The sequence below is a fragment of the Oncorhynchus mykiss genome, chromosome 1 (assembly GCF_013265735.2).
Source record: "Oncorhynchus mykiss isolate Arlee chromosome 1, USDA_OmykA_1.1, whole genome shotgun sequence".
NCBI lineage: Eukaryota > Metazoa > Chordata > Actinopteri > Salmoniformes > Salmonidae > Oncorhynchus > Oncorhynchus mykiss.
The window spans coordinates 40782558-40843505 of NC_048565.1; the positions used below are offsets into that span (position 1 = coordinate 40782558).

The 60948-nt window shown below is 42.7% G+C and overlaps 2 protein-coding genes and 1 long non-coding RNA gene across 8 annotated transcripts in view; 2 read left to right on the forward strand and 1 right to left on the reverse strand.

The window, feature by feature from the left end:
* The window catches only part of LOC110522730 (pleckstrin homology domain-containing family G member 7), a 28788-nt gene extending 22941 nt beyond the window's left edge, over positions 1-5847 (forward strand). For all 5 annotated transcript variants that reach the window (XM_021601209.2, XM_036977427.1, XM_036977418.1 and 2 more), the window contains 2 exons: positions 1439-1536; positions 5267-5847. In XM_021601209.2, coding sequence (XP_021456884.2) covers positions 1439-1536; positions 5267-5371 — 203 coding nt within the window. In that variant the 3' untranslated portion in view covers positions 5372-5847. The remainder of the gene's footprint in view (positions 1-1438; positions 1537-5266) is intronic.
* A 1665-nt stretch (positions 5848-7512) lies between these two features.
* eea1 (early endosome antigen 1) lies at positions 7513-50899 on the reverse strand. Of its 2 annotated transcripts, none has more exons than XM_021601186.2 (29): positions 50743-50899; positions 40876-40953; positions 40620-40732; positions 40297-40351; positions 40146-40211; positions 39832-39871; positions 39484-39588; positions 38979-39100; positions 34609-34764; positions 31250-31366; positions 26121-26459; positions 25731-25880; positions 25067-25186; positions 24522-24725; positions 23802-24002; positions 23479-23592; positions 22803-22958; positions 22497-22636; positions 18742-19072; positions 18324-18425; positions 17944-18138; positions 17669-17851; positions 17073-17258; positions 16041-16172; positions 15391-15576; positions 13325-13563; positions 12659-12779; positions 12232-12330; positions 7513-11767 (listed from the first exon to the last, which is right to left on the reverse strand). In XM_021601186.2, the coding sequence occupies exons 1-29, from the start codon at positions 50764-50766 to the stop codon at positions 11645-11647; spliced, it is 4197 nt and encodes a 1398-aa protein (XP_021456861.2). In that variant the 5' UTR covers positions 50767-50899; the 3' UTR covers positions 7513-11644. The 2 variants fall into 2 exon arrangements, with proteins under 2 accessions (XP_021456861.2, XP_036833307.1); XM_036977412.1 differs by having other exon boundaries at positions 40150-40211; positions 50743-50893.
* Positions 50900-54090: 3191 nt separating this feature from the next.
* On the forward strand, positions 54091-55135 carry LOC118951837. Its single transcript, XR_005043337.1, has 3 exons — positions 54091-54500; positions 54584-54674; positions 55074-55135. It is a non-coding gene; the product is annotated as an uncharacterized LOC118951837 (long non-coding RNA).
* Positions 55136-60948: the final 5813 nt, after the last annotated feature.

Below are 60948 nucleotides of genomic sequence, written 5' to 3' on the forward strand. Positions count from 1 at the left end.
TGTTAAATCACCTGTTTGGCGAAGTAGGCTGTAATTCAAGGATAAATTAGCAGGCACGTCATCGATTTATATGCAACGCATGACAAGCTAGATAAACTCGTAATATCATCAACCATGTGTAGTTAACTAGTGATTATGTTAAGATTGATAGTTTTTTTATAAGATAAGTTTAATGCTAGCTAGCACCTTACCTTGGCTCCTTGCTGCACTCGCATAACAGGTACTCAGCCTGCCACGCAGTCTCCCCGTGGAGTGCAATGTAATCGGCCATAATCAGGGGTCCAAAATGTATCGGTCGACCTCTAGAGACTACCCCAACATATGGAAGAAGGTACTCTGGTCAGATGACTTACATGGAGCTTTTTGGCCATCAAGGAAGCGCTTTGTCTGGCGCAAACCCAACACCTCTCATCACCCCAATAACAACATCCCCACAGTGAAGCATGGTGGTGGCAGCATCATGCTGTGTGGATGTTTTTCATCGGCAGGGACAGGCAAACTGGTCAGAATTGAAGGAATGATGGATGGCGCTAAATACAGGGGATTTCTTGACGGAAACCTGTTTCAGTCTTGTATTTGAGACTGGGACGGACACCTTCCAGCAGGACAATGACCCTCAGCATACTGCTAAAGCAACACTCGAGTGGTTTAAGGGGAAACATTTAAATGTTTTGGAATGGCCTAGTCAAAGCCCAGACCTCAATCCCATTGAGAATCTGTGTTATGACTTTTTGCTGTACACCAGCGGAACCCATCCAACTTGAAGGAGCTGGAGCAGTTTTGCCTTGAAGAATGGGCAAAAATCCCAGTGGCTAGATGTGGCAGCTTATAGAGACATACCCCAAGAGACTTGCAGCTGTAATTGCTGCAAAAGGTGGCTCTACAAAGTATTGACTTTGGAGGGGTGAATAGATATGCACTCAAGTTTTCTGTTTGTTTATTTCATAATAAAAATATTTTGCATCTTCAAAGTGGTAGGCATGTTGTGTAAATCAAATGATACAAAATAGGGAAAATGCCAAGCGGGTGAATACTTTCGCAAGCCACTGTATTGTGCAATCCAGTTATCTAAACCGCAGATTAGTCATCTGTAATTGATTACAGTATCAGTCCTGAGTTATTTGTTCAGTACTGCTTATGTGCGTTTCTTCAACAGACCTGGCCTTGTGACTGTTGGTAGAGCATGGCACTTGCAACGCCAGGATTATGGGTTCGATTCCATCAGGGACCAGTATGAAAATGTATGCAGAGTATAATTTATATGTAAACTAGGTTGTATTAATTAGAAACTAAATGGATGCAAACTGGCCAAAACAGGGAGGGACCACCTGAACTTCCAATATGAAGCGCTTGTTTTCAATTTCTGTTAAAAAAAATATATACATTTTTCTATGGTGTGCACTAATGACACTGACATGTTTCATCCTTCTCTTCTCAGCGTCAGGGCTATCCCAATCCTTCATTATCATGCACCAGAACCGCTACCAGCAGTGTATCGCTGCCTTCATTCTACAAGCACCGTCCGAGGCCGTCAAGGTACAGTAAGAGCACTCTGAACTTATTGTAGAACACACTGTACGTGTTGTAGTCCTAACAAAAACACTGAATGGACAGTAGTGTTTTTACAATGAGAATTGGGTTGCATTCCAATTTGGTTGTTCGTGTGTAATTGTACCATGGTGACTGACAACATTTCATTATGTGGTCATAAGGCGTGGATTTATCACGATCATGACATTCCCATCTCAACATACTCACAGCAGGTTCAAAGTTTATTCATTTGAGTTGCTAGTTGATTACTGCCATATAAATTCCTGTGTTATCCTTCATTCATCACCATGTTTCATTCCTTTGCCGGATGATAATAATCATTGTTGAGCTATTTACAGTCTATTTGTCTAGGAGATTTTCTCTGCGCAAACATACAAATTGCTATCTTTCCAGAAATCAAGTGACTCGATCCAGTTAGTGTTTGTCATAGTGCTGAGCGATTAGTGCTTATTGAGGACGGTTCGATTAAAAAAAAAAAAAATGTATCATTGCTTTTGGTTTAATGTATTTTTGACATGAAAAGCACTGTGCGGATTGCATGCTGTAACGACACAGAATAAAACAATTAATACAAGTCCCATGACGTTAGTGATCTCCCATTACTGCTTATGAACCATAATTATGAACCATCATTTATTCACATTACTTTAATTTTATTCCAAGTCATCATCTCATTTCCATAGAGCTGCTGCCTATCAAAATCACTTTTTGTAGTTATTCAAAGTAAATAAGGCATCATTTTATGACTACCAACAATCAAGATCATGTATTTTCAGGCTCGCCAATTAACTGCTTTCTATCCATATCGATTGCTTGTTCTGTCTTGCTACGCACAGATGGACAAATTTAAGAGGGCGCGCAATGGATTATTGTCATGTTTTTTTGCACCAAGCTTTGCAAAATATTGGTCTATTGGAAAATACAACTCCCTACTACATTGCACAGTTCAGGCTTAATCTGATTTATCTCTACAGAAACTGCACATTGAGCTCACAGAAAAAAAATTTAACGACATGGAATTCAAATAATTGAACAGACTTAAGTCAATTAGTTTAAAAACCGAAAAATAACCTACATTTTGGTTAATCGCTCAGCCCGAGTTGGTCATCAGACGATCGGACACTAGCAGAGAAGTCTGTATTCCAATACTGTCCGAGTCACCTTGCTCTTTGACACATCTAAATTAGGTGGAATTTCCTTCATTACTAGGCATGAGTAAGGTTGCAAAGGGTGGGTATATTACTGGAAACTTTGAAAGTTTACCAGTAAATTACCAGAATTCAAACATTTCAATGATTTTAGGTAATCTATCACAAGACATCTAGTGGCCCTTTTGGGTACTTCATATCATCACTGCTGTCTATCTCTGGCTTTAGCACATGGAAAATATGAGATTATTAAAATAAGACTAAACTGTAAAACATTATCCGTAATATAAACCAGCAATTTATGTCCCGATTCCAATTTAGGAAGTTATACTTCTCACTAGTTGGTATTCAGACTTACCTTGTGCAGGTGCATAACACGCTTTGCAGTCATGATTCCCTTCTGCACACTGAATAAATGTGGCCAACAGATTTTCTCTTGGAGTTTTCATTCAATAGGGTACCTTTTTTTTTACATTTGGACATTGTTGACAGACTAGAATACATTGAGAACAATTTTGGAAAATAGGCATCAGTTCGCTGCAGCTAGCGACTGGAGTGAGCTGCAAAAAAAACACTAACTGGACAGTTTTCTCCATCTCTACACTCAATCATGGACACTCTTACTGACACATGGCTGCTTCACGTGATTTATTGGGTTGTCTGCCATTTTGCCCTCTGTGCTGTTGTCTGTGTCTAGCAATGTTTGTGCTGCTAACATGTTGTGCTAATGCCATGTTGTGTTGCTGCCATGCTGTGTTATGTGTTGCTGCCATGCTTTGTTGTTGTATGGAGTGTTGTGGTGTCTCTCTTGTTGTGATGTGTTTTTGTCCTATATTTTTCATCCCAGCCCCCATCCCCACAGTAGGACTTTTGCCTCTTGATAGGCAATGCATTTGTTATTAATTGACTTGCCAAGTTAAATAAAGCCATGTAAATAATATATGCATATTCATCTCCGTTTCAACACAAACTGGTAGATGTAAAAAATCCTCTGATCTTGTAGATTATTTAGGCAAGCATGTATGACAAAAAACAGGTTTGGAGAGCCTTTACGCACTAAATATATTAAGGAATTAAAAAGTGGTTTGATTCATCCTGAAAGTTGTCATATTCAAGTTCAATCCATGAAATATTGGAAGGTGGAAAAAAGTTTACAATAAGGGTTGAACAAGTCCTATAAATCTACTCTAATCATTGAACTGTAATGACAACGGTCCAGTCGTCGTGAACTGTGCTCCAGGTTTAACCTGCTGCGTGTGGTCAATGCCATAATGTCCCACATTGCACAACATTAGCCTAATATGATCCACTAATGCTAGTCACCCTCAGGAACAACTACACGGATGTGACAGAGGAAAGAAAGGTAAGCTAAAGTGGCAGTTAGAAATGTTGGTGCCTGCTGATAGTGGCTAATATAACATAATACAAAATGTCAAATAAAACAGAGAAAATAAACTGCACCATGGGCTATAATTAAAACATTCTAAAGCGCAGACATCAAATTGAGGACACACAATTCTGAATAACGACACGGCTATTTATAGCCTATTTCGTTGTGGAAAAGGGGCTGCAAATACAAGTTCTGATTTTCATTTTGCTTCCATGTGGCTGTTTTCACATTCATCTCCAGGGATCAGAAGGAAAAATCATCTAAAACAATTGCTGTGTGTATTTTCAATCCTCTCCAAACGGATTACTCACGCTCTTCTCATTTACATAGCTCTTCTCATTTACCTAGCTCTTCTCATTTACCTAGCTCTTCTCATTTAGCTAGCTCTTCTCATTTACCTAGCTCTTCTCATTTACCTAGCTCTTATTATTAAATCACAGTGCGTGGAGAATGCAGTTATTTGTATTGAAACAAATACGCTTTTCCCACTTAGATCGGGCAGGTTCGCTCAACCTCATTCATGGTTTCCTTGCGTGTAAAGGTGGTGGAATTAAGCCGTATTTTGACCTCGTCTTATCAGTTGACACCGCCACACCTTTTAATTTCTTAGATCTCCACCCCAAACGAATAGCATGCTATTTTCATACTTAAATTCAAGGTCAGAATACGCAGAGAGAAGTGCATAAAAAGGAACTCCCCATTTACACGCGCATCACTCTGGTCTGAATCTGGGCATAGTGAATCCATGAAATATAATTTCTGTCCATGCATTTATCAATGTTTTAGCATCACAACTGAAAAGTCTAGTTGGTTGAGTTAGAGGTAATTGAAAATAATCCCATTGATGCTTTTTATTAATTAGGCTTTTTTCTCTTGAACCATCTGGTCTATCTACTAGAAACTCGTACATTTCTTTGTCCATATTAATACATACAATAAAATAAAGTTATTCAAGTATAAATGACCAAAGTTACGATAGGTTGCCATAGATTGTTAATTAACAAAATGACTGGTCGCTTTGCAACCCCTGGCATGAGTTAGTGAGCCAAGTATCCTCATGGTACCGTGTGTATGTCAAGTTAATTTCAAAAGGTCTCAACACACGATTTAAAAAAAATTACAAAACACTGTTGAAATGGGAACAATAAACAAACCACAAAAATGTGTTCCTTTCCAGAGGGTGTGGATGTCAGAGATAGAGGGTGCAGTGACGACACTGAATTCTCAGCAGCCTCCCCGGGTGAAGAGCTCCTCACTGTGGGTAGAGTCCTCCCAGATCTGAGCCATCGGACAGTCACTACAACAGGGGACAAATACTGCTTCTGGGGCCTCCCACTATAGGTCCTGAACCATAGGTGGCTAAGATTTTCTTTTCACACTGTCCTTTCTAGCAGAGTTCTAGAATTGTGGTGGATATGTAACCAGGCCAGCCCAGTACGGCTGTAGTGTGAAAGGGGTATACGTATGCTGGTTCTAAGTACATACCAGCACAAAGGCACTTGATTAAACTAGCTAGTTGTCGAGACCTTTGATTAGTTTAATCAGGTGCGTTGGTTGGTGCTGGATTGAAAACCTGCACTCCTGGTGAATTTCTCCAGTACCAGGGTTGGTGACCACTGCCCTAGACAAGGACTATTACTGTGTCTCCGCCTAAGCCGTTGTAAAGTATTAGCAGGATCATTTGTAAAATTCATGTTTGCTTTGAAAGTGCATTGTGGTACCATAAGATGACAATAAATTGTTGATAATGAGAAATTATGATTTTTGTCCTGTGTTGCTGAATACATTCACTCAAACTGTGGTAATGTGTCTATGGCTAACAGTACAACTGACCCATGTCGTTATTACCCCAGTGGGTGAAAAATCATATAACTAGTTAACACACTGGTATACACACACCAAGGAAAATACAGACCCCTTTTATTTAGTCATGATGGAAAATTAGAAAACAAATGGTACATCTAGTCAAATTATATTATTTATTTCCTTAATCAGACACACATCCCTTCTTCCAGGACAGGTGGTCCAAGGGAACACAGGGTTCCCGACTGTCACCATGACAAACAAGGACTGCGTTTCAGAGCTTAGACGTTGCTGATGCATGACAGATCTTACAATGCCTGAATAGATGTCTGACATGGCACACAACCATTGGTTGACGAATGCAGGGTAACGTGACTCTTAGGCACAATCGCTACACACGGGGCCCTGTTGCAATACACCAGAAATGTATCCTTCCTTGAAGTTACAGATCGGTGGGAGTGAGTGTTAACCTTCCTTTCATCTATCCATCCACTTAGATTTGTGCTTACCTGAAGGAAATGAGGAAGGACGAATTTCTAAAGTATATAAAACGGTGCTATGATATCCTCTAAAGTGGACGAGGAATGAACAAGACAATCGATATCATGCATGACGACGGCCGGCATCCACGTGAAACAAGCCAGATTAATTTGTGTAGTGCCATTCAGTAAGACTTTTTTTTTTTACGTTACATTTGTCGACGCTTCTTTATACACACGCAAGTGTTAACATTTGACAAAGATAATGACTATAGCCTTGGTATTAGTAAGTGACAATGTTATACAATAAGATGGTAAACCCTATGACAGAGTTAGAGGGGCAGGTTTTTGCTCCAGCCGAGCACTGAAACACCCGCTTCAATTTAAAGTATTGATGAGCTGTTGCTATGAAATAGGTATTAGTGCTGGAACAAAAGCCTGCACTAACCTTGTAGCCCTCTCCAGGACCAGGGTTGGTGACCACTTCTCAACTATAAGGGTGGAGTTAGTGGGCAGATACTTGGCCCAGGCTGCGCCTGTAACGGCTCTTAACCCAGAATATGATGAGGCGCAGCCTAGACCGCAAATCTCTTGGCCTTCGTGACAAACACAATATTAAATGCATCCAGCAAGCTGGGAAACCTGATCTGAACAACAGGGAAAGAAGAATCTTTCAGGTTAACCATAGTGCCAATCTGAGGTAGACTAAACCAATGTAATGCAGAAATGGATGCTAACGACACAGGAGTCTACTTGATCAAAATGATATGGTACAATGCCAAGTGTTTGAGAATGACCTCTTGAACCCAGAGTAGAGGGAGGACTGGCATTGAAAGAAAAAGGTGTTCAGGCCTTCAAAGACCGCTAGCCAGACACATCTAGGCAGACACAGCTAGCCAGACACATCTAGGCAGACACAGCTAGCCAGACACATCTAGGCAGACACATCTAGGCAGACACATCTAGGCAGACACAGCTAGCCAGACACAGCTAGGCAGACACAGCTAGGCAGACACAGTCCGGGGGGGGATTGGGAAACCCTGAGCTAGATGGACAGCCAGCCCATCTGCTAGCCAGACATGGAGACATACAGCAAACCAGAAGCCAGACGGCTGACCAAGTCACTCACAATAACATGGCAGTCTTTCAACTAAGAGCCTTTATCATTTACTGTGGATTGACCAGACAGTGCAGGAACAGTTCAAATCAGTACAGTGCCTTCAGAAAATATTCACAAACCATGACTTTCTACATTGTGTTACAGCCTAAATTTAAAATGTATGTATTGAGTTAATCACGGGCCTACACACGATACCCCACCATTTCAAAGTGGAATTAGGTTTTTAAAAATTACAAGCTGAAATGTCAAGTATTCAACCCCTTTGTTATGGCAAGCCTAAATAAGTTGAGTAAAAATGTGCTTAACCATTTACATAAGTTGCATGGTCTCTGTGTACAATGTGTTTAACACTTTTTGAATGACTACCTCATCTCTGTACCCCACACATACAATTATCAGTGAGGACCCCAGTTGAGCAGTGAATTTCAAACACAGATTCAACCACAAAGACCAGGGAGGTTTTCCAATGCCTCGCAATAAAGGACACCTATTTGGTAGATGGGTAAAAAATAAAGCCGACATTGAATATTCCGTTGAGTATGGTGAAGTTATGAATTCCACTTTGGATGGTGCATCAATACACCCCGTCACTACAGAGATACGGGTCTAACTCTGTTTCCGGAGAGGAAGGAAAGTGAATTTAAAACAGTGAGTTTAATGGCTGTGATAAACTGAGGATGGATCAACCACATTGCAGTTACTCCACAATACTAACCTGAATGACAGAGTGAAAAGGAAGCCTGTACAGAATAAATATATTCCAAAACATGCATCCTGTTTTGCAATAAGGGACTTAAGTAAAACTGCTAAAAAATGTGGCAAATAAATTAACACTTTGTAATCAGGACAAAGTTATGTTCGGCGCAAATCAAACAATGCATCACTGAGTATTTTCAAGCATGGTGGTGGCTGCATCAAGTTATGGGTATGCTAATCTTCGGCAAAGCTTTCCAACAGACACTGGAAGACATTCACCTTTCAGCAGGACGATAACCTAAAACACCAGGCTAAATATACAGAGTTCCTTACCAAGACGACATTGAGTGTTACTGTGTGGCCTAGTTACAGTTTTGACTTAAATTGGCAGTCTAGCAATGATCAACAACCAACTTGACAGAGCTTGAATCATTTTTAAAAGAACAATGAGCAAATATTCTACAATTCAGGTGTTTAACACTCGTAGAGACTTGCCCAGAAAGATTCACAGCTTTAAATCGCTGACAAAGGTGAGTCTAACATGTATTGACTCAGGGTTCTTTACTTATGTAATCAAGATAGTTTTATTTTTCATAATTGTTTTTACATACGTTAGAATTTTACTTCCACTTTGACAGATCGTTGACAAAAAAATACAAATAAATATTTTAATCCCACTTTATAACAACAAAATGTGGAAAATCCCAAGGGGTGTGAATACTTTCTGAAGGCACTGTTTTTAGGGTCATTCTCATGAAACTGACATTTAAAAAATAAATGTCCTCTTGGATCACCGAGATTAGGATATGTACTTTCCTATCTCATAATTAGTCTTGTTTTTTGATCAGATAATGCGTTTTACAACTACCAATGCAACAATTCTCATTACCGCAACACTTTTTAAACTCCCAAATAGTAAAACAAATCAATTTATAATATTTTTAACATTGCTTCCCTAATGAAAAGGCCTGAGTTAAACATTTAAAATGTATTTCGGGAAATATTACAGTAACAACCTTTTTGAATCAATAACATATGTATACATTCAAATTGTTTTATTTAATTTACGTACACATCAGATCAAGACACAATTGCATAAATGTGTCCTAATATTTCCGCGTTACGGTAATGATGAGCAGGTTTCGGAAATTAGTGTTGCATAATTTGCCATTGAAAAACCTGTACTGATCTCTACCAGAGATTCAGTAACCCAACAAATCAGTTTCATCATTTGTTAATCCCAAATAATCCTTGCATAGGACTAAAATCACTGATTTTAGTGTGATGGACTAAAATAGCACTTATTTCAGTATAAGTACTGTAATTATATGCATGTATTTTCAAAAGCGGACTTAAACGTAACTGCAAAAAAAGACTTCTCCAAGGTCTTTACAGGTAATATTGGTGTATTAGGACGTGGATATTTGTGGTTGTACATTTTATTAAAGATGTATTTCTGGAATGAATGGGATCCTATGGGCAAACGGCATAACATAATATGCCTATAAAGCATCTAAATACGTGGAACGACAACTGTCTTGGGATATTGAACAGTATAGGTTAGTGTGAAAAACAGGTACACATGTCAAAATTGGGGATATTCTCCTTTGTGGTGGGGTTGCTCTTTGCTGAAACACAAACGGATGATCGTGGCTTAAAAGTAATTTAAACAGGGTTTTTACACCCCACATTTATTGAGACATTTGTTTTGGTAATGAGAGGCCCTTACCTCAATCTGCAAATAATAGGAGACAGCCATTATGAGTCAGCAAACAATTGACCACATCACTAAAGCCCATTCATGCCTCCATGTTTAAGGTAATGGTTCTGATTTTTCCCAATTTGAGCTTTTTAGCCAAATCAGTAATGAGAAGACCAAGTGGGGACAAAAGTCGGTCCTGGGGCCTCTGGGAGCTCGTTTGCTTTGATTATTTCAATCAGCTGTATAGTGCTAGGACAAAAACCAAAACGTGCACCCGGGGGGTGGCCCCAGGACCGACTTTGGGAAACCCTGCTCAAGATGATGCATCATGAGTGAATAAAAGTTTATTTAAAAACATTTGAGTTTTTACAGAAACTTGAAAGTGTTATGGTAATGAGACATGTCCACTTCAACTAGCATAAAATTACCTCAGAATTGAATACAGATGAATTTGGGGTGAAAACTTTATTTCAAATAAGACTGCCAAAAACTGGACTTTGTCTTCAGAATGATAGTTGATATTTGCTACAGATGACTAGTTTCATGAGAATCACCCAAAAAAATACTTGAATGAGGACCAGATTTTTTAAAAGTGTTATCAGTGCTGTTTTTGACGGGTTGTAAAGAGTTAGCAATTAGTGTAAATCAACACCGACATGGACAAAAGTGTCTTAAGAGAAGGTTTAAACAGTCACCATGCAGACTGACAACACTGCAGCCCCTACACATACTGATACACATTCATTCCTAAAGCACCACATATACACACACACACACCAGATACACGTGGACAGTTATTGCTGCTGCTTCAAAGCAGAGCACACACAGCCCCTGCAGTAGTCAGGATGTTGAATGGGATACAGGCGACAGAAAAAGCACATGCAACCAACCACGTGGACAGTGAAAAACAAAAGTTCTTCCGTTTTGTAGATAGATGAGCAGCATTGAAAAAAAATAAAACATTCGGATGTATATCAAGCATGTCTGAATTCTTGATAAAATGTATGACCTTATGAGTCAAAGCTTTCAGCTAGATTTAAAAAGTCATTGAAAAGAAATAAAGGTATGAAAAATCCAGGCTTTCCATTTAGCTTCATATCATGGCCATCTCTCAGGACTGTTGGACTCCTCCAGTTAGACATTCTTTGGTCGTGAACAAAATACTTCTAAAACAAATAACCACTGCTTTCCACCTTTCAAGGTAACTATATCCTTTCGTTAACTTAACCCGTTAGTCGGTACAACCCTTCAAGACCCAACTTACAGTCAACTGTCTTGTTAATGCTCAAGATGAAAACAATGCCAAACCAAGATGGCCGCCGTTCTAGCTAGATGTGTGGTGTAATGGATGTTGCTGTTGAGCTCTCCCTGTTACCATACTCTGTCTGACCGACTGACATGTCGACTTCAGGTCAGGAGCAGCAAAGGCACTATACAGATGCGGCCTATTCCATCACATAGCTCAGAAATGTCTGCAGTGCTTCTTCCATTATGTTCCCATCTTCTTGTGTGACGTCGAGATACCTGCTGAACCCACATCGGCCACCATGTTGACTGGCCACTTCTTCTGCACTCCCATCACCAGGTTACTCCTCTCCAAAGCTCAGTAGGTATGTTTGCTTCACATGGTCCAATGGGGTTCACAGAGAGACTGGTGTTGGTTCCTCAGTCCAGATGAATGCACATAGAAAATGGACATCATGAGACATGCCGTTGCTGGGCTACTGGGGGGAGGGGGTGGGGGGAAGAGGGGTGTCAGGCCTGGAGATCTTCGAAGCATGTTTCACAAACCCGCACAGGCTTCTTGGATGAGGGTATGAGGGCGTTCTTGGCGGAGCACTCTGCACAGAAGATGTTGCCACAGTGTCTGCAGTGGTGCTGCAAGGGGGAGTCAGAGTTGGGAGTAGAGAGAGTCAGTTAGGAGGATGGGCAGTCAGGCTATGCCGACTATTTTGTTCTCTATGTATTTGAACTTTATTGAGACAGTTCGGAAATCAGAAAGACACCGAGGTAAGTGGGAGAAATAGTGGGAAGGGTGGACAGGGGGATTGAACACCGGTCACTGGTGAGGAGATTTGTACATGTGTTGGGAGCGTTATCATTCAACCACGGCTCTGCACAGCAGTTAACACTTTTGTGAATTCCTTTGTGGCTCCTCCAACATTTACAATGGTCGTGTTCATAAGGCAGTAAACAGAAGAAAATTAACTGAAACAGGGAGGGACTACCTGAACTTGTCCAATAAGAAACATTAATTCTTTGTTGCTAAACATTCCTGTTGCAAAAAAACTGCCCTAATGAACACAACCCAAATGAACAGACCGCCGTGTAATACAACTCACCTTCCTAATGGCGAGAGAGAAGCCCTTCCCACAGTCCATGCAGTTCTGTACCTCGTGGTCCTCTGCCCACTTCCTGGTCAGAGACTGTGACTGCTTTATCTACAGACGGGGACAAGGAGAGGGGTTAGAGCACAGCATGAAAACAAGCTCCACTAACACGCATGCACACTCCCAACACACACAGCTCTATTGACGAGCTATTCGTCCTACAGAGTTCAAAGCCGCAGGGCGGCGCGGTCTATTGTGTCATCCATAACTCGATAACAGCCTATTAAATGAGATGAATACAATTACGTAATGATTGGTCATTGGACTCCATGGATGTGGACTCCGTATTGTGCTTAATAAAGACTACAGGTCATAAAGAACGATGCATCTGAAGTCCTAATAGGTGCGTAACGTGGTGTTACGTATCTTGTATTGTTACCTGTAGTGACTGGTTTTCTCTGCCCAGCTCCTGCATGGCGGCTGTCGTATCATCCAGTTTCCTCCTCATCTCCACTACTTTGGCCTGCAGTTTCTCCATCTCCCCCTCACCCTTCACACACCTGAAACACAGCCATAACAGAGTCAAAATGGTTGACGGCTAAAAGCTACCATGGGAGGAGTGAAAAAGAGGAAAGAGGGAGAGCGAGAGAAAATAAATCAAAGCACTAGTCACCTCCAAAGCAACTTCTAACTGCATCACAGGGAGGTTATAATGACGGCACGACTTCTAGCAGTCAAACTACCGGAAATCAATTAGCCTATCCTGCAAGGTGTCAGGATGCCTAGAGGTTAGAGTGTTGGGCCGGTAACCGAAAGGTTGCTGGATCGAATCCCCGAGCTGACAAGGTAAAAATCTGTCGTTCTGCCCCTGAACAAGGCAGTTAAACCCACTGTCACCCAGGCCGCCATTCGAAATAAGAATTTGTTCTTAACGGACTTGTCTAGTTAAATAAATGTTTAAAAAAAACAGCCAACTTGCCCTTTTGTTTCGAAGACACCCACAAGGGTAGATCTAGGCGATTTCCTGCTTCAAGGTAGTTTCTGATATAAACACACCACACAGTAATTCTGGAGACAACTTCACACCCACTACCCTCTCTCTCACCTCTCCAGCAGCGCACGCCTCTCGTCCTGGTTGTTCTGCACGGTGGCCTCCAGCACGGCAATCTCGCCCCGCAGTTCATCCGTCTGCTTCTCCAGATCGCCGCAGTGCCGCTGACTCCCCTGCCACTCCCTCTTCAGCGTGGCCACGTTCTCGTTGAGCGCCGTCACCTGCAGGCCCAGCCGCGCCTCCGCCTCCTCCCCCCGCTTCGCCTGCCCCTCATGAGCATTACGCTCTGACGCCTGGGGAGGCGAGGGAGGGAGAACAGGGTATTTAGAAGTCTAGAGGAGAAAAGCCACACCTACAGGAGCTCTACAACACATCTGAGTGACGATACCTAAAAGACACCATCACACAGTGAAACACAGCACGTAAAAGCACTAAGGGCTGGTGTGTGTTTTCTGTTAGTAGAGCGACTGTACATATGATACATTTCCACCAGCCAATAGCATTAAAATGTAAATCATCTCATGTACAGTGCATTCAGAAAGTATTCAGACCCCTTTACTTTTTCCACATTTTGTTACCTTACAGCCTTATTCTAAATTTGATTCAATTCATTTTTTGCTCATCAATCTACACAATACCCAATAATGACAAAGCAAAAACTGTTTTTAGATATTTTTGCAAATGTATTAAAAATGTAAAACAAATACTTTATTTAGATATGCATTCAGACCCTTTGCAATGAGACCTGAAGTTGAGCTCAGGTGCATCCTGTTTCCATTGATCATCTTTGAGATGTTTCTGCAACTTGATTTACCACCTGTTGTAAATTCAATTGATTGGACATGATTTGGAAAGGCACTCACCTGTCTATATAAAGGTCCCACAGTTGACAGTGCAAGTCAGAGTAAAAACCAAACCATGAGGTCAAAGGAATTTTCAAATACGCTCCGGTACGGACAGGGTTGTGTGTTGAGGCACAGATCTGGGGAAGGGTAGCAAAAGAATTCTGCAGCATTTAAGGTCCCCAAGAACACAGTGGCCTCCATCATTCTTAAATGGAAGAAGTTTGGAACCACCAAGACTCTTCCGCCCGGCCAAAATGAGCAATCGGGGAGAAGGGCCTTGGTTGGGGAGGTGACCAAGAACCCAATGGTCACTCTGACAGAGCTCCAGAGTTCATCTGTGGAGATGGGAGAACCTTCTGGAAGGACAACATCTCTGCAGCACTCCACCAATCAGGCCTTTATGGTAGAGCGGCCAGACGGAAGCCACTCCTCAGTAAAAGGCACATGACAGCCGCTTGGAGCTTTCCAAAAGGCATCTAAAGGACTCTCAGACCATGAGAAACCAGATTCTCTGGTCTGATAAAACCAAGATTGAACTCTTTGGCCTGAATGCCAAGTTTCACATCTGGAGGAAACCTGGCACCATCCCTACGGTGAAGCATGGTGGTGGCAGCATCATGCTGTGGGGATGTTTTTCAGCGGCAGGGACTGGGAGACTAGTCAGGATAGAGGGAAAGTTGAACGGAGCAAAGTACAGAGAGATCCTTGATGAAAACCTACTCCACAGCACTCAGGACCTCAGACTGGGTCCAAGTTTCACCTTCCAACAGGACAACGACCCTAAGCACACAACACAGGAGTGGCTTCGGGACAGGTCTCTGAAAGTCCTTGAGTGGCCCAGACAGAGCCCGGACTTGAACCAGAGCGAACATCTCTGGAGAGACCTGAAAATAGCTGTGCAGCAACACTCCCATCCAACCTGACAGAGTATGAGGGGATCTACAGAGAAGAATGGAGAAACTCCCCAAATACAGGTGTGCCAAGCTTGTAGTTTCATACCCAAGAAGACTCAAGGCTGTAATTGCTGCGAAAGGTGCTTCAACAAAGCACTGAGTAAAGGGTCTGAATACTTATGTAAATGTGATATTTCAGTGTAGTTGTAGTTCTTTTTATTTTTATTTTTTTTAACCTGTTTTTGCTTTGTCATTATGGGACATTGTTTGTAGATTGAGGGGAAAAAAACGATTTAATTCATTTTAGAATAAGGCTGTAACGTAACATAATGTGGAAAAAGTCAAGGTCTGAATTATTAGGTTGGTGAGCGACTCAGCGTACCAGCTGGGCCTGGATCTCCTGGGTCTCTGCCCATAGCTTCTCCTCTCTCTGGGTAACACTGTTTCTGGTGGCCTGGTGCAGGGTCTTCTCCTGCTCCAGGGCTGCCTGCACCTCTTCCACCCGGCCCTGCATCTCCAGCTTCTGCTGGATCAACAGTTGCTTGGCTTCCCGCAGCTCCCTCAACTCCTGGGGGGAGAGGGTGAAATGGATAGGTGTAAGCCAGAGGTTCCCAACCTTTTTTGGTTACTGTACCACCAACTGCTCTGCCCCGTGTACCCCTGAAGTACCCACCGATGTGCATTTTACCAGTAGACCTATGGTCTCATGAGTACCCCCTATGGATAGGCCAAGTACCCCTGGTTGGGGACCACTTGTGTAAGCAATATGATAGCAGTTCCATCTTGTCCTCAGAGGTCAGGTGGAATTGTGGCCATTTTGCTAACACCTATCCAATCATCTTAGATCTATAGGAGTACCTGGAGGATAGGGGTTGATATGGTATTCAGTTGGCTCAATTCAGAATCAACCCCTCCCCTTTCCACTCAATGGAGTGACTATACCTGTGACCTGTTCAATGATCCCAGATCAAGGACCACTCCGTAAAGCAAAATAAGGGATTAATAAATGCATCAGCATAAGGAGGGCCTCACCTTGTCACTCCTCTCCCCGAGTGCCTTCAGCTCAGAGCTCAGTCTGGTTGTGTCCTTCTCCAGGGCAGCCTTAGTCTGGCTCAGCTCCTCTGCTCTGCTCCTCTCCTTCTGCAGCTCCTCCTGGGTCACACCCTAGGTGGGGGAGGGGGGGTGATGGCATCAGAGATTGATCAAAATCCCCAAAACATGATGCTGTGACTAGGGTTGCAAAGGGAGGGTATATTACTGAAAAGTTTCTAAGTTCCCCATTAAACTAACAGAATTTTAGTATCTTTCAAGGATTTTATTCCCTTTTGGGTACTTCAGATTATCACGTGTCTGAAATCATCTCTGGCCGGCTCTCTGGCCTCATCACATGTAAAATATGAAAGAATTAAATATGATTTTAAAATGTAAAAAATGTCATGGCAAAGCTGTAAAACATGATCCTATATTTAATCCATCAATTTATAGAAAACCATTGTTTAATATGAGGGAATCAGCATGAAATATCCCTTATGTTTTTTTTTACACACTTATTTGTCAGTATGTATTTGTTGTCAATGTCTTGGTGCCAAACTGGTGGCAGTTGTGAACGAAGTGTATTGTTGGTGGGTTACAGAGGTAATGGAAAATAATGCCATTGTTGATGAGATGCTTTTTTTTATTAATTAGGCTATTTTCTCTTGAACCATATGATCCATCTACCAGAAACTCATGGACAATACAGACACCGATATGAAAAATGATGACTATATATGAATACATTTTAAAAGTTGTTAAAGTATAAATTACCAAAATGATGATAGATTGACAGTCTCTGTTAATGACCTAAATTACCGGTAGCTTTGCAACCCTAGTTCTGGCTATGGGTTGGAATTAGATGTACAACAATTATAACAAGAGATTCATTACACAAAACTAAATGGGATACCCCCAAGTGAAACAATAATGTCTTCCCTCCTGGATCTCATAAGCGATATGATTATAAGGACAGGGGAACCTTTGAGCAGGACCCTGGGTCTGCATGTACTGTGTGCGAATAAAATCAACCTGTTGTTTCTGCAACTCTTTGAGGGCCGTCTCCTGCTGGCCAAGCTTCTGGTCCCGTTTAGCCAGCTCCTGCTCCAGGGAGGCCCTGGCAGCCTTTACCTCCTGCACCTGCCCCTCCAGACCAGTCAGCTGGATCCGGTTAGCAGATAACTCCTCCTGGGACAGGGCCAGCCTCTCCTCAGACGCCTGGACAGAGAGTATACACAGGCATGGGTCACATACAGTACATACACACAGAAAACATGGGTCACACACACACTCAACAGGTTTATGAGCATACCACACTTTCAAATTAGATTAGCATTATGTCAAAAAGGCTTTGATTTATATGATCCTACACCTACGGTGTCCTGGTAGACCATTAGGCAGACACGTGAGTCAGCTCATGATCAATATGTACATGCGGTCTGACACGGTCTCTGGTATCTCCATTGATTCCTCTTAACTGCCTTTTTCTTCTCACATATTTTCTTCTCACACAATGACTCTTCCTGTTTAACTCCCACTGACCCCAACCTCCCTCCATTGAAATATAATTGAATGTGGATTCTCGTTCGAGTAAGGATATTTCTATGCTTGCATGGTCTCCCACCCACCTTGAGGTCCTGTCTGAGAGATGACAACTCTGACTCCTTGCCATAGTAGTCAGACTGCAGCTTGACCAGGCCTAGCTGACTCTGCTCTAGAACCTCCTGCAGCTCAGTGGTCCTGGTCCTCTCAGAGCTCAAATCCTGGCCGAGGCCTGACACCTGTTCCCTCAGATGACCCTCCTCCTCAGCCTGGAACACACATTTAGTCCAAAACATGGAAAATACATGGAATTAAGTGTGTGTGTGTGTGTATGTGTGTGCATGCATGCATGTCATCTTACCTTCTTGGCATGTGATCCTTGCAGCTCGGTCACTTGGCTTTCCAGCTTCTTCTTTTCCTGGCTGAAGGACCCCTGGGCTGTCGTCAGCTGTGCCTGTAGCTGCTGCACCCCCTTCTCCTTCTCTTTCAGGGCCTCCTGGGTCTTGGTGTGTTGTTCTGTTAATGCAGTCAGCTGCATATTCAGCCCTTTTTCTACCTGCAAAGGCAGACACAAAATAGAACCCATTGTGAGAGCATGGACAATCGGTATCTGGGTCGTGTTCATTAGGGCACACCATAGCAAAACATTTTGCAACTGAAACAAAAATGAAGGGTTGCTTATTGGACAAGCTCAGGTGCAAAATGAATGGGACCATGTAGTCATGTCTATGGGCTTCTTACCTCTCTGATCTTATCCAGCTGCCCTTTGACCTCTGCCATCTCCTTTGTGGTGGCCTCTGTGGCCTTCAGCAGCTCTCGTCTGGCCTTCTCATGGGACTTCTCCTAAAACAGGAACACATTCAAGACATTTTCACATTAACACAGATATATTTAATGTTGGATTTGGCCTAGAGTCTAAGAGACTTCTGCTGATAACACTGACAAATACAATTCTATAAGAAAAGGGCGATTAAAAAGTAGGAGTGTGGATCTCGGATCCGGTCATGTAATCTTATTCATTATGATCTAAAAAGGCAAAACTGATCCTACGGTATATTAGCATTCCCACTCTGTAACCCAAGTAGCTTCCTGACTCCTTCACATTGCTGTCTGTGCCTTCCACATGGAGGTCTACCACGCTACACCACATTAAACCCACCTTCTCCTCCAGAACTGCCTTGCTGCTCTTCCTCTCCTTGTCCAGCTGGCTCTGGCTGTCCTTCATGGCTTTGGAGGCCTTAGCCAGGCCATCCTTGACCGCCACCAGCTCTTTCCCCTGGGCCTCCTTCTCCTGCTGGGCCGTCTGGAGCTCTCTGGCCAAGCCCTGGGCTTTCCTGTCCAGCTCTGCCTGCTGCGCCTGCCCCTCCTGGGCTAGCTTGACCAAGTTGGCCTGGAGGGAGGTCTTCTCCTGCTCACATTGCTCCAGCTGCTGTCGCGTGTCACTCAGGGAGGAGGTTTTTCTCTTCAGCTCCACCTGTAACGCAGCAGCTCTGAGAGAAGCATAGACCGGTCACAAAGAGTACTGGATGTGGTACAATGACTAACAATAAGGAAATAAGCTTGGTTTATAGTCGATGGCCAGAACCACGTTTAATTTATACTCAGGCGGACTGTCTATAGACTGCTGCTGCAACGGTCATTTTCCTTGTCGTCGGGAGATGATTCAGTGCAGTTCGAGTTTCGAAAAGTATTCAGACCCCTTTACCTTTCCCACATTTTGTTACCTTACAGCCTTATTCTAAAATTGATTCCAACTGTTTTTTCCCCCCTCATCAATCTACTCAAAGCAAAAACAGCTTTAGAAATGTTAACAAATGTATAAAAAAATTTACTGAAATATCACATTTACATAAGTATTCAGACCCTTTACTCAGTACTTTGTTGAAGTACCTTTGGCAGCAATTACTGCCTCAAGTCTTCTTGGGTATGACGCTACAAGCTTGGCACACCTGTATTTGGGAAGTTTCTCCTATTCTTCTCTGCAGATCCTCTCAAACTCTGTCAGGTTGGATGGGAGTGTTGCTGAACAGCTACAGTGCCTTGCGAAAGTATTCGGCCCCCTTGAACTTTGCGACCTTTTGCCACATTTCAGGCTTCAAACATAAAGATATAAAACTGTATTTTTTTGTGAAGAATCAACAACAAGTGGGACACAATCATGAAGTGGAACGATATTTATTGGATATTTCAAACTTTTTTAACAAATCAAAAACTGAAAAATTGGGCGTGCAAAATTATTCAGCCCCTTTACTTTCAGTGCAGCAAACTCTCTCCAGAAGTTCAGTGAGGATCTCTGAATGATCCAATGTTGACCTAAATGACTAATGATGATAAATACAATCCACCTGTGTGTAATCAAGTCTCCGTATAAATGCACCTGCACTGTGATAGTCTCACAGGTCCGTTAAAAGCGCAGAGAGCATCATGAAGAACAAGGAACACACCAGGCAGGTCCGAGATACTGTTGTGAAGAAGTTTAAAGCCGGATTTGGATACAAAAAGATTTCCCAAGCTTTAAACATCCCAAGGAGCACTGTGCAAGCGATAATATTGAAATGGAAGGAGTATCAGACCACTGCAAATCTACCAAGACCTGGCCGTCCCTCTAAACTTTCAGCTCATACAAGGAGAAGACTGATCAGAGATGCAGCCAAGAGGCCCATGATCACTCTGGATGAACTGCAGAGATCTACAGCTGAGGTGGGAGACTCTGTCCATAGGACAACAATCAGTCGTATATTGCACAAATCTGGCCTTTATGGAAGAGTGGCAAGAAGAAAGCCATTTCTTAAAGATATCCATAAAAAGTGTTGTTTAAAGTTTGCCACAAGCCACACCAAACATCTGGTCAGATGAAACCAAAATTGAACTTTTTGGCAACAATGCGAAACGTTATGTTTGGCGTAAAAGCAACACAGCTGAACACACCATCCCCACTGTCAAACATGGTGGTGGCTGCATCATGGTTTGGGCCTGCTTTTCTTCAGCAGGGACAGGGAAGATGGTTAAAATTGATGGGAAGATGGATGGAGCCAAATACAGGACCATTCTGGAAGAAAACCTGGAGTCTGCAAAAGACCTGAGACTGGGATGGAGATTTGTCTTCCAACAAGACAATGATCCAAAACATAAAGCAAAATCTACAATGGAATGGTTCAAAAATAAACATATCCAGGTGTTAGAATGGCCGAGTCAAAGTCCAGACCTGAATCCAATCGAGAATCTGTGGAAAGAACTGAAAACTGCTGTTCACAAATGCTCTCCATACAACCTCACTGAGCTCGAGCTGTTTTGCAAGGAGGAATGGGAAAAAATGTCAGTCTCTCGATGTGCAAAACTGATAGAGACATACCCCAAGCGACTTACAGCTGTAATCGCAGCAAAAGGTGGCGCTACAAAGTATTAACTTAAGGGGGCTGAATAATGTTGCACGCCCAATTTTTCAGTTTTTGATTTGTTAAAAAAGTTTGAAATATCCAATAAATGTCGTTCCACTTCATGATTGTGTTTCGCTTGTTGTTGATTCTTCACAAAAAAATACAGTTTTATATCTTTATGTTTGAAGCCTGAAATGTGGCAAAAGGTTGCAAAGTTCAAGGGGGCCGAATACTTTCGCAAGGCACTGTATTTTCAGGTCTCTCCCGAGATGTTCGATCGGGTTCAAGTCCGGGCTCTGGCTGGGCCACTCAGGGACTTTCAGAGACTTGTCCCGAAGCCACTCCTGCGTTGTCTTGGTTGTGTGGTTAGGGTCGTTGTCCTGTTGGAAGGTGAACCTTTACCCCAGTCTAAGGTCCTGAGTGCTCTGGAGCAGGTTTTCAAGGATCTCTCCGTACTTTGCTCTGTCCATCTTTACCTCTATCCTGACTAGTCTCCCAGTCCCTGCCGCTGAAAAACATCCCCACAGCATGATGCTGCCACCACCATGCTTCACCGTTGGGATGGTGTCACGTTTCCTCCAGATGTGACGCTTGGCATTCAGGCCAAAGAGTTCAATCTTGGTTTTATCAGACCAGTGAATCTTGTTTCTCATGGTATGAGAGTCCTTTAGGTGCCTTTTGGCAAACTCCAAGTGGGCTGTCATGTGCCCTTTACTGAGGAGTGGCTTCCGTCTGGCCACTCTACCATAAGGGCATGAATGGTGGAGTGCTGCAGAGATGGTTGTCCTTCTGGAAGGATCTCCCATCTCCACAGAGGAACTCTAGAGCTCTGTCAGAATGACCATCAGGTTTTTGGTCACCTCCCTGACCAAGGCCCTTCTGCCCAGCAATGGCCGGGCGGCCAGCTCTAGGAAGAGTCTTGGTGGTTCCAAACTTCATCCATTTAAGAAAGATGGAGGCCACTGTGTTCTTGGGGACCTTAAATGCTGCAGACCTTTTTTGGTGCCCTTCCCCAGATCTCTGCCTCGACACAATCCTATTTCGGAGCTCTACGGACAATTCCTTGAACCTCATGGCTTGGTTTTTGCTCTGACATGGAATGTCAACTGTGGGACCTTATATAGACAGGTGTGTACCTTTCCAAATAATTTCCAATAAATGTAATGTACCACAGGTGGACTCCAATCAAATTGTAGAAACATCTCAAGGATGATCAATGGAAACAGGACGCACCCGAGCTCAATTTTGAGTCTCATAGCAAAGGGTCTGAATACTTATGTAAATAAGGTATCCGTTTTTTATTTTTAATACGAAAAACTTTCTAAAAACCTGTTTTCGCTTTGTCATTATGGGGTATTGTGTGTAGATTGATGAGGATTTCATTTTTATCCAGTTTAGAATAAGGCTGTAAAGTGACAAAATGTGGAGGGGAAAATGAAGGGGTCTGAATTCTTTCCGAATGAACTTTGACCCTGTTGTGTCCATTAGCATGGTAACCTGACTGTGACAGCATAAAGAAGGTGAAGTAAGTTCTCACCCAGACTTCTCAGTCTCCAATAGGCAACCCAGCTCCTTCAGCTTTCCCTTGACCTCCGACTCCTGCTTCTGGAGCTTCTGCACTTCCTGCTGGGCCTGCTTCCTGTCAGCACGCAGCTCCACCCCCTCCGCCTCCGCTTTCTGTCATACACGCACAAAGAACACACACACACACACAGACAATTCAGTGACCTCACAGGGACTTTCTACTACAACCCTGATTCCAAGATGTGTGTATGAGCTAAACCCCTTCATATCGTAATAAACAAAAATCGAATGTGTGTGTGAGTGCGTGCATTTAACTGACCTTGGCCCGCACCTCCAGCTGCTCTAAGCGCTGTTCTGAGATCAGTAGTTTGTCTTTGACCTCCTTCAGACTGGCCTCCAGCTGGCCACACTGCTCCTGTCTCGCCTGCAGCCTCCGGCCCTGCTCCTCCACACACGCCAGGCTCTTACTCAGCTCCTATAAGGACAGAAGAGATGAGGTTACTGGGGGCCCCATTCAAATTCTCTAAAAGCGCATCCTTCTTTCATTGAAGTAATCATTGACTAGACATGATTGGACAGGAGAACACAAGGGCTCCACCACATGACGTTCCCCTGTCCTGTCTAATCAGTGATTACTTCAAGGAAGGAAGGAAGGATTTACTTTTAAAGAATTGGAATGGGGCCTAGTGTAACAGTACTTCTTCCGTCTCTCTCCTCACCCCTACCTGGGCACCCTTGAAGAATTGATACTTATCGCTCCACAAAAGCCGCGGCCCTTGCAGAGCAAGGGAAATAACTACAGTACTTCAAGGTCTTAGAGCGAGTGACGTCACCGAATGAAACGCAATTAGTCCTCACCGCGCTAACTAGCTAGCCTAAGGAGTATGGTGGTAGATCAGATGTTCATCTAGTATGAGTCTATTCTGCTGACGTCACCCATCTCAGCCTGCAGTACTATGAGTGAGCTGACCTCAGACATAGAAACTATGGCTGACCTGCTGCTTGTCCTGTAGTGCATGCTGGGCTGTATCCAGGTGGTTCTCCAGGTCTACTCTCTGGGTTGCCTTGGCTGCCTCGGCCGACAGCAGCATCTCGATCTTAGCCTTCAACTGGGGAAACAACAACAACTTTTTAGTGCCAGAATCTGGCTGAGTGGTAAACTCTTAACGCTATGGTTGGGTGGTTAACACTCTTTCACATGACCGTCTGGCGACGGGGGTTCGACCCCCAGCTTGGCCACTTCTGTCTGTGCCTCTCTCCAGTCAAGGGTAAAGAGGGAGGTAGAATATTTATCCATCCATCAGTCCATTCACCCTACCTGCGTGTCCAGTTGGGCCACCTTCTCCCTGCTCTCGGTCAGCTGGGTGTTCACTTCCTTTATAGAGGTCTCCACAGCCTGGGCTTGGTCCTGTGCCGCCCGCAGAAGGGTCTTCTGCTCCTGCACCTGCTTGTGGAGGTTGTCCTGGGCCTGCTTGTGGCTCTCTGATTGGTTCTTCAGTTTGTCTGTCAGGTGTATGACCTATAGCCCCCAAAACAGAAAGACAGCAAGACAATTAGTTGTTTCTCAGATCATGATTAGGCCACTGTATGTTTTTACTGTGGTTAACACTACCTCAAAGCAAATCAAAGTTTATTGGTTCGGTACACAGATTTGCAGACGTTATCGCAGGTGCAGTGAAATGCTTGTGTTTTCTAGCTCCAACAGTGCAGTAATACAAAACAACACACATAATCCAAAAAGTTTAAAGAAATTAAGAAATGTCGGAATGAATCTAATTAACAACCCAAATAGCACTGCAACAGTAATCCACATGCAATCTCTACGTATCTACACTGGGTGAATTTACACCTATGCACATGAATTGAACAACACACTTCTACGGATCACCGTACTGCATTACGTGTGTGCTCTGTTTTGTGTGTGTGTACACGTCAAACCAAACATTTAAACAATGTTATGTGAGGTAAAGTAAATATCCAAACCGGTCCGTGCATCAATACCATATATAGTCAAATACGGTTTACCGCCCAGCCCTACCTGCGTCTGTAGTGTGTGGTTCTTCTCCTGAAGCTGGTTGAGCACAGCCGTCTCTCCCTCCCCGGCCTGAATCTTGGCCACCAGGTCCTCCCTCTCGGCCTCCAGCTGACTCACGCTGTCCTTGGTCTTCTGCAGCAGGGCCTCCAGGTTCTGGATCTTCTGGTCCTTGTCCCCGATCTGACGCAGCACCTGCTCCAGGTCATTCTAACAGGACAGGGACAAAGTGGCAGAGGGAGAAGAGTCAAACAAACGTGTTGTCCGAAGCACTTTCTAAGCAGAAGTCCTTAGTCATGTTCATTAAGCATCAGACAGGAAAAGAAATAGACTGAAACAGGGTGGGACGACATGGACTTGTCCAACAAGAAATGTTGTTTTCCGTTTTGCTAAGGTGTGCCCTAGTAAATGCGACCTTGTACTAATGCGTGGTGGGTTTTCTGGTGCTGAGCATCACTTCACATAGATTCTACTATACACACAGTGAAAGAGGTGAGTTGTACTGACAAAATACTTTTCTGGAACTGCTACGTTGACATGTCCGGTAGTACCTGTGCCTCTCTGAGCTTGGTGTTGGTGTTCTGCTGCAGGCCCTGGAGCTCCTGGTGTTGCTGCTTAGCTTTCTCTAGCTGGTGCTGCAGGTCCAATGTCTTACTGCTGTTCTCCTTCAACTAAAGCAAGACACACATGCAGAGGTCAAACCCAATACAGTAGCTCTGTTTATGGCCTCATTCTGAACCCCCACCTATAGAGAGTAACTTCTAATAGGCAGGCCAGTCTATAAAGGACCTTGTGCAACAATATCCATCATATAACAGTATCGGTCTCTGTTCAACTCTACCGCTCCCAGAGAACTACATGGTCAATATGACCGCTGGTCCACCCATCAGAGAACATGGATTTAAAGGGATATTTGGGGATTTTGGCAATGAGGCCCTTTATCTACTCAGATTAACTTGTGGATACCATTTGTATGTCTCTGTGTGCGGTTTGATATCCATAGAATTCCAGTCATTGCGCTAACGCTAGTTAGCATTGGCTCGCAAAACTCTAACTTCCTTCATATTGTACACAGAGACATACAAATGGTATCCACAAGTTCATCTGCCTCTGAGGATCATTGCCAAAATCCCTAAGTATCCCTTTAAATGGGAATGTCCGTTCCAGTAATTCTGTCTATACCCATCCTATACGGAACTCATGTGGTGTCCCTACCTGTTCCTCTGAGCGGGACAGTTTGATCTGCAGGTCGGCGGCTTGTTGCTCACGGTCCTTTAGTTTCTCCCCAGAGAGCTGCCTCTGCTCCTTCAGACGGCCCTGCACCTCCCCCAACTGCCGCTCCGCCTCCAGCAGCTTAGCATGCAGCTACAACACAGGGGGAGGAAGAGGATGGGAAGAAGACGGGAGGAAGAGAGGAAGGCTTATACCTAATATACAGTATCATTGATAAGCAAAGATTTGTGTGTCTGACCTGTGTGTGTGCACAAGTTTGCCTGTGCGCCTCTCTCATTTGTGCGCGCGCGTGTGTGTGTATGGTTATAGTCATGTGAGTGTCTGACACGTAGGTTATTGGTGTCTGACCGTGTGCATGTGTTACTCACTAACCTGGCAGACCTCACTCTGCTGCGCCAGGCCCTGGCTCTCCCTCTCCTCCCTCTGCTGCTGCAGCTGCTTCCTCTCAGTCTTCACCTCCCTGTGCTTGGCCTCCAGCTCAGCAAACTCCCTTCGAAGCCTCTCAGCTTCCTCCCCCCGCTCCGCCAGCTCTGCCTGGGCTCTCTGCAGGCTGGCCTCGGCACTCACTGCCCGGGCCTGGAGCTCTTGCACCTCCAGCTCCCTCTGGTGCAGGCTGGCCTGGGCTGTCTTCTTGGAGACCTGCTCGGCCCTCAGGCCTTCCTCCAGCTCCTGAAACTCCTTCTCCCTGCGCAGCAGCTTCTCTGAAAGCATCTGGAGGGAACCAGAGGGGGTAAAGTGATTAGCTAGTGATTACGGTCCTGTGCAGCTCCGTCGGTAAGACGATGGCGCTAGCAACACCAAGGTCATGGATACAACTCTGGCAGAGAACATCACAAACACATAGATGTATACGCTAACATAAGTTACGTAAGTTGCTTTGGATAAAAGTCAGCTAAATGGCATATATTAACAGGTTGTGAAGAGAACTGGTGTTTCAGAATGTTTTGAAAGACAGAAACGGATACTCTGAACGGATAAGCATGAGGGGCAATCTGCTAAAGGGTGTAAGAACCCTGTGTAATAGAAAATCTAAATGTAATGGAAAGTGTTATACACACAGCTCCTTAAAATATTTGACATTGGGAGATGTTGACTTAAGTGAAAAAATTAGGATTAATTTAACAGCACTCTTATTAAAAGCTCAGTTCCTGTTAAACAAAACAAAAATGTACAGATACCTTCTCACTTATCATAGTGACATTGGTCGTTCAACCTCTGAAAAGAACACTGCATCCCTACAGACCTGCAGAGGGGGCAGGAATTACATTCCAGAGGAATACGTTTTACGACAGGAACTTGAATGCCGGGCTGTCTGTGTGTGTGTGTGTGTGTGTGTGTGTGTGTGTGTGTGTGTGTGTGTGTGTGTGTGTGTGTGTGTGTGTGTGTGTGTGTGTAGTAAACTTGGCACAAGGGGAATGATATATAATACAATGGTGTGAACAACAGTGCTGGTAACTGGGGGACATGACTGGGACATAGAAAATGCCAGACACGGATCTTTTTCCCCTCCGGTCCCACAGCAGCTGAGCCTCATTTATGAGTGGCTCTATCACTCCCTCTTCAACTTCTTCCAACCCCTCTATCCATCCCTCTCCTTCCATGTCCTTGTTTCAACCTTGGTTCATATCTCCCCGATTTCTCGCAGTCTCCTGTCTTTATGCATCATTTTCTTTCGCTACCTTTTTCCTCCCCTCCCTCGTTGTTTCACTCTATCCAGTATCCACCTCTTCTCTCTGTTTCTACTCAACTTTCCTCTGTCCTCCCATCTTTTATTTTATAAATATTTGTAAAGGTATTTTCTGACTTCCTTGAACAGATAGGTGAGGATGACAGTGGGGAAAGATCGAGAGAGGTTGTATCATAGGCCGGATTCAAATATTACAGGTCAAATATAAATTAATATATTCAGTTTATATAACAGGCTGACTCAAAATAAAAAAAATACACACAGAAATCATCATATTGATCAAACAGGATTTCGTAATAATAAAATTGGTATATAAAGACAAATAGAGGTGGGCCTACACCTCAGACTCCCCATCCCATTCCCCCCTGCCCAACATGTCTCCGTCCAACCCACCACATCTGGAAAACATGTTTTCCACCACGCCTAGCAACTCAGGTTGGATGTCAGTAGTGCTGAGCGATTAGTTTGGTTTCGGTTTGATTTTTTTATTTTATTAAAAAAATCTATCACGGTTCACTCCTCAGTCTCTGCTCCGCACAGACTGGACAAGTGCTGGCACGCAATGGATTATGGTCATTGTAGTTAATTACCGCATGTTCTATGCTAAACTATGAAGAATTTGGGCCTGTTGGAAACTACAACTCCATACTGCATCGCACAGTTCAGACTTGATCTGATTTATTTCTACAGAAACTAGCATGTCTTGGGGGTATGATACTGTATTTGTGTGTATTTGTTTATTTTCTATTTAACCTTTATTTAACTAGGCAAGTCAGTTAAGAACAAATTCTTATTTACAATGACGGCTTAGGAACTGTGGGTTAACTGTCTTGTTCGGGGGCAGAATGACAGATTTTTACCTTGTCAGCTCGGGGATTCGATCTAGCAACCTTTGGGTTACTGGCCCAATGCTCTAACCACTATGCTACATGCCTTCCCAGTATAACTCTCACTCATCAGTCGCAATTCATTCAGAATTATCCTTAATCATCGTGGTAGAATCCACATTAATGTAGAAGTGTTTAGAAATATTCTGTTCTTATTTACAATAAAAGTGACTCCAAAATGACACAATACATTATTTACCATTCATTTCTATTGGGCACAAAATAATCTGAAACACCCAAAGCAAACAGCAAATGCATCAAAGCTTGATGTAGTCATTGCGTGCTATGAATATGGGTCCAAGTCCTTAACTATTTACTACTTTAAAAAACAAGTGAATTTGTCCCAATACTTTTGGTCCCCTAAAATGGGGGGACTATGTGCAAATGTTGTATCAGTGTCCCAATACTTTTAGAGCTGTTTAAGTTTATTTACTTTATTTTTACAGGGACAGTGCACATTTTTCAACGTGTGTGTGTGTGTGTGTGTGAGACATTCCCAGAAGACAAACTCAAAATGTCGTTCACAACAAAAGGAACTAACAAACAAAACAGAAAGGGGTTCAGAAGGGGTTCTGAAAGGCACCATGTGGGTGCCCGCTGAATGTTGGCAAAGCCACTAGTAAGGGGTTCTGAAAGGCACCATGTGGGTGCCCGCTGAATGTTGGCAAAGCCACTAGTAAGATTTTTTAATTTTATTTTAAAGACTAACTAAAAGAAAGACCGACAACAACTTAGGATAGAGAGTAAAAAGACAAACACCAAAGCCTGTAACAGTGTGTGTGGTGTGTGTGTGTGTGTGTATGTAAACTCAGCAAAAAAATAAATGTCAATTTTTCAGGACCCTGTCTTTCAAAGATAATTCGTAAAAATCCAAATAACTTCACAGATCTTCATTGTAAAGGGTTTAAACACTGCTTGTTCAAGGAACCATAAACAATTAATGAACATGCACCTGTGGAACGCTCGCTAAGACACTAACAGCTTACAGACAGAAGGGTATTAAGGTCACAGTTATGAAAACTTAGGACACTAAAGAGGCCTTTCTACTGACTCTGAAAAACACTAAAAGAAAGATGCCCAGGGTCCCTACTCATCTGCGTGAACATGCCTTAGGCATGCTGCAAGAAGGCATGAGGACTGCAGATGTGGCCAAGGCAATAAATGGCAATGTCCGTACTGTGAGATGCCTAAGACAGCACTACAGGGAGACAGGGCGGACAGCTGATCATCCTCGCAGTGGTAGGCCACTTGTAACAACACCTGCACAGGATCGATACATTCGAACATCACACCTGCGGGAAAGGATGACAACAACAACTGCCCAAGTTACACCAGGAACGCACAATCCCTCCATCAGTGCTCAGACTGTCCGCAATAGGCTGACAGATGCTGGCCTGAGGGCTTGTAGGCCTGTTGTAAAGGCAGGTCTTCACCAGATATCACCGGCAACAACTCCTATGGGCACAAACCCACCATTGCTGGACCAGACAAGACTGGCAAAAAGTGCTCTTCACTGACGAGTCGCGGTTTTGTCTCACCAGGGTTGATGGTCAGATTTGCGTTTATCGTCGAAGGAATGAGCGTTACACCGAGGCCTTCACTCTGGAGCGGGAGTGGTTTGGAGGTGGAGGGTCCGTCATGGTCTGGGGTGGTGTGTCACAGCATCATCGGACTGAGCTTGTTGTTATTGCAGGCAATCTCAACGCTGTGCGTTACAGGGAAGACATCCTCCTCCCTCATGCGGTACCCTTCCTGCAGACTCATCCTGACATGACCCTCCAACATGACAATGCCACCAGACATACTGCTCATTCTGTGCATGATTTCCTGCAAGACAGGAATGTCAGTGTTCTGCCATGGCCAGCGAAGAGCCCGGACCTCAATCCCATTGAGCACGTCTGGGACCTGTTGGATCGGAGGGTGAGGGCTAGGGCCATTCCCCCCAGAAATGTCTGGGAACTTGCAGGTGACTTGTTGGAAGAGTGGGGTAACATCCCACAGCAAGAACTGGCAAATCTGTTGCAGTCCATGAGGAGGAGATGCACTGCAGTACTTAATGCAGCTGGTGGCCACACCAGATACTGACTGTTACTTTTGATTTTGAAAGTCACCCGTTTTAATGGATGCCACCGGAACCAGAAAATCAAGTTATTTATCCTACAATCGTTTCATTATTTTTATTTATTTATCTTTTATTTAACAAGGTAATTCAAAATGCGAAAAATCTTTTTTTCAAGTGAGCGCCCGGGTGGGGGTTCCGTGGTGGGCTATCCCACCTCTCTCCCAGACACTTACTTGGGGAACAGACAGCAGCTGTGCCGGCAGCACGATCAACACGCCTGACACAGAGGGCCTAATCCCTATCTGGCAACCAAAACAAAGGCCCTTAAAGTTGAAAGCCCCACTGGGCACATCGGTGCGGTTACCTACAGTTGTATTTTAGCCCAAAGTGACAGGTTGCCATGGCAGGGGTATTACAGAGACGAACCCCCTGCTGGTTTAGTTGTGTGTGTTTTGTCAACATGTCGAAGTTGCCAATGAAAGCTCATCACAGGCTGGTGACAGCAGAGTATTGAGATGGAGAGGGTGGTAAGTGAGGAGGCTGGGTTAAGAGACTTAGAGAATGGGCTGGCAAGGCTACCACGTTTTAGCGAGGGGCAGTTGGTAAGGCATGTTAAAATGACTACAGTCACCTCAAATTGGGGACTGGGTGTATATTGCTATTTCAGCTGGCACATCCATAGTTGGAAGCGCAAGTGTGAGTAGTGTTTCATCTATTGTTAGGATTGTAAAGATGGCAAAGTGTCTTAATGGGAGGCAAATTGCCTGAATTTGGGATGGTGGTGACACAGACTGATGGAGCATTGATTAAACTACAGGGAAGTATTAGTTGTGTGAAAGTGTGTGTCTGTGGAATTGTGTGTTACCTGGCTCTGTTGCTGCAGGTTGTTCAGAGAGCTCTGGAGTTGGTGAATCTGCTGGGTGTACACAGCTGCCTCCTGAGGTCCCTTCTCTAACTCTGCCTTCAGCTGGGAGATGGTCATCTGGAACACACACACAAAAACAATGTGAGATACTTTACTGAGAAACATTCACATGCCATGTGCCAGATTCTGGTCGAGTGGTCAACACTCCAGACTCAGGAGGACTACACATACCCACAGGCGACGGGGGTTTAAGCTCAAATAAAAAAAGATATACTTAAAAAAAGCATTCACATGCCACGACTTGGCATTCTTGAAAAGACAGCAAGGCTACAGAGCATCCATACAGAACGAAGAGCGAGCCGAGCAAGGAATCACAATTGGTATGAAGTCACAAACAAACAAACATACAGGGAGCAGGGACACCTAAAAGAAAGAAATCACATTCCTGAAAACATATTGTCACGGAAACATTGATTCATCCATAAACTGGTGAGGAAATCAAAGGGCAGAGTAAAAAAGGAATGCTTTTTACCTCCAGTTTCTGGATCTTAAAGCAAGGGGAAATTATGGAGAGAATTGGGTGAGGAGGAGAAGTGGAAGAAAAGAAAGGGAAAGAAAACAGGTAAACACTGGTAGACAACACATAGAAGAACACCAGAGTTGAGCTGAGCAAATGGGTCAGAGATTAGGCGATTGGTTTAAATCATCTCAACATCCAACCAACTGGGTATCAATGACCAACCTTTCTTTGGAAAGACGAGTGATTCAATCTGCACATCATCCAGCTAGGTGACCCTCGTGAGCAAGCAGGAAGTGGTTGTTTTTGTTACAAAGTTGGGGTTATTAAGCGGATTTACTAAAGCCGGGGTGGATAGGTAGTGTAGTCTAGCACCGTTAAAACAGGTTGAGGACAGGGGGTTGTGTGGTCAGCCCAGGTAGGACAGGGGTGGGTGAGTAATATAGTCTACTAGCCCATGTAGGACTACAGGATGAGCCAGGCAAGACCCCCATGAACCTGTGAGATTTATTCACAATGTATTATTCCATTATAAAAAGGTCAGGTGAGTCCTTAACAGTTGCGACCTTCAATGAAATGTATTCATATGCAAAACATTTCATTTTTGTATAAACTGAAGTGATGCAAGTTGTCATCTATTAGGAGAGCCAATTAAAAAAGTAGGTTTTTTTGTGTGTGTGTATTAGCATATTTCTGCCTAATTATCTGTTTGGACTGCGTTTGAAACGGAAAACAAAAAAGGCTGATGCGTCACCTAGAAGTACCCGTGGGATTCTAAACTACTGTCCCAGGCAGTTAACTCACCACAACAGCAGCACTTGTTAATTCATCACAGCTGAAGGCTATTACGCAATAAAAATTATAAATAAAAAGAGCCTGAGCCAAGGTCTTTTAATATTCAAATGTATTCATTCAATCCCTTATTGTGCAGTTGAAAATATCAACCAGAGGTCTGTGGGGACTGGCAGAGCGAGAGAGATTGAGGGGGACCTTGAGCGGACACAGGTTGTGTCCAAAATAGCACCCTATTCCCTATTTAGTGCACCAGGGCCCTGCCTAAAAGCAGTATACTATTTAGGGAATAGGGTGCCATTTGGGATGAACACGGTCAGAAACACTCATAGCTAGACTTCTCCTTCTCCTCCCAAAGTCTTATGGGTTCAATAATGCATGAAATATCACTGAAGTATGCAGGATTACGAGTTCAAGCCTCCCTTTATTCAAAAACATTGAATATGAAGGTTATTTTGGCCAATCTGGAGCGTGTTTTTAAGTGTAGGTGCTAGGTGAGGGAGAATCAGTGTCTAATCAGTGTTTACGACTAGGCAAAGGTTGTAGAATGAGAGTAAAGGTTTTCTGTTTATTGAGAAATTGTTAAACAAAAACGTTGTATCCACTTGGAGAACACTTGTATGATGTCAATGCCATGTGAATGGAGTATGTGACAATTCAACAATTGTTAAAAGGGAATATAAAACCTTTCGTTTTTTTATTCAATATTTACATAGTTTTCTGACTGTGTATGTGATAGGGACGTGCTTCTCTCTTCATAAGCACAATTCGATACGAATCTATACTGAACAAAAACATAAAAACGCAACATGCAATAATTTCAAAGATTTAACTGAATTTCACATGACTGGGAAAATAAACCAATCAAAATAAAAATAAATCAAATGAAAATAAATCAAATGGGCCTCACAATATGCCTCGGATCGCGTCACGGTATTTCTGTGCATTCAAATTGCCAACAATAAAATGCAATTGTGTTCGTTGTCCATAGCTTATGCCTGCCCATACCATAACCCCACCATGGGGCACTCTGTTCACAACCTTGACATCAGCAAACACAACGCCATACACATAGTCTGCGGTTGTGAGGCCGGTTAGATGCACAGCCAATTCTTTAAAATTATATTGGAGGCGGTTTATGATAGAGAAATAAACATTCAATTCTCTGGCAACAGCTCTGGTGGACATTCCGGCAGTCAGCGTGCCAATTGCATCTGTAGCATTGTGTTGTGTAACAAAACGGCACATTTTAGAGTGACCTTTTATTGTCCCAGCACAAGGTGCACCTCTGTAATGATCATGCTGTTTAATCAGCTTCTTGATATGCCACACCTGTTAGGTGGATGGATTATCTTGGCAAAGGAGAAATGCTCACTAACAGCGATGTAAACACATTTGTCCACAACCTTTGAGAGAAATAGTTTTTTTTGTGCGTATTGGACATTTCTGGGATCTTTTATTTCAGCTCATGAAACATGGGACCAACACTTCACATGTTGCATTTAAATATTTTTTCAGTGTAGATACATCGGCTCAGATACGATACAGCAACGATACTTTAAGTTTGAAACGATTCGGTGCGATTCAATTTGATTCATGGAAAGAATCATGCGGGAATCATGCGGGAAGAATACGAATCAATGCACTAAAAACTGTTGCATGAACATATTCATTTTCCATTTTAAACTAACATCTATCTGATAGTGAGCTGGATCTGTCTGAGTCGACTTATGGGACTCCCAATTACGTCCGGTTATGATACAGCCTGGATTCTAACCAGGTTGTCTGTAGTGACGCCTCTTGCACTGAAATGCAATGCCTTAGACTGCTGCGCCACTCGGGAGTAGTGTGTGTGTAAAGATGATTACAAGCATATTTCCTGAAGTCTCCCTTGTGCAAACAGAGAAGCCAAAGCGCTAACTGACTAGCTGCCCTAACCCCTTGGGCCTGCCTTGCACTAAGGAATAGTGAAGATACTAGCAGTAAAAACTGGACCAGTAACACAAAACTAATCCAAGAGCAAGATGTGCCATTCCCCCTGCAGCCTTACCTCTGAGCTGGTGTGGTCAGCCTGCAGCTGCTCATATTTGCTCTTGAGGTGTTCGGACTCCTCCTCCCTCTCACGTGTCATCCTGTCCATCAACGTCTGCACCTGAATCAGCTCCTTCTGCAGTAGCTCCACGTCCTCCACTCCTGGCCGCTGCAGCTATGGGGTAGCAGAAGGATCCGAGGTGATGGCAAAGGGGGAAGAGGTTTGGGCTTTGCTATTCACAAGAAGCATTGCCTGAGTAAGAAGAACCATGCCTCGAACAAAAGAGATCTCAGAAGAACTAAGATTAAGAATTGTTGCTATAAATAAAGCTGGAAAGGGTTACAAAAGTATCTCTAAAAGTCAGTCCACGGTAAGACAAATTGTCAATAAATGGCTACATTTCAGCACTGTTACTACTCTCCGCAGAGTGAAGGAAAAGCAGCCAACAAGTGCTCAGCATATGTGGGAACTCCTTCAAGACCTTTGGAAAAGCATTCCAGGTGAAGCTGGCTGAGAGAATGCCAAGAGTTTGCAAACCTGTCATCAAGGCAAAGAGTGGCTACTTTCAAGAATCTCAAATATAAGATACATTTATTTGTTTAACCCTTTTTTGCTTACTACATGATTCCATCTGTGTTATTTCAAAGTTTTGATATTTTCACTATTATTCTACAATGTAGAAAATAGTAAACAAACAAAAACCTGCGAATGAGTAGGTGTGTCCAAACTTTTAACTGGTAGTATATATCAGTCATATATATATATATATATATATATATATATATATATATATATATATATATATAAGAAGAAGAAAACCTGCAAAATCGGCAGTATATCAAATACTTGTTCTCCCCACTATCTCATATATATATATATATATGATAGTGGGGAGAACAAGTATTTGATATACTGCCGATTTTGCAGGTTTTCCTACTTACAAAGCATGTAGAGGTCTGTAATTTTTATCATAGGTACACTTCAACTGTGAGAGACGGAATCTAAAACAAAAATCCAGAAATTCCCATTGTATGATTTTGAAGTAATTAATTTGCATTTTTTTGCATGCAATAAGTATTTGATCACCTACCAACCAGTAAGAATTCTGGCTCTCTTACGGAGTGACTCCGTAAGAAGCATCTCAAGGTCCTGGAGTGGCCTAGCCAGTCTCCAGACCCGAACCCAATAGAAAATCTTTGGAGGGAGCTGAAAGTCCGTATTGCCCAGTGACAGCCCCAAAACCTGAGGGATCTGGAGAAGGTCTGTATGGAGGAGTGGGCCAAAATCCCTGCTGCAGTGTGTACAAACCTGGTCAAGAACTACAGGAAATGTATGATCTCTGTAATTGCAAACAAAGGTTTCTGTACCAAATATTAATTTCTGCTTTTCTGATGTATCAAATACTTATTGCATGCAATAAAATGCAAATTAATTACTTAAAAATCATACAATGTGGTTTTCTGGATTGTAGTTCTAGATTCAGTCTCTCACAGTTGAAGTGTACCTATGATAATTACAGACCTCTACATGCTTTAAGTAGGAAACCCTGAAAAACCGGCAGTGTATCAAATACTTGTTCTCCCCACTGTGTGTGTGTGTGTGTGTGTGTGTGTGTGTGTGTGTGTCTCATATATATATATATATATATTTGCAGGACGGCCACTCCTGCAAATAGAGAGTCAACAGTGAAGAGGCGACTCCGGGATGCTGACCTTCTAGGCAGAGCTCCTCTGTCCAGTGTCTGCTATTTTGTCCATCTTAATCTTTTATTTTTATTGGCCAGTCTGAGATATGGGTTTTTCTTTGCAACTCTGCCTAGAAGGCCAGCAACCCGGAGTCGCCTCTTCACGTTGAGACTGGTGTTTTGCGGGTACTATTTAACAAAGCTGCCAGTTGAGGACGTGTGAGGCGTCTGTTTCTCAAACTTGACACTCTAATGTACTTGCCCTCTTGCTCAGTTGTGCACCGGGGCCTCCCACTCCTCTTTCTATTCTGGTTAGAGCCAGTTTGAGCTGTTCTGTGAAGGGAGTAGTACACAGTGCTGTACGAGATCTTCAGTTTCTTGGCAATATCTCGCACGGAATACCCTTAATTTCTCTGAAGAAGAATAGACTGACGAGTTTCAGAAGAAAGGTCTTTGTTTCTGCCCATTTTGAGCCTGTAATCAAAGCCACAAATGCTGATGCTCCAGATACTCAACTAGTCTAAAGGCCAGTTTTATTGCTTCTTTAATCAGAACAGTTTTCAGCTGTGCTAACATAATTGCAAAAGGGTTTTCATATTATCAATTAGCCTTTTAAAATTATAAACTTGGATTCACTAACACAACGTGCCATTGGAACACAGGAGTGATGGTTGCTGACAATGGGCCTCTGTACGCCTATGTAGATATTCCATTTTTTTTTTTTATCTGCCGTTTCCAGCTACAATAGTCATTTACAACATTAACAATGTCTACACTGTATTTCTGATCAATTTGATGTTATTTTAAAGGACAAAAAAATGTGCTTTTCTTTCAAAAACAAGGACATTTCTAAGTGACCCCAAACTTTAGAACGGTAGTGTGTGTATATATATATGGAGCATCAGCATTTGTGGCTTCGATTACGGCTCAAAATGGGCAGAAACAAAGACCTTTCTTCTGAAACCCGTCAGTCTATTCTACACATACATATATACACACACAAACACACACAAACAGTTGAATTCAGAAGTTTACATACACTTAGGTTGGTGTCATTAAAACTCGTTTTTCAACCACTCCATAAATTTCTTCTTAACAAACTATAGTTTTGGCAAGTCGGTTAGGACATCTACTTTGTGCATGACAAGTAATTAACATATTATTTTACTTAAAATTCAAATGTATCACAATTCCAGTGGGTCAGAAGTTTACATACACTAAGTTGACTGTGCCTTTAAACAGCTTGGAAAATTCCAGAAAATTATGTCATGGCTTTAGAAGCTTCTGATAGGCTAATTCACATCATTTGAGTCAACTGGAGGTATACCTGTGGATGTATTTCAAGGCCTACCTTCCAACTCACTGCCTCTTTGCTTGACATCATGGGAAAAACAAAAGAAATCTGCCCAAAAAATTGTAGACCTCCACAAGTCTGGTTCTTCCTTGGGAGAATTTTCCAAACGCCTGAAGGTACCACGTTCATCTGTACAAACAATAGTACGCAAGTATAAACACCATGGAACCACGCAGCCGTCATACCGCTCAGGAAGGAGACACGTTCTGTCTCCTAGAGATGAATGTACTTTGGTGCGAAAAGTGCAAATCAATCCCAGAACAACAGCAAAGGACCTTTGTGAAGATGCTGGAGGAAACAGGTACAAAAGTATCTATATTCACAGTAAAACCAGTCCTATATGGACATAACCTGAAAGGCCGCTCAACAAGGAAGAAGTCACTGCTCCAAAACCGCCATAAAAAAGCCAGACTACAGTTTGCAACTGCACATGGGGACAAAGATCGTACTTTTTGGAGAAATGCCCTCTGGTCTGATGACACAAAAATAGAACTGTTTGGCCATAATGACCATTGTTATGTTCGGAGAAAAAAGGGGGAGGCTTGCAAGCCGAAGAACACCATCCCAACCGTGAAGCACAGGGGTTGGCAGCATCATGTTGTGGGGGTACTGTGCTGCAGGAGGGACTGGTGTACTTCACAAAATAGATGGCGTCATGAGGGAGGAAAATGACGTGGATATATTGAAGCAACATCTCAAGACATCAGTCAGGAAGTTGAAGCTTGGTCGCAAATGCGTCTTCCAAATGAACAATGACTTCAAGCACTTCCCAAGTTGTGGCAAAATGGCCTAAGGACAACAAAGTCAAGGTATTGGAGTGGCCGTCATAAAGCCCTGACCTCAATCCCATAGAAAAATTGTGGGCAGAACTGAAAAAGCGTGTGTGAGCAAGGAGGCCTACAAACCTGACTCAGTTACACCAGTTCTGTCAGGAGGAATGGGCCAAAATTCACCCAACTTATTGTGGGAAACTTGTGAAAGGCTACCCAAAACGTTTGACCCAAGTTAAACAATTTAAAGGCAATGCTACCAAATACTAATTGAGTGTATGTAAACTTCTGACCCACTGGGAATGTGATGAAAGAAATAAAAGCTGAAACAAATCATTTCTCTCTACTATTATTCTGACATTTCACATTCTTAAAATAAAGTAGTGATCCTAACTGACCTAAGAGAGGGAATTTTTACTAGGATTAAATGTCAGGAATTGTGAAAAACTGAGTTAATGTATTTGGCAAAGGTGTATGTAAACGTCCGACAACTGTAATATATACACACACACACGTGACAGTGTGTCTATACTTTTATGTATGCTTGTCTGACAGTGTATACACAGTCTCTGTTAGTTACCAGTTCAGTGTGGAGCCGGTCCTTGTCCTGCCTCTCTCTCTGCAGCTCCTGGCTCAGGTTCGCCAGCCTCTGGTCTGCATCCTCCCTCAAGCTCTTCTCCTCATCATAACGAGACTTGACATCTATCAGGGTCACCAACACACATTAAATTGAATTGCCCTTTAGAGAACAACAAAGTATCAATCTGTATATTTATATTCTATCCTAACCCTTACCTCTGAGCTACCTGTCTATGGAACATCCATTTCCCCCCAAAATATACATTTACACAATGAATAGTGAAATTAAATGTGGTTCAACCAAAGCAGGTTTAGAGAAGCTAAATGAACTATACCTCAGACTCCCTACTGAACACAACACAATAGATTCACATTATGGCCCAGATATGAAGTCGGGAGAACAACATCCACTGTGGTTTCCAACAGAGTCAGCCAGCAACACACAGTGCTCCCAGTCACACCGACCACACTGAAGCTGGATATAAAGATGGCCGCCACACACTAACCCACAATATCTGTGGCCAGCTGGGCAGCCTTCTGCTCAAACAGGTCTTTCATCTGCTTGATGTTGAACGTCTCTGTCTCCGCCTCGTTCAGCTTAATCACCAAGGCTGCACGGGGGAAATGGAAAGGAATGAGCATCAATATCTCAGTGATTGAAGTCCGATATCAAAGTAACGAGACAATAGGAATTCAAGAACTGGGTCATGTTCATTTGAGCACACAATAGCAAAACATTGTGCAAGGGAAAATGAAAACAAAATGTCTTATTGGACGATTACATAAAGTACTTTTTTGTTTCTCAACGTTTTCTTCTGTTTGGGGCCTAATGAACATGATCTTAATTGACTCACCAGAATCCTCTAATCCTGTCTGGCCATCATTCTGTGGACCCTGAAAAGAGAGGAATACTGATGTCACACCATACCAGCTAAGCACTGTATCAAGCATCAGCATTGCTCAACTGTAAAATGCATTTGACTGTAGTTTGCTATTTTATTATCGCATGACTGCTACTGCATCCTTATTTCATGTCAATTCCCCCAAGGCATTCTGGTACAATTCGACATGAAAAATTCAAATGTATTTGAACTGAGGAGGGCGTTCATTTCTGAGCAAGTGGCCGTCTTAAGATATTATTTGATATGAGTCATCTTAGAGGAATTACTTGCTTCAGGTGTCCTTGCACTTTGTCTAGTTCCTTCTTCAACTCCGCAGAGAACCATTTCTCCTCCTGAATCACACACACACACACACACACGATCAATAAACATAATACATTATCTATATAATCTCTTCCCAAAAATGTATGTTCGTACCTTGAGCGAAGTCTGCAGTTCTTGCAACTCTTGCCGGAGAAGCACAAGGTCTTCACTGAAAAAAAAGAGAGGACATTACCTGAAATGTACTTTAAAAATGTTCTTTATTAATCTGTACTTCTATAGAACACTTTGTAATTACTCTAAGTATATAAGGATAAGACAGACTGAGGAAGAAGAAAATGTGTGGGTGTGCTGGTAAATGTTATGACTAGGGGCCAAAGGAGGAAAAAGGTACAGGATAAGCCTAGTATTCTACACACCGAGATCGAGGGCAACGAAGTATAACCCTTATGTTAAACAGTAGAAAAAGGGGTTCTTACCGGCCAGGGCCCATGTGTGAGGGCTGGTCTCCTGAATCGTGGTACAGCTCATAGTGCTTGAATAGCTCCTCTGCTGAGTTGTGGGACTTCATGCACTGGGGACAGATGAACCCCTACGAACAGACATAGATGTTATCAGACTACAGGAGAGGGATCATGGCCCTACAACTTAATGTTCAGTGGTACAGTAGCCCAGGGGTTCCCCCTTTGGTAGGCAATACAGTCAGTCAGGTGAGTTACACGAGACAAGTGTTACCTCAGAGGTCTGGTCATTGTTGAAGTCTGCACTGGGCTGGTCTGACTCAGAGTTCTGAGAGCCTCCTTTCCCAGGAGTCTGTAAGAGGGAGACAAAACATTGTCAAATGACAGTGAGTCACAGCCGGGGGCATCTTGTTAGGCCATCCATTTCCTGAAATCTACCAAAACAAGTAGGGTTGGCATGTTATGGGTATTGAAGAACAGCTCTGGTATGTTATTTTCTTCCACAGTTGCACTAGCTTAAACTGAATAGCTGAGACTAGGGCTGGCACAATTACCATAAAACCATGTAACCGAAGGTTATTGATGAAGACCGTCATAAAAATAAAATAACCATAATAACCATTTAAATACAGTGCCTTCAGAAAGTATTCACACCCGTTAACTTTTTCCATTTTTTGTTGTGTTACAGCCTGAATTTCAAATGGATTCAAATATTATTTTTTTTACTGGTTTACACAATACCCCATAATGTGGAATTATGCTTTCACATTTTTTACAAAATAATTAAAAATGAAAAGTTGAAATGTCTTCAGTCAATAAGTATTCAACCCCTTCATTATGGCAAGCCTAAGTAAGTTGAGGAGTAAAAATGTGCTTAACAAGTCACCTAAGTTGCATGGACTGTGTGCAATAGTGCTTAAACTCTATTAAGCTAAAATCTGGATTTGTTTTAAGATGTCATACCAAGGATCATTTAGCTATTTGATTTGGAATTGTATGACCCCTTAAGGTATCAAGAAAACATAAATTTGGCATTACTGCTATTAGGCCATAGAAATGCATTGAATAACAGATTCACTACATGGAACAACAAACCCCTGTCGTGTCTTTGGCTATGCCATATTAAGTGATATGACATGCTATTCTATAAAATCCTTTCTCTGTAATTAATATTACCTGATTGAGCTAATGATGTAAAATGTAATTAACTAGAAAGTCAGGGCACCACGAAATAATATTTATAGAGCCGTTATCTTCTGAATAAGCTCTTAAAGACCTAGTAATATTTTACATCAATAGCAGTCAATATTAATCGTCACCTTATTTCAGTCTCATCTGAAAGTTGTTGGTTATCTTCACGAACCCTTGCTAACAAGTTGAATCAGCAATACAAAATTGGGTTTAATTATTTATTTAGCAGATATGACAGCTGGTTACACAAAGGAAAGTGGGTTGGGTTTGAGTGAAAGAGCGGGAAGACTGAAGAACAAAAGGGAGAAGCTGTGCTATCGTAAATACAATATCCTATGCATTCTAAATTACTGCCCATTTGGAAAAGGAAAATGCAATAAATATTTACTCTGAGCTGCGCTTCAATAGGTTGGTGGCAGATGGATAGATGGATGGCCGTGTTGCCCAACAGAGTCCTTTGTCCTTTGAAGAGTGTCTCTGGTGGTGAACGGGAAACGTTGTAGTGTCGTCGTTGGGTGGTAGACGGGATACTCTGTCTGTCCTTTCCTAACCCATGTTTTTAACTGCTGTTGCTAACTCAACGGCTAGGATGTCTCACTTCTTTAGTGAATAAGAGTTCAAAGTTCATACCATTCACAACCAATGCTCCCGCTGAGGTTGGCTTAGTTCTGTAGATGACATGTTAGTCCTTTTTAACGTATGGACCGTCGTCCTCACGTCCTCAGAACAGGAGGTTATATTGTCGTCAAGGCTTTATATAGGTAGGGAGAGGAGTGCGTGTTTCATTGGTTATAACCAAAGTCTCTTCACGTGGGCGGGCCACTGAGTCAGGCCTAATTCACTCATGAAAACCCAATTCTCACATTTTAGAAGCTAAAATCACATTTCATATTCAAACATTTAAATTGCACAACAATTCCATGTGAATCTGATAACTATAATGTGTAGACTTTCCACTGTAGAGTTTATGTCATCCTATCATTGATGAGAAAGTCTCAGATGACAACCGAACTGACATCATATTCATTAAGTACCAACGCATATGTTCAACTAGTCGGTTTACCAAAATATGGTTAATTTCTCCCCCACCTACTGATGTTCCCAGAATCTCTATGTTAACCAAGGGATTTTCAATAGTCCCATCAGTAGGGTAGAGAGAGGGAAAAAAAGGGGGGGGTGTTTATGACTGTCATAAACCTACCCCCAGGCCAGCGTCATGACACCCCCCCAAAAATCTAAACATTTAGATTGTTCTCTAGTGTCTGTTCAATATTTGAGAGATAAGAAAGATCAGGGAACATTATTTATTTACTTTTAACATGCATTTAACCTCTTATTTTAGGCACTAAACTATCTCCATATATACTTTCATTCCTGTTTTAAAACTGTTACCGGGGAAATTCAGAAAAGGCTTGTGGGCGTCCAAGAGCAAAACAACTGACATGTACGTGTTCGTGAGACACTCATAATAGTTTTTAGCCCAAACTGTTGGGACACTACTCCCTCCTTTCAAAGAGCGCATCTTCGCGCTAGCTTGCGACTCTTCGTCTTACAGGAACGCGCTCACCGGCCAAGCACACGCACTGTCGTGGATGCAAGGTCCGATCCCACTTCTAACACCAATGTAATGAAACAGCAGAGAGCAGGTCTCGAACCCTCGACCTTCCAGCCCGAGGTCCGGCGCGCTATCGACTGTGCCACAAAAGCATGCTCGAACGGCAGAGTTACAATACTATACTAACTAGCAGTAGGCTATAAAGGCTTGGGGAAATTTGTGGAATTTCAATAAAACCAGAGAGGAAGAAGTGACCTTTAGGCTACTTCTGTGAATTTGCGAGGCATGCAAGACAAGACATTGCGAGATACAGATTACCAAAACATATGCGCACATACAGTTCTTTCTGCCTGTCCCCTCTCTTTCCCTCACACTGGCTCTTTCTCTTTGCTAATGTTGTGAGTGTGTGCTCAGTCTTCGGACTGTTGCGTTTAGAATACCCTAGCCTATTCATTGAGGATAGGCCCTGCTTTAATGATGTTGAGACATTGCACGTCAAGAAATACAGCTATTGATTGCCGATAGGCGATATGGTGAAATGCAAACTTTGCAATGTGGAATTGAGGGACAGTAATGGTAGTAAAGGTGCAATGCTTAACCATCAAAGGGATTATGTTTAATCTTCTTATTGATATGCCACATTTGTCAGGATTATATTGGCAAAGAAGAAATGCTCACCAACAGGGATGTAAACACATTTGTGCACAAAATGAGAGCAATAAGACAGGATGCTCTCGATTGTGCATCTGTAAAAGTTTGCGAGTGTTTTTCGTGACAAGCTAAATTTCTTCAGCCTCCTGAGGTTGAAGAGGCGCTGCTGCGCCTTCTTCACCACGCTGTCTGTGTGGGTGGACCATTTCAGTTTGTCCATGATGTGTACGCCGAGGAACTTAACTTTCTACCCTCTCCACTACTGTCTCGTCAATGTGGATAGGGGGCTGCTCCCTCTGCTGTTTCCTGAAGTCCACGATTATCTCCTTTGTTTTGTTGACATTGAGTGTGAGGTTATTTTCCTCGTTATTTTCGTCGTTGTTGGTAATCAAGCCTACCACTGTAGTGTCGTCTGCAAACCTGATGATTGAGTTGGAGGCGTGCATGGCCACGCAGTCATGGGTGAACAGGGAGTACAGGAGAGGGCTGAGAACGCACCCTTGAGGGGCCCCAGTGTTGAGGATCAGCGGGGTGGAGATGTTGTTACCTACCCTCACCACCTGGGGTCGGCCCGTCAGGAAGTTCAGGACCCAGTTGCACAGGGTGGGGTCGAGACCCAGGGTCTCGAGCTTAATGATGAGTTTGAAGGGTACTATGGTGTTAAATGCTGAGCTGTAATCGAGGAACAGCATTCTTACATAGGTATTCCTCTTGTCCAGATGGGTTAGGGCAGTGTGCAGTGTAATTGCGTCGTCTGTGGACCTATTGGGGCAGTAAGCAAATTGGAGTGGGTCTAGGGTGTCAGGTAGGGTGGAGGTGATATGGTCCTTGACTAGTCTGTCAAAGCACTTCATGATGGCGGAAGTGAGTGCTACAGGGCAGTAGTCATTTAGCTCAGTTACCTTAGCTTTCTTGGGAACAGGAACAACTGTGGTCCTCTTGAAGCATGTGGGAACAGCAGACTGGGATACGGATTGATTGAATATGTCCGTAAACACACCAGCCAGCTGGTCTGCACATGCTCTGAGGACGCGGCCGGAGATACCGTCTGGGCCTGCAGCCTTGCGAGGGTTAACACGTTTAAATGTTTTACTCACGTTGGCTGCAGTGAAGGAGAACCCGCAGGATTTGGTAGCGGGCCATGTCAGTGGCACTGTATTGTCCTCAAAGCGAGCAAAGAAGTTGTTTAGTCTGTCTGGGAGCAAGACATCGTGGTCCGCGACGGGGGCGGTTTTCCTTTTGTCCGTGATTGACTGTAGACCCTGCCACATACCTCTCGTGTCTGAGCCGTTGACTTGCGACACCACTTTGTCTCTATACTGACGCTAAGCTTGTTTGATTGCCTTGCGGAGGGAATAGCTACACTGTTTGTATTCGGTCATGTTTCTGGTCACCTTGCCCTGATTAAAAGCAGTGGTTAGCGCCTTCAGTTTTGCGTGAATGCTGCCATCAATCCACGGTTTCTGGTTAGGGAATGTTTTAACTTCTCTAGGGTAGGGGGCAGCATTGGGAATTTTGGATGAAAAGCGTGCCCAAATTAAACTGCTTGCTACTCAGACATAAAAGCTAGAATATGCATATAATTAGTAGATTTGGATAGAAAACACTGATGTTTCTAAAACTGTTTGAATTGTGTCTGTGAGTATAACAGAACTCATATGGTAGGCAAAAACCTGAGAAAAAATCCAACCAGGAAGTGGGAAATATGAGGTTTGTAATTTTTAACTCTTGGCCTATCGAATACACAGTGTCTATGGGGTCATATTGCACTTCATAAGGCTTCCACTAGATGCCAACAGTCTTTAGAACCTTGTTTGATGCTTCTACTGTGAAGTGGGGGCGAATGAGAGGGGAATGAGTCAGAGGTCTGTCAGAGAGCCACGAGCTCAGTCTCGCACGTTCACGTGAGAGCGAGCTCTGTTCCATTGCATTTCTACAGACAAAGGAATTCTCCGGTTGGAACATTATTGAAGATTTATGTTGAAACATCCTAAAAATATTGATTCTATACATCGTTTGACATGTTCTTACCGACTGTAACGCAACTTTTTAACTTTTCGTCTGCTGCTAGCGACCGCACGTCGTGAATTTGGATTGTGTACTGAACGCGCTAACAAAAAGAGGTATTTGGACACAAATGATGGACATTATTGAACAAAACCAACATTTATTGTGGAACTGGGATTCCTGGGAGTGCATTCTGATGAAGATCATCAAAGGTAAGTGAATATTTATAATGCTATTTCTGACTTCTGTTGACTACACAACATGGCGGATATCTGTTCGGGTTGTTTTGGTCTCTGAGCACCATACTCAGATTATTGCATGGTGTGCTTTTTTAGTAAAAAAATGTTTAAAATCTGACACAGCAGTTGCATTACGGAGAAGTGGATCTAAAATGCCATGCATAACAGTTGTATCTTTTAGCAATGTTTATTATGAGTATTTCTGTAAATTGATGTGGCTCTCTGCAAAATCACCAAATGTTTTGGAACTACTGAACATAACGCGCCAATGTAAACTCAGATTTTTGGATATAAATATGAACTTTACCGAACAAAACATACATGTATTGTGTAACATGAAGTCATATGAGTGTCATCTGATGAAGATCATCAAAGGTTAGTGATACATTTTATCTATATTTCTGCTTTTTGTGACTCCTCTCTTTGGCTGGAAAAATGGCTGTGTTTTTCTGTGACTTGGCTCTAACCTAACATAATTGTTTGGTTTGCTTTCGTCATAAAGCCTTTTTGAAATTGGACACTGTGGCTGGATTTACAACAAGTGTATCTTTAAAATGGTGTAAAATACATGCATGTTTGAGGAATTTTAATTATGGGATTTCTGTTGTTTTGAATTTGGCGCCCTGCTGTTGACGAGGTGGGACACTACCGTCCCACGTACCCTAGAGAGGTTAATAGACGCTGTGGGTACAACATCACCGATGCACTTGCTAATAAACTTGCTCAATCAGCGTATTCATCAAAGTTGTTGTTCGACGTTATGCGGAACATATCCCAGTCCACGTGATCGAAGCAATCTTGAAGAGTGGAATCCGATTGGTCGGACCAGCTTTGAACAGACCTGAGCGCGGGTGCTTCCTGGATGAGGATAAGCCTCATACAGGCGAGTGCTGTCTAAAGACAAGTGAAATGCCATAGAAGTCCCAAGTTATTTACAAGATGTTTTAGCTTTAAATTTGGCACATTATTGTTGGATAAAGTACAAACATTATTCTGGCAAGCACAGACAAGAGTAAGAAGGGCCAAGATTGTTCTGTGTGTTCCGCCTACTCGAAGATGAGTGGAGATTGTGGAACAAATAATGTATATTTTAAAGGGAAATTACTTTATAACATGATATGTTGTTTATTCTCTGTTTTTCTTCCATGTGAATACCAGACTGCTGTGGTGTGGGCCTATGGGTGTCTATCAACTTCCAGCAACACCGGAAATGGGAGTCAAGCTTGTAAAATTAACATTAAGAGGTAAGACAGACAGTTTCATGTTTACATTGTGCCATTTATTCTTATTTTTGATTAGCAGATGTCTCAATCATAACACTAAAGATCAATTCCACTGGAATTCCTAAAATCACTGCAGTAAGTGCTACTCCAGTCAGTCGGTAAACAGTAAATGACAAACAAATAAGGGTAACATCCTAATAGTCTAAGTGGCTACGCCTCCTTGTCCTTCTCAATCAGGATAGACCGTAGACTGCTAAATGTGAAGTGCTAAATATGTACATGTATTCTAAAAGAACCATTCAGTGTAGATGGCGCTATTATACTGTACTTACTTATATATTTTGAAAATTACTTTGTTTAGGCCTACTTGTCAGATTTGACAATTGGCATACACCAAGATGAAACGGTAAGTACAGATGAGATGCACAGTCGGCCATCAGATTGCTATATCATATGATGTGGTTAGTTTATATGTTTAACACCTAACCAGGCGTGAAATCTGGCATGCATCTGCAATGTAGTCAGGCAGGAATGCTACCACTGTGTGGCCCTTCATTAATTTTTCGCATCCTCTCTCCTCGCCTCTTCAAATGCATTGGAGGAGAAAGGTTGAAGGGAGAAACCTCCAATCTAACCCTCTAATCCATTTTGAAAAGGGGGTGAGGGAAGAGAACGTGAGGAATCTAGGTAAGACAAATTGACACTTCTGAATCCCAATCAAACCCTAGCCCCTAAACACTTGCTAGACCTGAGAGTGTTGGATAGATGATGGACAAGATGGAGCTACTGTAGCACAGTGCATGTGAGAGTACTACTGCCTCAGAGGACTGGGCTTTTCTGGTTGCCTCTACACTGCAGACCCCTGCTCTGATGTTCACATGTGAGGCCTGTGCGTGACAACACTTTTATAGAGGTGGAATACTGTAGCGCGGCGTATGAGTCTTAATACAGCCTTTTACCATAAGCCTCGCATTGCTCCAGCCAATGTATTGAGAGAGTGGGATCAGCTGAAGGGAGGCTTGATCCTATGATGCAGAGGCATATACTCTACTCCATCCAAATCTTGGTCCTCAAAGACAGTAGTACACTTATACACTGTGCTATTCTTCCACCATATAGATTCCAATCTGTACAGGTGATGTACTGCACTTGTCTAGGGGGAAAAGATTGGGTGCATCCAATTCTTGCCCAGGTGGGCAGATATTACAAAATGTAATATGTTTGTGTGTAGTGGTATATGCAGAAGGACCTGCTCACAAATGACAGCAATGCTGACTGTGAGGGGTGGAGTTAAACAAAATAACAATGAAATGCATGTGGTGAAGATAATCAATGATCAGAAGTTAGTTTAACAAACATTTTCATTATTGATTAAACATTTTCACAGCCAACAGGCAAACACGATAGTGTTACGTTCAGGGAAAAAATAATATTATGATATTGTCAAAACTATACAATATAGCAGCAATATATTGGCCGCCTGTGACAACAAATCATTTATCAAAATCAGTGTGATGTTCCACTAATATTTGTTCTATTGTTTGTAAATGTTCTCTTCTCTTTTTGGTCTGATTGAATAGCTAAAATGTGCTGCTGCGTTTCTCCCATTGTATTTGTAGTACACATGCATCTTAATGTATTGAATACATTAGGGGTCGTGGAATGTACGTTTGGCTCCATAATAAGACAAAAATGATGATCCCATCCCTGTGCTTTCCAATGCTTTTGCCAAAGACAAACTAACAACAGCACAAATGTTGACATAATATACGCACACACTGTTCAGAACTGTTTTGGATGAGACTCATCGACAATGTGGATCACATCTCCTAGAACTGATGTCTTTATCTTTACCCAATAGTTTTTAACCCATAACCTCTTGGTTTCCTAGCCAGCGTCCAACTTTACTGAGTATGTATCTTTCCTTGACAATTCCAAATAACATAGAGGAAAGGGGGAAAAAATGGACGTAATGTGAAATCAAATTGAAATGCAGTATGTGACAGAATTAGTGTAACTGACCAAAACTTTTGCTGTGATTATCAAGTAGGCTAGAGATAAATATCTGAATATCATCAAAGATCCTCTATGATATTACTGAAATTAATGTCCATCTGTGGTTAAGCATGAACTGACTGTTCTGCTGTCTGACCACTACAACAGAGGTCATGCGACATGAAGTGTTGGAATGTGTTGGAACTTTTACAACATTCAGTAGCTTTGTCTCCAACTACGTTTTGTTTTGAACATGTTGGATTGGTCATCACAGATTGGTCAAAGAAAGACTGGAACATGCAAACTGTCAAGAACTAATGACACCTCGACCTGAATCCGCGATGCACAATAACTCATGATAATGATAGCTAGCTGGCTAGTAGGCGCACAGATAGAATAATGAAACAGATATTTCACCGGATGTATAAATGTGAAGCATCCAGTGGGCGTTTCCATTCGACCAAATATGCTGGGCAGTGGGAGAAAGATGGAGGGAGATGAATTTGTCGTCATTACGCTAATTTTATCATCGATTAAACATTTGATCTCAATACAGTTCTGTTTCCAAAACTAGAATGGACAAAGTGTTGTAGACTTTACCATTTGCTAAAGTTTTAAAAACTGGTGTTGTTTAGGAGGAGTGCATAGTGTAGGCGTTCCCTCCTTGCCCGTTACATTAGACAACGACAAGCTGTGGTCTATCTTGGGTTAGTTATAAAAATCTCTGGAGGTAATGTCTAATATTGACATTAATTGCTTGACGTTACAGCAACAAAGCTAACAATCGACCTACATAGCTAAACGAGAAGGCTAACGTTCGTTATCTACGTAGCGGTTATAGGTTAACTTAGCATCCTCTAGAGAACTAGGTTAGCTGGCTATCTAACAGTAGTAACAATTGCAACGGCTAACCTGTAGCGGTAGCTAGCTGGCTGGGCATGTTGCGTAACGTTAGCTAGCGACGCTAACTAACTACATTTTAACCATCAGCCATGGCAAGAGCCAAACTTATATTTTACTAGCTAAGTTAGTAGTAAGCGAATTGTAACAACACGCTAAGTTAACTGTCTGCTGACTGTTTTTATACGTGGACATTTGAGCCAGCTAGCTAAACGTTAAATAACGAGTTCGCATCAGAGCCATGTATCAATCTCGGCTGGTTTTGTGTCGGCCTGGCTGGCTGACAACAGAGACACAGAAGGGAAGGCCTGTGCAACACAATAAAACGGACTTGGTTTCATACAAACTGCACGCCTGCCGATTTGATTCTGGAATCTTACCATTTGAAGTATCCGTCTAAGCATGGTATCGATTTGTGTTTGGCTGTCAAATTAAATGCGATCGATCTTCCAAATGAAAAGTTTACGCCGTTGTTGGTTACTCGGTACACATGACAAGCCCACTGCTTGGTACAGCAGCTGTGAGTGGGATGGGCTCTGTCTTTAAGTAAGAAGTATGTTCAAGACCTTTAATTGTTTAAAAACAATGGTCACCAACCCTTTCTGAGTAAAGATCACATTCGCAGTCAAAAAGCAAGCCGAGATCTAGCGCTCAGATAAAAAATAAAAAAAAGTCATAAAAAAGTCATAAAAAGAGTTCTGTATGAATTACAAATGTAATTCCAATATTGTTCTTCTCAGGCCCTATTATAGGCTGTTTCAAAACTCGAGGTTTGATAACAAAATCAGTTGGTTGTAGCACTTGCAAGGCACAGCTGAGTATAAAAGGAAACAATTTGGTTATTATTATCATTTTATTTAACCAGGTAGGATAGTTGAAAAGTTCTCATTTACAACTGCGACCTGGCCAAGATAAAGCAAAGCTGTGCGACACAAACAACAACACATGGAATAAGCAAACATATAATACACATATAATATACATATAATATAATGCAAATAATACACATGGAATAAGCAAACATACAGTCAATAACACAATGGAGGGGGGAAAAAGTCTATATACAGTGAGTGCAAATGAGGTAAGATAAGGGAGGCAAGGCAACAAATAGGCCATAGTGGCGAAATAATTACAATTTAGCAATTAAACACTGGAGTGATAGATGTGCAAGTAGAGATACTGGGGTACAAAGGAGCAACAACAAAAAACAGTATGGGATGAGGTAGTTGGATGGGCTATTTACAGATGGGCGATGTACAGGTGCAGTGATCTGTGAGCTGCTCTGACAGCTGGTGCTTAAAGTTAGTGAGGGAGATATGGGTCTCCAGCTTCATTGATTTTTGCAATTCTTTCCAGTCATTGGCAGCAGATAACTGGAAGGAAAGGTGGCCAAAGGAGGAATTGGCTTTGGGGGTGACCAGTGAAATATACCTGCTGGATCACATGCTACGGGTGGATGCTGCTATGGTGACCAGTGAGCTGAGATAAGGCAGGGATTTACCTAGCAAAGACTTATAGATGACCTGGAGCCAGTGGGTTTGGCGACGAATATGAAGTGAGGGCCAGCCAACGAGAGCATACAGGTTGCAGTGGTGGGTAGTATATGGGGTTTTGGTGACAGAAGGGATGGCACTGTGATAGACTGCATCCAATTTGTTGAGTAGAGTGTTGGAGGCTATTTTGTAAATTACATCGCCGAAGTCAAGGATCGGCAGGATAGTCAGTTTTATTAGGATATGTTTGGCAGCATGAGTGAAGGATGCTTTGTTTTGCGAAATAGGAAGCCAATTCTAGATTTAATTTTGGATTGGAGATGCTTAGTGTGAGTCTAGAAGGAGAGTTTACAGTCTAACCAGACACCTAGGTATTTGTAGTTGTCCACATATTCTAAGTCAGAATTGTCCAGAGTAGTGATGCTAGACGGGCGGGCAGGTGCAGGCAGCGATCGGTTGAAGAGCATACATTTAGTTTTATTTGCATTTAAGAGCAGTTGGAGACCATGGAAGGAGTGTTGTATGGCATTGAAGCTCGTCTGGAGGTTAGTTAACACAGTGTCCAAAGAAGGGCCAGAAGTATACAGAATGGTGTCATCTGCGTAGAGGTGGATCAGAGAATCACCAGCAGCAAGAGCGACATCATTGATGTATACAGAAAAAAAGAGTCGGCCCGAGATTGTACCCTGTGGCACCCCCATAGAGACTGCCAGATATCCGGAAACAGTCCCTCCGATTTGACACACGGAACTCTGTCTGAGAAGTAGTTGGTGAACCAGGCAAGGCAGTCATTTGAGAAACCGAGGCTGTTGAGTCTGTCTATAAGAATGCGGTGATTGACAGAGTCGAAAGCCTTGGCCAGGTCGATGAATACGCTGTACAGTATTGTCTTTTATCGATGGCAGTTATGATGTCGTTTAGGACCTTGAGCGTGGCTGAGGTGCACCCATGACCAGCTCTGAAACCAGATTGCATAGTGGAGAAGGTGCGGTAGGATTTGAAATGGTCGGTGATCTGTTTGTTAACTTGGCTTTTGAATACTTTAGAAAGGCAGGGCAGGATGGCCTTAGGTCTGTAACAGTTTGGGTCTAGGGTGTCTCCCCTTTGAAGAGGGGGATGACCGAGGCAGCTTTCCAATCTTTGGGGATCTCAGACGATACGAAAGAGAGGTTGAGCAGGCTAGTAATAGGGGTTGCAACAATTGCGGTGGATCATTTTAGAAAGAGAGGGTCCAGATTGTCTAGTCCAGCTGATTTGTTGGGGTCTAGATTTTGCAGTTCTTTCAGAACATCAGCTATCTGGATTTGGGTGAAGGAGATATGGGGAGGCTTGGGCAAGTTGCTGTAGGGGGTGAAGAGCTTTTGACCGGGGTAGGGGTAGCCAGGTGGAAAGCATGGCCAGCCGTAGAAAGTGCATCAAGGAAAAAAAGTTTTTCTCACATCGGCTGCGGAGAGCATGATCACACAGTCGTCCGGAACAGCTGATGCTCTCATGCATGTGTCAGTATTACTTTCCTCGAAGCGAGCAGAGAAGTTATTTAGCTCATCTGGTAGGCTCGTGTCACTGGGAAGCTCTCGGCTGTGCTTCCCTTTGTAGTCTGTAATAGTTTGCAAGCCCCGCCACATCTGACGAGCGTCGGCTCCAGTGTAGTACGATTCGATCTTACTCCTGTATTGATGCTTTGCCTGTTTGATGGTTAGTCGGAGAGCATAGCGGGATTTCTTCTAAGCTTCTGGGTTAGAGTCCTGCTCCTTGAAAGGGGCAGCTCTACCCTTTAGAATAGTGCGAATGTTGCCTGTAATCCATGGCTTCTGGTTGGGGAATGTACGTACAGTCACTGTGGGGATGACGTCCTTGATGCACTTATTGATAAAGTCTGTGACTGATGTGGTAAACTCCTCAATGCCATCGGAAGAATCCCGGAACATAATCCAGTCTGTGCTAGCAAAGCAGTCCTGTAGTTTAGCATCTGCTTCATCTGACCACTTTTTTATAGACCGAGTCACTGGTGCTCCCTGCTTTAATTTTTGCTTGTAAGCAGGAACCAGGAGGATAGAATTAGATTTGCCAAATGGAGGGCGAGGGAGAGCGTTGTACACGTCTTTGTTTGTGGAGCAAAGGTGGTCTAGATTTTTTCCCCTCTGGTTGCACATTTAACATGCTGATAGAAATGAGGTAAAACTGATTTAAGTGTCCCTGCATTAAAGTCCCCAGCCACTAGGAGTGCCACTTCTGGATGAGCGCTTTCCTGTTTGCTTATTGAGCGTGGTTTTAGTGCCAGCATCGGTCTGTGTTTTGGTATGTAGACAGCTATGGCAAATAAAGATGAAAACTCTAAAGGTAGATAGTGTGGTCATGAGATACTCTACCTCAGGCAAAACCTAGAGACTTCCTTAGACATTGTCCACCAGCTGTTGTTCACATATATGCATAGGCCCAGCCCTGTGTCTTACCAGAGGCTGCTGTTCTGTCCTGCTGATGGAGTGTATAACCTGCCAGCTGTATGTTCTTAATGTCGTCGTTCAGCCACGGCTCGGTGAAACATAAGATTTTACAGTTTTTAATGTCCTGTTGGTAGGATATACGTGATTTCAGTTCGTCCCATTTATTTTCCAGCAATTGAACATTAGCTAGCAGGATGGAAGGTAAGGGCAGATTAGCCACTCGTCGCCTGATCCTCACAAGGCACCCGTATCTTTTTCCACTAAATTTCCATTTCCTTCTCCAGCGAATCCCGAGGGACCTCGGTCTGGTCGGGTGTTTATTGTAGTATATCCCTCCTGTCTGAAGAAGAAGAAGAACTCTTCGTCCAGTTTGAGGTGAGCAATCGCAGTTCTGATGTCCAGAAGCGCTTTTCGGTCATAAGAGACGGTAGCAGCAACATTATCGCCATTGTAACATATTGTATCGAATGGTAGGAGGCTACAGTAGTCTACAATGCCATAGAATTAATAGGCTACTTGATGGCCAACAGATGCAAATGTATCATTCTTCATATTTAATATCAGTTTCATTGTGGACTTTTCCCCATGATTCCTGTGTACACTTACATGCAGTAAATGCTGCGTGCCGCTTAGTCCGCCCAGAGTGGCTTGCTTGTGGGCGTGCTGGCAGCATGTGGCAGCATATAACAGCAGTTCTGTTGTGCATCAATAAGGTCTGGTTATTAAATGGGTAAATAGTTTAATCCGTTCTCCATTTCATTAATGTATTCACAGGTACAGTGCCTTGCGAAAGTATTCGGCCCCCTTGAACTTTGCGACCTTTTGCCACATTTCAGGCTTCAAACATAAAGATATAAAACTGTATTTTTTTTGTGAAGAATCAACAACAAGTGGGACACAATCATGAAGTGGAACGACATTTATTGGATATTTCAAACTTTTTTAACAAATCAAAAACTGAAAAATTGGGCGTGCAAAATTATTCAGCCCCCTTACTTTCAGTGCAGCAAACTCTCTCCAGAAGTTCAGTGAGGATCTCTGAATGATCCAATGTTGACCCAAATGACTAATGATGATAAATACAATCCACCTGTGTGTAATCAAGTCTCCGTATAAATGCACCTGCACTGTGATAGTCTCAGAGGTCCGTTAAAAGCGCAGAGAGCATCATGAAGAACAAGAAACACACCAGGCAGGTCCGAGATACTGTTGTGAAGAAGTTTAAAGCCGGATTTGGATACAAAAATATTTCCCAAGCTTTAAACATCCCAAGGAGCACTGTGCAAGCAATAATATTGAAATGGAAGGAGTATCAGACCACTGCAAATCTACCAAGACCTGGCCGTCCCTCCTGTTTAGCTAAGAAAAACTAATAATATTCTTTTTTTTTTGTGTGTGCCTGTTTTGCACGCCCTTTTGGCATTAATACGTGTCACATATCAGTTTGCAAACAATGTAAAACAAAATAATCATTGAGTTAATAAAGCCGCATACAAATATGGTCTCTCTTTTGCTTTCTTGAGTAAGGCAGCTCCAAAATGCAGGTGTTTCAGCCTAGCTCAGTGCTTTCTGTGGTGGTGGGGCAGCCAGCGGAGAATATGGAGTGTAGGAGTTGGTAATGTTTTCTAGTTGCGCCGTGATTGGCTCTGTTCTGTCACTCATGGGGACACTACGTCACTGCAAAATCTACAGGTAGAGCTGGAAAAATAAAGCCCCTTGGGTGCTGCTATAGAGTTATATTAGAAGGCTCAAGGTCATTGCCCACAGATAAAATTACGTCAATTCATATTATATGTACCTTAGCTTTGATTGGACTGATCATGTCAACATCATACTTTCAAAATCTTAGCTAGCAAGCTAACAGTCATCATCATGAATCAAGTTGACAATCTACTGGCAAATCCTTGTCATATGAAGATAAATTATGACGAGAAATTATAGATAAAACGTAATGGTGCTTATCGGCCATTGGACATTAACATTAAACAAGTTGGAAATCGCAAATTCAACAATGAGTGGTTTGGAAGGAATCAGTGGGTAACTGCAAGCCTTGCAAAGCAATCACTAGTCTGCAATTCAGTGGAGTGGGTGTGTGGTCCAAGTATTGGTTTAAGGGTCTCTTTTACAAACTTAAAAGAATGAACATTCAACATTGGCCATGCTGTCAATCCAGCATGACTTCTGCTGTGTTCAAAACAACTGGAAATTCTGAACTGGGAAATCTCAGACTTCATTGAGTTCAAGACAACATGGAATTCCAAGTCGGGAACTCGGGCCTCTTTCTAGAGCTCCGACATGAAGATCACTGGCGTCATGATTCAACCGTGTTTTTTTCAGCGTTCCCAGTTGTCTTGAAAGCACCATAAATCCAGAGAATGCCTGACTTTGATGACAAAGTTTGATGACAAACTTTCCTCACGAAGGACCGTCGCTCCACCTTCCTGTTCAAGTGAGCACAGCACAACAAGGTGAGTCCAAAAATGTATTGTATGCTGCTGCAAAAATGATGTAATATGCCAGGGAGATATGTATACTGTAGCTAAGAAAGTAATACTAAGTGTTTGTTGTGTAGTAAGCTGTTAGTAGCCCATGTGCCTCACCCTAATCATTTGGTCCCTTTCCCCCTCATAATTTGTAGCCTGTAGTCTGTTTTAGAGAAACTTTATTATCGAATATTGTAAGGGCTTTCATTGTCTGCTTATATGACCCCTTTATTTATCCTACATTTCTGACTTGATGTACAAGGAGAACACTGTTAGAACGGCCCATGTTCTGAATTCTGTCGCTGTACATTTAAAAAGTGCTGACCAAATAGTTATATTGACTACGTCCGTCGTCGCTCGTTCATTTATGTCTTAATAGAAATTACCGATTGCCTCTTATCCGCTTGTCGTCCCCTTATGCCACAGTTTGTACGATCTCGATTGTCAGTAGAAACCACATTCGTTTAAGCAAGTCAGCCTTATCAGCTATGTTTTTTTGAAGGCAATAATTGAGGTTGAATGACGGGTATCGCTGTGTAGCAGTGGTAAGGATTCACTTCATGGTGCTGAAAAGAAAGCTCTGCTGTTGGGATAGCTTTGTAAAAGCCCTAACAGGTTGTGGGCACTGTTTGTCACCGTTATAGTGCAATTAATGTATTGTTTAGTGTTGTGTTGTGGCTTTGCTGGCATGCATCCCAAAATTTTTTGTTTTTGTTTTGCTCCACCAAGATTTACATGCTAAAATCGCCACTGTATGTATATATGACTTGTGTCCTTGGCACAATAAAGTTCTATTATATTCTACTCAATCCGTAGGCTTCATTGATGCCATTCAGACTGTCTTGAAGTCGATACAACCCGAAACATTTCCTCTTTATTCTCTAAATATTGCCACTTTTTAAAGTACCATTATGCACCACCTATCGCCGTTTATTTATTTTTTCTCTTCACTTGGCCCTAATACTCTTCCGTATTTTGCTATTAGTCAGCGTTCAGCAGGGTGTTTTATGGCTGTTCAAACGCACACATTTTTGTCTTGAGGCTTGACAAAGTTCGGTAGTCGAAGTCTACGCCCCTTCGTTGGTGATCAACCTGATCTCAGAGCATTTTCTATTATTCTGTACGTATATCTGAGACAATCCATTTAGTATAATATGTTACGTTTGGTATAGGTACATAGGACCGATGGTTACTTAAAGTGAACGTCTAGCAACCCACAAGTGGTGATTTTGACAACGACATGGACAACTTTAGCATTTTAGCTAATTAGCAACTTTTCAACTACTTGAATTGTTATTCGTAACATATATGAAAAGGGTGATGGACATCCACAAATTAATACCTATGAGATGTAAAATATCATACTAAATGAAGTGTTTCAGATTTTCATACAGAATAATATGAAATGTTCTGAGACTAGGTTGCGGTGATTGGTCAACAGTAGGGATTCCTCGATGAAGTGGCAACAGCAGACAAGAGATCCCGGGGGTCGTCCCCCAAATTCTTTATTTTTTCAATTTTATGCATTTCCTGCAATTCTGCATAATGACATTACTTATTATCCCTATCTTGAGGGGTTTATGGAGGGGTATTTTGAAAACACATAATAAGTGGGCAGGGCCGGTGCTATGGGTGGGCCCTAGGGGCCCTGGCCCGTCCTACTGTACGTCCTTGCCTGTCCATATAAAATATTGAATTGTTGATCAATTATTTTACCGACACGCGCCCCGACAGAAAGAAGCATCAATCTCAGATAAAGTATGGGAGCAAACGAAACAGCGCCCCTCTGTCTCCGTAAGTGTAGATCAGGTATCTGATGCTGTCTGCACAAACTTTTTCTGGCCAGACAGCATCAGATACATGGGCTACATTTTGTAAGACAGAGGTGCAGTGTTTTAGCAGAAAGGAAGAGGCAAAGAGAGAGGGCTCACTCTCACAAAATCTGTCTTGAATGAGCCCAATGAGATTCTATGGGCATAATATGATTGTCGCCTGTATCCCCGCCTTTGGGACAACTACTCGCATTGCTAGGGCAGAGACATGAGCATCTCGTCATTATGTACAGATTTCTGGTTTCAGCAACTTGTGAATTAGAACGGAAAGTTGGCGGGTGCACAGTGTTCGGATGCTGGCTTCCCCTAAACTAAATGTATGTTTGGCCAAAATTATATTATTACTCCTGTCTAAATAAAGTCATTCAAAATACTTTACCAGAGAGCTTGACTTTACCAGAGAGCTTGACTTTACCAGAGAGCTTGACTTTACCAGAGAGCTTGACTTTACCAGAGAGCTTGACTTTACCAGAGAGCTTGACTTTACCAGAGAGCCACAGAGGATCGTTAGTTTATTTTCAAAAAATAGCTGTGGATTGTTTCAAATCACAAGTGCATAGGCGAATGCCTATTTGGGAAGCTTGCAATTTGGGCAGCGTGGATTGGAAAAAGGCCTAGCTGATTATTGAGTTTCGCTGTCAGTGAAAAGCATCTAAAATGTGTGAAGATAGTGTGTCTTGTGTATAATTTATTGTTGAGACAAGAAGAAGGGGAGGGGCGTGTGGTGAATATATGGGGGTCTCACTCAGCTCTCCAGAATGTGCTCAGTTGTCTCCTGCCACTTTTTGCACATTCATTGTTTAATTGTGTGAATTGTTTTCCCTTTGATTGTTTATTTTTATAGATTCCCCATTACATATGTAACCAGTAAACCCAGTAAATGTACTGTTAATCCCCGTCATTTGGTTCGATTCCATTAATTTCTGTTATTGCATGTATTCGTCATTTACTGTTCTCATTCTCTGAGTGGAAACGTTGTTCGCAGAGTTCACAACCTGTGAGAAACAAGTTTTGGTTTATTTCATAACCATCATTTAGGAGTTTTGTTTCATTGTCCTTTGTTTGGAGTGCTCCATGTGAGCAATGAGCATGTGTGTGGTTTCTCTTTCCTGATAATGTATGTACAGTGCCTTGCGAAAGTATTCGGCCCCCTTGAACTTTGCGACCTTTTGCCACATTTCAGGCTTCAAACATAAAGATATAAAACTGTATTTTTTTGTGAAGAATCAACAACAAGTGGGACACAATCATGAAGTGGAACGACATTTATTGGATATTTCAAACTTTTTTAACAAATCAAAAACTGAAAAATTGGGCGTGCAAAATTATTCAGCCCCCTTAAGTTAATACTTTGTAGCGCCACTTTTTGCTGTGATTACAGCTGTAAGTCGCTTGGGGTATGTCTCTATCAGTTTTGCACATCGAGAGACTGAAATTTTTTCCCATTCCTCCTTGCAAAACAGCTCGAGCTCAGTGAGGTTGGATGGAGAGCATTTGTGAACAGCAGTTTTCAGTTCTTTCCACAGATTCTCGATTGGATTCAGGTCTGGACTTTGACTTGGCCATTCTAACACCTGGATATGTTTATTTTTGAACCATTCCATTGTAGATTTTGCTTAATGTTTTGGATCATTGTCTTGTTGGAAGACAAATCTCCGTCCCAGTCTCAGGTCTTTTGCAGACTCCATCAGGTTTTCTTCCAGAATGGTCCTGTATTTGGCTCCATCCATCTTCCCATCAATTTTAACCATCTTCCCTGTCCCTGCTGAAGAAAAGCAGGCCCAAACCATGATGCTGCCACCACCATGTTTGACAGTGGGGATGGTGTGTTCAGGGTGATGAGCTGTGTTGCTTTTACGCCAAACATAACGTTTTGCATTGTTGCCAAAAAGTTCAATTTTGGTTTCATCTGACCAGAGCACCTTCTTCCACATGTTTGGTGTGTCTCCCAGGTGGCTTGTGGCAAACTTTAAATGACACTTTTTATGGAAATGGCTTTCTTCTTGCCACTCCATAAAGGCCAGATTTGTGCAATATACGAACTGATTGTTGTCCTATGGACAGAGTCTCCCACCTCAGCTGTAGATCTCTGCAGTTCATCCAGAGTGATCATGGGCCTCTTGGCTGCATCTCTGATCAGTCTTCTCCTTGTATGAGCTGAAAGTTTAGAGGGACGGCCAGGTCTTGGTAGATTTGCAGTGGTCTGATACTCCTTCCATTTAAATTTTATCGCTTGCACAGTGCTCCTTGGGATGTTTAAAGCTTGGGAAATCTTTTTGTATCCAAATACGGCTTTAAACTTCTTCACAACAGTATATCGGACCTGCCTGGTGT

What these genes read in the sequence shown, in the direction of transcription:
- eea1 (XM_021601186.2), bottom strand. Translation starts at nt 50,766, where the DNA reads ATGCTTAGACGGATACTTCAAATG. An exon ending in CACTACAGGACAAGCAGCAG is followed by an intron (nt 22,959 to 23,478) that starts GTCAGCCATAGT and finishes CTGTCCTTATAG; the next exon opens with GAGCTGAGTAAGAGCCTGGC. An exon ending in AAGGATCACATGCCAAGAAG is followed by an intron (nt 17,852 to 17,943) that starts GTAAGATGACAT and finishes TGTGTGTTCCAG; the next exon opens with GCTGAGGAGGAGGGTCATCT.